The sequence below is a fragment of the Pinus tabuliformis genome, chromosome 9, assembly GCF_031772625.1.
Source record: "Pinus tabuliformis cultivar Carrire ecotype Pingquan chromosome 9, CPIR1, whole genome shotgun sequence".
Lineage (NCBI taxonomy): Eukaryota > Viridiplantae > Streptophyta > Pinopsida > Pinales > Pinaceae > Pinus > Pinus tabuliformis.
In genome coordinates this window covers 83,412,844-83,484,932 of record NC_142307.1, presented here as the reverse complement: position 1 = coordinate 83,484,932, position 72,089 = coordinate 83,412,844, and the positions used below count along the sequence as shown (strand labels likewise).

Genomic DNA, 72,089 nt, shown 5'->3' with positions numbered 1-72,089 from the left:
CTCAATCTGACAGTCACGATATATTCTAAACATGAAGCGATCCAAAAGTTCATTATCTCCTTGGTATTACCGACACTCGATCCATGGCTAAACACCCGATTGGTCTATGATCTCTATTTAAAGAGCATGGAGGGTCATTTTTTAGTTGACCGTTCATGACAAAAGCTTACATAAATTTTATTTCTTTTACATTAATAAATTGATTGAATTGGTTGCGTTGGTGTTGGGCCACTAATTTGTCATTATTAATATCACATTTTGATGTCTATTTCATCCATTTCTACCATTCTTTATCATGTCATTTATCATAATTTATCATATAATTCCATTTTATAATTATTTATGCTCTTATGGATAAATACTATTTTTCTATTTTATTTTTAATAAATTGATGATTATTATGCATGATTTTACCAATGATCGTTTATTAATGGATTTTTTGTAACATCACCCATGATTTTAGCCTCCAAGATCTTTTCCAGATTGCAAATTTGATCTCCAACTCATAATTAAATATTCCAACTCAGAAGTTCATTGGAATAAGAAGTGACGGTTTTTCATTGGATGTTTCGGACAAATGAAGGAGAATCTAGAAAATCTGAAACATGGGTTTTGTCTAGAACAGACTGAATTAGTTTTCTTGTAAGTTCGTTTCCAAAATTTGATTTTTATTAAGAGAAAGAGAAGGCTATTCGAAGACAATTTTCTCAGATTTGTTGTTGCGACCGTTTTCCAAATTCTTCCAATTGCAATACCAGATTTGACTTGTTCCAACTAAATCATGATGTGAAGATATTTCAAATCTGATCCTATTTGTTAAGATTATGTAATCAATCCAAAATTGTAATGGAAATAATTTTGTAATCAGAGTTTTTGTAACTTCCCTTTTCTCTCTGTGTATTTAAATGAAAATAGAGATCAAAGAGAAGAGGATAATAGAGGAGAATTAGAGGATAATTGGGGAATAATGGAGGAATAATTAGGAGATAGGAGATGGACAATTTTTAGATAGGATGTAGGAGAGGAGATAAGAGATGAGAGATGGAGATGAAATTTTTTTGAATTTGAGGCAAAGCTAAGAGCTTCATTATGATGTAATTATTTCTCTCATATGTTTTAATGAAGGAAGTTATCCATTGAGTTCTACATCCATTATTTGTAATCTGATCTGAGTTATTTCTCAAGGCAGAACTGAGTCTTGGGAAGTTGGGCCCACTACCTTGGATGAAGCACTGCCTTAAAAATCTATAGTATTTTAGTTGTGTGCTTGTTTCTTTGAATTTCAATCGTTGTTCTTTAAAGTAAATTTTCATTTTAATCAAGTAATTTGTTAATTTGCTTCACTTTCCAGATTTTTTATTTCCTGCAACTTCTAGATTTCATTTGATTTGTTGCTCTAGATTAGCATTTGAATTATGTTGAGTGAAATAGCTTAAATTTCTAATTCAGCAAGGTGTGATTTAATTTAGAAATGATTCAAGTTGTGTGATTAGAATAATTGTTTTTCCTGTCATTTTATTTCTTCTTTTTAATTTTATTTTTATTATTCAATTCTTATATTTTATTTCTTGTTGAATTAGATTGATAGTATAGAACACAATCATATAAAATCAGTGTTAGTTGTTGATATTTGTTATGCAGGTATTTTTCTGATTGCCTTGAAATAAAAAGACGCTCCTCGGGTTGATAATTAATGTCTAGATGATTAGTTATTTTATTTATTTATTAAGAAATTAATTTCACCCAACATTTTGGCATCGTTGCTGGGGAGACAATCAAATTTCACTATCACACTAATATCTATTTGTAGATGCATACCTGACTTCGTGAGAGCTGGATATTGAAGACAGAAGGTAAGAACCTATGTGTGCATCCTAGGGAACCAGTGATGGGTCTACCCTCAATAGCCCAAGCTTAGGTCATATAGCATGCACTAATAAAAGTAGGAATTTTAGATGTAAAATTAAAAAAAAAAATCATAATTCCACTCAAGTGGTGATGTAAGTGTTGAAAATAGCAACAAGAAATGCTAAAAATATCATTGCTACAAATAGCATTTCAGGATATACTCCAACTCTGTTCGAAATAACAAAAAATAGAAATGCTAAAAACAACATTTTGAGATGTATTCCAATTTTGATTTGTCCTTGAATCAAAATTGGGAATCAAAATTCGAATTTAGTCTCACTAGCTATTTGAAAAATAATTAGTTAATTCATCTTGAGTTAATTAGTTGGTGAAAATCAAACATGAAGTCTTTGTGAATACATGCAACAATTATCCCTTTGATTGAGGAAGTTATCCCTTAATTAAGGAGATAACTATGAGTTGTACTTGAGTTATAATTAGTTAGCTCAGTTAACTAAGTTAAGTCCAGTTAAATTAGTTCCAAACAGTTGGAGGAACTAACTGTGAGTTCAGTCAGTTAATGCATGCATGCATGCAACTAGTGTTCTCCAAATAACTGAATATTCTCTCATAAATAACTCATGCATGTTAATTCAGTTAGAGACCCAGTTGAGATCAGAGGAAGGGACAATGTACTATCAGTTGGAGGAATTTTCCTATATAGGAAACTCTTCCATGCAGAAGGAATTATCTCCTTCAGGATTGCGCAGTTATTTCAGAGGTCAGTGTTGTGTGTGAGGTGAGAATCACATGGGTTACAACTGGAAGACCAAGGAGAAACTACGCAAGGAAATATGAGGCTTGGAGGACTGAAGGAAGGCATATGTGTTCTCTATTATGTTTATGAGCAGCAGTGAGCAATTGTATTGAGACCTGGATAGCTTGTGAGCTAAAGCTTTGTGTAATCCAGAGATATTTCCACTTGTATGATAATACAAATATCGGGGTTTTTAGTTGAGGCTTTCCCCAGAGTATTATTTTGTGTTCATATGTGATTTATTTCTTATTCTCTGTTATATGTGTTCTATTTGATCTTGCTCAAAATCGATTAAGCTTCCGCAAGTTTGTTTGTAGAAGTAGATCAAGTATTTTACTTTAGTATATTGCATTATCAGGTGATCTACAGTGGGAAATTCTAAATGGTATCAGAGAAAAGGTGATCAAAGCGGAGAACAATATACAAAGAAGAGAGAACTCTGAAGTTTGAAGTTCCTGATTATAGAAATCAAATTCTTATTGTTCCACAAACTTCACCAATGGCGTTCAATGGTTGAGACTCGAGTATGCCCTGGATGGCAGCTCGAATGATATAGCCTGGAAGGATCACATGGAAGCGGTATTAGAGGGCAATTGTTTGAAGGACTTCATTGATCAAGAAGTCCCCAAGCCTGCAGCTACTAATCCCCAAGAATTGGAAGAATGGAAGAAATGTGTGGCTAAAGCGAGGAGGATTCTTCTGGAGGGAATTCAAGACAACATTGTCTCCAGTCTCCATGGGAAGGAGACACCATTTTCAATGTGGAAAACATTGAAGGATCTATATCAGAACTGCAGCGATTAGAGGAAGCTTGCGCTGAAAGATAAGCTTAGGAAAATCATGTGTGAAAGGGGTGACACAATCTCTACATATCTGACCAAGCTCACCACCTACATAGATGAGCTTAGAAGTGTAGGAATCATGACATTCGATGATGATATGGTGAGTCTTGCTCTCCTCGATCTTCCTAAGAGCTGGCATAGCTACCAAGACTTAGTTAATGAAAGAGAGAAACTGCCAGATTGAGAACGACTGTGGTCGGATCTGATGCAAGATGAGATTAGGAGGAGCACGAGAGATGGTTCTTCATCTAAGGAGTATGAAGAAAGTTTTTCCTTAGCGAGTAAGGCAAGGAAAGGGAAGGAGAAGGATTCTCATCCCAAATCGAGTTCTTCTCATGGTGGGAAGAAGATTGACAAATCTAAAGTGCGATGCTTTAATTTTCATGAGGTGGGCCATTATGCAACTAATTGTCCATTGAAGAAATCCAAGAAGGGATCCTCAGAAGGATCTGAAGGTGAGGCATTGGCCTCTGAGTTCAAATTGGATTTACCCTCATCGCATGCATGGTTTCATCGATCATGGGTTGTGGTTGGTTTCTTGATAGTGGAGCCTCATTCCACATGACCGATGATAAGAGTTTGTTAAATACCTTGGAGAAGAAATACCTATAGATGTGCATAGAGATGGGTGATGATGGAAAGTATCATGTTTCAGGTGAAGGTACGGTTTTGTTTCAGAGGGAGCATGGAGCTCGCATCACCTTGACAGATGTGAAGTATGTGCCTGGACTAAAGAAGAACTTGGTATCGATCATGATGTTGGAGGAAAAAGGCTATGATGCAGTCTTTAGTAAGGGAAAGGTTTTCCTTAGACACATCACCATGAGACAAGTGAAGCAGATCAGTTCACGAGTCAAGAACCTATATGCACTTGAGGTACAATATGCATGCAAAGCCTTGAGGAGCAAGGAAAATGTTAGTGACTTGGTGGTTGAGAGGCAGAGTAAATTACCTCTCAACATGCAGCCCCAGAAGAAGTCCCAGACAACTGTGGTGGAGCCACAATTATAGATACTGAGAGGAGACTGAGTGGAGGCATCCACTAATGTAGAGACCTCCAGTAGGGGGGAATTTTGAGCCAAGTCAGTAGAGGGATCACATGAAACCATACCTCCAGGTGTGAGGTGGGGCAATGTGAAGTGATAGTCCAAAGAAGGCTGAAATAGGGGTAGGATCTTTGAGGTACCCAACCTCTTTTATTAAACCTTGCTATGGGAGCCCCGATGAGGAGTAGTAGGACTGGCTAAGTGGGTAGAGATAGATGCGGATGCAGTAGCAGAGGGAACTTCAACATTAGAGGTTGTTTCTAGCCCAACAGGGAGATGAGTTGGGAGATCAATTACTTACTTCTCATTAACTGAGTTGCAGTGCAGCAGTGGACAGCACAATGCAACATAATGAGAGGAGGTGCAATGCGAATGCATGTTGGGAGATAGGACCAGCAACAACACGGATGCAGCAGTAGGAATTAGTTTGATTGATGCAGTCAAAGATCAAAATGACAGAGGCTAGAGCAGTCAGATACTGAAGAGAACAAACCTGTAGAGTTTTCAGTCAATATAGGCAATAACAGTCAGAGACTTTGATGACAGAGGCATCATTCTGATTCAAGTTGGATATTTTTTGTTTTTGGAGTTGTTTGGAGCAACAAAACTTCAAAGAAGCGTTACATGCAGAACATTCCAAAGGTTCAGGATCGGGTTCGAGTTGAATGCCTTTCTTGTTGAGAGGGAGTGTTGAAAATAGCAACAAGAAATGCTAAAAATAGAAATGATAAAAATAACATTTCTATAAATAGCATTTCAGGATATACTCCAACTCTATTGGAAATAGCAAAAAATAGAAATTTTAAAAATAGCATTTCTATAGATAGAATTTCAGGATGTATTCCAATTTTGATTTATCCTTGAATCAAAATTGAGAATTAAAATTCGAATTTAGTCTCACTAGCTGTTTGAAAAATAATTAATTAAGTCATCTTGAGTTCATTAGTTGGTGAAAATCAAACATGAAGTCTTTGTGAAGACATGCAACAATTATCCCTTTGATTGAGGAAGTTATCCCTTAATTAAGGAGATCAAGATGATTGTATTTGAGTTGTAATTAGTTAGCTCAATTAACTGAGTTAAGTATAGTTAAATTAGTTCCAAACAGTTGGAGGAACTAACTGTGAGTTCAGTCAGTTAATGCATGTACGGATGCAACTAGTGTTCTCCAGATAACTGAATATTCTCTCATAAATAACTCATGCATGTCAGTTCAGTGAGAGACCCATTTGAGATCAAGGGAAGGGACAGTGTACTATCAATTGGAGGAATTTTCCTATATAGGAAACTCATCCATGCAGAAGGAATTATCTCCTTCAAGATTGCGCAATTATTTCAAAGGTCAGTGTTGTGTGTGAGGTGAGAATCACACAGGTTACAGCTGGAGGACCCAGGAGAAAATGCGCAAGGAAATAGGAGGCTTGGAGGACTGAAGGAAGGAATATGTGTTGTCTATTCTGTCTATGAGCTGTAGTGAGGGATTGTAATAAGAGCTGGATATCTTGTGAGCTAAAGATTTGTGTAATCTGGAGATATTTCCACTTGTATGATAATACATATATCGGGGTTTTTAGTTGAGGCTTTCCCCAGAGTATTCTTCTATGTTCATGTGTGATTGATTTCTCATTCTCTATTATATGTGTTCTATTTGATCTTGCTCAAAATCGATTAAGCTTCTGCAAGTTTGTTTGTAGAAGTAGATCAAGTATTTTGCTTTAGTATATTGCATTATCAGGTGATCTACAGTGGAAAATTCTACAGTAAGCACCGCCCATTTCACTGAAAAATTGATAGGAACATTTAAAGGAGGAGCCTCAAAGCAACACATGAAGAACACCTTCTATTATGGTAATAATTGGCTCGCATTGCTACTTTCAAATTCCATATCAAAAAACTAGGAGGAGTCACACAAATGCACATAATTCCCCCATCTTCTCTACCAAATTTTCATGGTTTGGAAAACGAAGACCCAGATACATTCTTATCTGAGCTCAAAGTACTTTGTAGAGGATATGATTATTGTACTAGTGATCAAAGGTTGAAAGTGTTTCCTCTTGCTCTAAAAGAAGCAGCTCTCCGATTGTTGGGTCCCTATAATACTAGTGATTACCCCATTACTATTGTAGTTATACCCCTTATTTATATTGTTGTGCCCCTATTACCCCCATGTTGTTATTTCTGTGCCCCATGGAATCCCTCTATTGTTATTTTTGTGGCTTTATATTATTATTGTTAGGTCGGCTGGATTATATTGTGACTCCTTAGACTCCTATATACAGAAAGGAGGTTTTGTCATTTGAATCATCGAAGAATTGTTCATTTATGTAATGTAAAGGAGGTTGCCCCCTCGAAGAGGCTGAATTCTAAGGCGTTGATCTATCTTTTCTATCTTTTCTTGAGCTGGTTTCATAACATTTGGTATCAGAGCTTTGGATTCTAGGGTTTCGTTGCTCCAAACAGGTCATCGTGGAAGTTTCGCTATAACTTTTTTTCTGTGACATTTCAGAAGTTGCAAAAAAAACCCATTTGAGAGGAAATAACGCTGAACCTTGGGTGTGAATTTTAGAGATTTTGGCGCGATATTTACCGAGCTATGATCTGAGGAAGTTGGTCTGTTTGCAGACTCCGGAATTACATTCAAAACAGGTGACCTGGGGAAAATCATCATAACTTTCTTTCTGGGGATCGGATTGAAATTTTCTAAGAAGGTATAAAAATAGGACGGACTTTAGTTTCTTTTATGCATGTTTCAGATCCAAAGGTCGAAACAATGACTCGTGGCACGTCGTACAAGTTTGATCTACTAAACTAGTCTATAAGAAAGTCACTGTGGGAGATTTCACATAACTCTTCCTTGGAGAATCCAATTTGGGTCAGACTTGTGGCATTGGAAAGAGGATAGAGAGGGCTACTACAGCTCACAAATTCAGAAGTAGATGATTGGAAAGTACAGAGATACATCAGAGGCAATATCGAGCTCCTACAAAGTGAAAAAAGGTGTGTATATTTTCTTAAACTTTTGCTTAAGCTTGGTTTGAAAATTTATTTTGAAGGAATTCAAAGGGCATAGTAGAGAATTATTATCAGTAATTGATGCCCCGAGGAAAGAAAATGCAAACACCTAGTAAGGAACCTGAAATCTCTAGCATGACTCATGAAGAAGAGGAAGAAATGCAACATGATATATCAAAATTACAAGACCAAGTGCAACAATTGTCCCTTGCACAAAAAGGAACAGAATCTAAGATGGATGGTTTAAAGAAAGATGTAGAAGCTAAGATGGATGGTTTAAAGAAAGGTGTAGAAGCTAATATGGACTATTTAAAGAAAGGCGTAGAAGCTAAGATGATTGACGTGGAAGCTAAGATGGATGATTTGAAGATAGATTTGAAGACAGACATGGACGAATTGAAGATAAATATGAATACGTTGCTACAAGAAATGGTCCCTAAGGGTGAAAGGGTACTAAAGGAAACTCATGATGAGAACAAAAGAAATTTTAATCATGATTCCATAGATGCTAATGTTGGATTGAAGACTCACCATATTCCAAAAATGATATGAGGAAGTTTGATGGCAAGGATCCCGCCACATGGATATTACAGATGGAGCAGTTCTTCGATCTCAATAATGTGCAAAACACACAAAAGGTACGTATGACAACTGTATATTTGGAACCAAATCAGTTTGTATGGTATCAATGGCTTTGCTCTCGTAAACAATTTATCACTTGGGCAATTTTTACGGAAGAATTGATAGCACATTATGAAGATACAAAAAGAAACACTTTTTTTAGCCAATTGATAAGTCTCAAACAAAAGGGTTCAGTAATGGAGCACATTGAGGAGTTCCAAAATTTGAAGGGTAAAAGATATTCCAGAGGAGCATAGGATTGATGTGTTCATAGGGTCTTTAAAGGATAATATCCAACATGATGTTCGCCTTTGGGAACCTGATTCATTAGAGAAGGCATTCAGGTTAGCAAGAAAAATGGAAAGAAAAATTATGGCAACCAAGAAGCATACCACTCACAACTATAAAGACGGAAGTGTTGTTGCCCCTAGTCTTCCACAACCTATAAGGTTGACACCACAACAATTGGAAGAAAAAAGAGCAAAAGGGCTTTGTTACAGTTGTGATAGCAAATACACTAAAGGTCATAAGTGTGCTGAGAAGAAATTATTCTACATAGATTGTGAAGAGGAAGAAGAAAAGGAGCAAGAAAGGTCAAAAGAAGAAGATATACTCCAGGAACAAAGCCTAGATGAAGAACAAATAAATCCGACCATATCTTGTAATGCATTGGCGGGAATTACCACTCCTCAAACCATCAAGATAGAAGGACAAATCAAGAAGAAAAAGGTAATAGTGTTGATTGATTCAGGAAGCACCCACAATTTTATTCATTGTAGGGTAGCAAAAGAATTGAATTGCTTCCTATATCCAGCACCAGAGTGTCAAGTGATGATTGCAAATGGAGGAACAATAAATTTCTCTGGAAGGTGCCATAATATCAAGCTATCCATGGGAGAATATGTATTGACTAGCCCAATGCTTTCCATTCCAATGGGAGGTGCTGATGTTGTACTAGGAGTCCAATGGCTACAATCCTTGGGTACAATAGCTTTTAATTTTCAAGAACTTTTCATCAAATTTTCTACGGAAGGAAAGGAAGTTGAATTAAGGGGTATTGCAGGGAAACCAGGAAAGATAATCAGCTCTAATGGTATGACAAAGCTTCTAAAAAAGGAGCAAAGAGGTGTAATTGCACAATTATGTTCGCTAGATGTTTCCACATCGGAATCATCTATTTCTCCAGATCTCCAAAAAGTCCTGGACAATCATTCCAAGGTATTTGAGACTCCCAAAGGTCTCCCACCTATGCGTGATCATGATCATGCTATTCATCTGATTCCAGGAAGTGTTCCTCCAAACATCAGGCCGTACAGATATCCCTATGTCCAAAAAAGTGAAATTGAACGTATGGTTGCAGAAATGCTAGAGGCTGGTATAATTCAACCAAGTCAAAGTTCTTTCTCTGCTCCAGTAGTATTGGTGCACAAGAAGGATGGATCATGGCGCATGTGTCCAGATTATAGGGAGCTCAACAAGCTCACTATTAAAGATAAGTTCCCCATTCCTGTCATTGATGAATTACTGGATGAATTGCATGGATCAATTTACTTCACCAAGTTGGATCTTCGTTCGGGATATCATCAAATCAGAATGAAGATTGAAGACATTCTGAAAACGGCATTTAGAACTCATGAGGGTCATTATGAATTTTTGGTCATGCCTTTTGGCCTTACCAATGCACCTTCAACATTTCAAGGTTTGATGAATTCAATTTTCAAACCATTCCTTAGAAAATTTGTGTTAGTATTTTTTGATGATATACTAATCTACAACAAGTCTTGGAAGGATCATGTTGAACATGTTGACAAGGTGCTACAACTATTGGAGGAGAAAAAATTATATGCAAAAAGATCCAAATGTTTCTTTGGAGTCCAGGAGGTGGAATATTTGGGTCATATTGTATCTCATGAAGGAGTTAAGGTAGACCCTAGCAAAATTAAAGCCATTAAGGAATGGAAAATCCCCACATCCATAAAGCATCTGCGAGGATTTCTTGGGTTGACAGGGTATTATCGCAAGTTTGTTAAGAATTATGGGAGAATAGCAGCACCTCTAACAACATTATTGAAGAAAGATGCATTTTCATGGACTCCGGAAGCAACAAAGGCCTTTGAACATCTTAAAGAGGCAATGTGCCAAGCACCGGTCTTAGCTACACCAGACTTCACAAAAACCTTTATTGTGGAATGTGATGCTTCAGGAAATGGAATTGGTGCTGTTCTAATGCAAGATGAAAGACCCATTGCTTTTGAAAGTCGTCCAATCAAGGGAAAGTTTTTAAGCAAAGCTATTTATGAGAAGGAAATGTTGGCAATACTCCATGCACTTAAGAAATGGCGACCCTACCTAATGGGAAGACACTTCAAGGTAAAAACGGATCATGATAGCCTTAAATACTTTTTAGAACAAAGATTATCCTCTGAAGAGCAACAAAAGTGGGTCACAAAGATGTTGGGTTATGACTTTGAAATCATCTACAAAAAAGGGAAGCAAAATGTGGTGGCAGATGCACTCTCAAGAAAGGATGAGGATGTGGAAGCATTGTTGTGCGCCATTTCTATTATCCAACCAGATTGGATAAACGAAGCAAGGGAGGAATGGAAGAATGATGAAGAAGTGTGGGCACTTATTCGAAAGCTACAACAAGATTCCAGTACGTCTGATACATTTAGCTGGAAAAATGATTCGTTATGGTACAAAGATCGCTTATACCTCTGTAAGAATTCCCAGCTAAAACAAAAGATTCTTATGGAATTGCACACTTCTCCCTTAGGAGGGCACTCAGGATTTTTAAAAACTTACCACAGGGTTAAGAAGGAATTTTTTTGGGATGGCCTTAAATCAGATATTCAAAAGTTTGTGGCAGAATGTTTGGTTTTCCAACAAAATAAAGTTGAAACAATTAAGACACCGGTCTATTACAACCTTTATCCATTCCAAGCCAACGTTGGGAGGAGGTTTCAATGGATTTTATCACAGGTTTACCCAAGTCTGAGGGAAAGAGTGTCATCATGGTGGTAGTTGACAGACTTACCAAGTATGCACACTTTTGTGCATTATCACATCCATTTAAAGCCAGTACAGTTTCTACTGCATTTATGGAAACAATTCAAAAGCTACATGGAAACCCAAAGATTATTGTAAGTGACAGAGATCCCATTTTCACTGGAAATTTTTGGACAAAATTATTTTCTTGTCTTGGTACTCAGTTAGCTCATAGCTCATCTTATCATCCTCAATCTGATGGGAAAACTGAGATAGTAAACAAATGTTTGGAAGGATATCTTCGTTGCTTTGTATCTGATAAACAGACACAATGGGTCAAATGGTTGCCTCTGGCTGAATGGTGGTATAACACTTCCTTCCATACAACAACAAAAATGACCCCATTTATGGCACTTTATGGGTATCAACCACCATCCATCACATCATATTTAAGAGAAAATTCTAAGGTTCAGGCAGTGGAACATCACATCGAACATCAACATCGCAGTGAAAGAAGTTTTGATGTAGGTGATTGGGTATTCCTACGGCTACAACCATATAAGCAAATGTCCCTAAAGCAAGCTAAGAAGGATAATAAATTATCACCAAAGTATTATGGTCCATACAAGGTGTTGCAAAAGATTGGTACTATGGCATACAAATTGGAGCTTCCTGCAGCTTCTCGATTGCACCCAGTTTTCCATGTTTCATGTTTAAAGAAGGTTATAGGCGACAAGCTCCCAGTTCAAACAATATTGCCAGAACTTGACGAGGAAGGAAAAATTATATTGGAACGGAAGCAGTCACAGAAACAAGAACTCGACAGCTACGAAATCGATCAATTTCAGAGTATCTTATCAAGTGGAAGAACTTATCCGTTGAAGATTCCACATGGGAGGATGAGAATTTTATGCAGAAGTATCCAGAACTACTCAAGCGTTGAGGACAACACTTTTTTGAAGGAGAGGGGCATGTTGGGTCCCTATAATACTAGTGATTACCCCATTACTATTGTAGTTATACCCCTTATTTATATTGTTGTGCCCCTATTACCTCCATGTTGTTATTTCTGTGCCCCATGGAATCCCTCTATTGTTATTTTTGTGGCTTTATATTATTATTGTTAGGTCGGCTGGATTATATTGTGACTCCTTAGACTCCTATATATAGAAAGGAGGTTTTTTCATTTGAATCATCAAAGAATTGTTCATTTATGTAATGTAAAGGAGGTTGCCCCCTCGAAGAGGCTGAATTCTAAGGCGTTGATCTATCTTTTCTATCTTTTCTTGAGCTGGTTTCATAACACCAATGGTTCTTGGGCCTTGGTGGGAACTGCATCCAAATATGGGAGGACATGAAGAATGTATTCTTGAAGAAGTACTAAGACTATTGCAAGGCCAGTGAAGTATCTTCAGTATGATACAAGGTGAAGATGAAATATTGGAGGACTATGTAGAGTGATTTAAATACAACTTTCAAAAATCAATGCATAAGCATTTAAGAAAAGATATCTTAAAAACACTCCTACTCAATGTAATCAAAGATGAATTTTAGAACTCTTAAATCTAATGGGAAAAGGTGATTTTTTTCAGTTATCATATAATGATGTTTGTGAATTATGCATAAGGTATTCAAGAGGAATCTCCAAAGCTGGGAAGAATTCTAGAGAAGTTTCTTCTTCCTTTCCTAAATCTACTACAAGAACAGGAGATATACGAGTTGAAATCAATGATTTATTTGAACATTTTAAAATTGATTTTATTATCTCTCTAAATTCACAATTGGATGTTTTGCAGGTTGAAAAAAATCAGACAAAATTTGAAGAAGTGTTTTTCCCTCATTGCAAAAAGGAGCATCCCATACATAGTTGTTCTTATTTATCTAAGATGGAAGCATCATATCAAATAGATGGACAAGCTACGACAATTTCACAACCATGGAAATCATGGCCTACATGTATGGTTCAAAACACTTCCTCTCCATTTTCTTACTTGCATAATCCATTATGGAATACTCATGGTTAGGGAAGTCATGTCAATCTCAATATAACCCCCACCAATATTGTTTACAAGTTTGGAATGGTTCATCTTATGATTGCATGACTACTCTCCCTCATCATGTAGCACAAACACATCATCCATATTCTTCACTAGCTCTTCCACAACATCTTGATTTCCAGTCAAAACCATGCACACAACCCAATCAACTACATCATCAAAATCGTCCATGTCCTACACAATTTCCTCTTCAACTCATTTCACACCCTCGCCTTAATAAACCAGTACAACATGCTTACAAAGTTGAACTGCAAAAGTTACATACCCTTCCCATCCATTCTATCCCACATGCACCATTGCAGAAAACTTATATTGAGATTGAGAATGTTCAAATCCAAAAATTGTAGAAGTTATGGAAGAAAATAAGGTTTCTTCTAGTCTGCGTCAACAAGCCGTTTTAAAAACTCAAGAAATTCATGATATGACCACTATGGGAAATCAATAAAGTAAAGGATATATTTAATATTTGTTTCACTCCATCATTTTCTTTCAGCATCACTCCATACTTTAACTATTTTTGACACCATCTTTTCAAGGGAAGTTGGCTTCTCATACCCTACTATTTATTAACATGCATTTTTCAAATTTGGTATGTACATTCTTGAGGCCTTATTTCAAAAATGGCTCTACTGGGAGTACTCTTATATGTAAGAATATTCATTTTTCAAAGCAAAGTGGGTTGATGTAGAAATGCATAAATGCATTTTTTTATTATGTAAAAATAGTTGTTTTTGTTGCAACATGCTGTGGAAATCAACATCGGTGATAAATGTTTTAATTTATTTGTGTATGCATATCCATTATAATGAAAATAATAGTTCTGCAAACACTCATATTCATTTTTATCACCAATATGGAAAAATTGTTTGAATATCATATTTTTTGGCTCGTGGGCTTGATGAAAGTTCTAAAAACACAGTCGAGACAGTCATGTTTTGAGGGACCAAAAGGGAATATTTTTAAACTTGTTTCTATCCTAAGTATCCCTTTATTTCTGTTTCCCGACCCAATTTTAATCACTCCATTTGGATTTGAAATGAAAACGTTATAACCAAAACATTGACCAGGTGTCTAGTAGGCAGCTTAGGAACAGAGTTGGGACAGTCTGTTTTGAAGGCCTAAATGACTATATTTTCCAAACCTGTTTCTATGATATATTCCTCTATGAATCTAGCTTATAAGTCAATTTGAATCACTCAATTTTAATATCGTATGGGAAAGTTATGACCCAAATACTGCATGTCTATTGTAAACCAGCACTCTTAAAACTTTTTTTTTCCAGTTGTTCATTAGAGTATTTGACCAATCAATTCTTCTTTTCTTCACAAAATGTTTCTATTGGAGATAAATAAATAAATCTAATTTCATTTCCAATTTGAATCAGCTCAATCCGTCATAAAATGAAAAAGTTATGCTTAAAATATCCACTATTGGTCTAAGTTGGGAAATCGAAATGACTATGTTATGCAGGTTGTTCTAAGTAACATTGACATATCATATCATGTAATTTTCAAAACATGTTTCTATTGGTGATATACCTTTGAATTCATTTCCATTTTGCTTTGGAATCACTCAAATCGGATGAAAAACAAAGGAGTTATGATTAAAACACTGCAGGTTAGCATGATTGGTCACTGCTCTCCTGCACGTAATAAATTAATTTTACTTTGTTCTTTTTTTTTTTTTCCTGTGGATTTATTTTATAGAGTAACTACTTGTTTTTTTTTTGAATACTTCTTGGATTATGGAAGCCCGATTTTCACCTCTCTTTCTCCATGATTTAATGTTTTATTGCAGGTAGACACTCATTTTTTGCAGGTCCTAGGAATAAAAGAAGTCAATTTATGAATGGGCGATTCTTGAAAGAAATGTTAATGAAACAAGGGAATTTCATCCAATTCATTACCTAATGGATTCATAACAGAAGAAATGGATAATTAATTTCCATTTGAAGATTCATGTCACTGCTGCCAAAACATTTTTCCAACAGATCATTTGTTTCCATTGATAGATTGATATTCCCTTAGGAAAATAACATCATAACTATTGTAACTTAATTTATTTATTTATTTACTGTTTTTAAATAAAGTGTTGTTTCTTTTCTGATTTCTCTTATGTTTTTGTGTTTCAGTTGTTGCATCCTTCAAAGTTATAGTTTCTGCTCCGTTGGTGATCGAACAACTCTTATTTGTGTGTGTGTGTTGTTTTTCAATCAATTGAACAACACTTTTTGCATGTTTGTTGTTCAATCATTTGAACAATTGCTGTTCAATTGATTGAACAACACTTTTGTGTTTTTTGATTTTGTTGTTCAAACGATTGAACGATTGTTGTTCAATCAATTGAACAAAATTTTTGCGTTTTTTAATTTTGTTGCTCAAACAATTAAATGATTGTTGTTCAATTGATTGAACAACACTTTTGTGTTTTTGACTTTTGATGTTCAAACAATTGAATGATTGTTGTTCAATCAATTGAACAACACTTTCGCATGTTTTTCTTTTCGATTTTGTCGTTCAAATGATTGAACGATTGTTGTTCAATTGATTGAACAACACTTTTGCATTTTTTATTTTTGTTGTTCAAATGATTGAACGATTTTTGTTCAATCAATTGAACAACACTTTTGCATTTTTTACTTTCGTTGTTCAAATGATTGAATGATTGTTGTTCAATTGATTGAACATCAATTTTTTATTTTTGACTTTTGTTGTTCAAACGATTAAATGATTGTTGTTCAATCGACTGAACAACACTTTTGCGTGTCTTTATTTTGTTGTTCAAATGATTGAACAATTGTTGTTCAATCAATTGAACAACACTTCTGTGTGTTTTTCTTTTCGATTTTGTTGTTCAAACGATTGACCAATTACTGTTCAATTGATTGAACAACACTTTTGCGTTTTTTATTTTTGTTGTTCAAACGATTGAACGATTGTTGTTCAATCGATTGAACAACACTTTTGCATTTTTTTTATTTTTTTTGTTTAAATGATTGAAAGATTGTTGTTCAATCAATTGAACAACACTTTGTGTGTTTTGTTGTTCAAACAATTGAATGATTGTTATTCAATTGATTGGACAACACTTTTTTGATTTTTGATTTTTGTTGTTCAAATGATTGAATGATTGTTGTTCAATGAATTGAACAACACTTTTTGACTTTTGCTATTCAAACGATTGAATAATTGTTTTTCAATCGATTGAACAACACTTTTGTGTTTTTGACTTTTGTTGTTCAAACGATTAAACGATTGTTGTTCAATCGATTGAACAACACTTTTGTGTGTTTTTCTTTTTGATTTTGCTATTCAATCGATTGAGTGATTGTTGGTTAATCAATTTCACAACACTTGTTGAGTGTATGTTGTTCAATCGATTGAACGATTGTTGTTCAATGAATTGAACAATCCCGATTTGTTTTTTGTGTGTTTGTTGTTTAAATTGGTAGAATGAATAACTGTGATTTCTTTTTTCTATTCCATCATCGATCATTCGTTTTTCCATTTTTCTCTCTTTTATGTTTTGAATAAAAAAAAATAAAACCATCCGATTGGATTTGTGCCTCAGATAAAGAAAAACAGTAATATTAATACCATTATGCCTTATAAAACCTTTTGATGGTCATCTTTATTCCGAAGCTGACATGGTGCACATATATAATGATTGGTTGAATATCTTCTCTTTGTACACATCATAAAATGATTTATTATTCTAATACCATGCTAGTTTATCTTTTATACTTTCAAATGGATAAAACCCTTTGATATGATGATATGGGGGGGAAAGCATAACTTTCATTGGCATTTTTTTTTACTTCTTACACCATCCCTAACTCTTGAGGAGTAAATGAGCCTCCTTCTCTTTACAATAAAAGCATTAAAATATAAAAATATGAAAATGCAACAAGCATTGTCTTAAACAGGATAGGGGGTCTCATCACGAGCCAACCTACCATGATCATAAGGGTGTAACAGGTGACATTCCGTTATGACCACCACACCAAGGTAATGACTTTCTTGATAGATTATACCATCAGAAGGACAGGGGATCTCATCACGAGCCAACCTGATCACTTTGTTATATCCTAGTGAATGACACTATGATTATTTGGTTACCATGCCAGCATAGTGGTCTCTTTATAACAATAAAAATAGAAAACCATCTAAATACTAAATGGAGGACCCTGGCTCATTTTTGGGTTTAAAAAGCAACCTTATCAAGGCTATGAACACCTACTAGCAGTAGTGGCTCTGCTTGTGGTATTGAAGTATTACGTTATGCTACCAAATACTCTTTATCATATTACCCCCTATGGATTCGTTTCCAAAGGAGAATTTCCCATTTGAACAACATTTATAATAGCCAACATGCATGGTAAACTATATTTTTATATTTTTATATCATTATTGTTCAATCAATCGATACAAATATTCATTAACATTTATTATTGGTCATACGTTCTTCACTTTTCCACCTAAGGTAAATATTTATTTACATCATGGTATAAATCTCTGTTTTATTTTACAGGCATTTCAAAACTTTTGATGTGTAATGCTCTGATTTCTTTTGTCGTATTTTACACCGCTTTGATTGATTGTTTGGATACATTTATGAATCCTTAATGTCCTTTCCCTTTGTCCTATGCTTTATGGTCATGGACACCCTTTTCTGATTGGAGGGGGGAAGGTATGCATTATGGGATAGCATGCATAATACTTACTAAACTTTGCCATAACTTGTTGATTTGACAAAATATTATTATTGCATTTGTACAAAAGTTTTTCTGATTAAAATCTTTGCATACAGCTTATCTATTGTTGTTCAAAACTAAAATTGTTGCATGCATAGTAATGAATTGTTTACAGGAGAACACCAGGTATGGGGGGTAACACTATTCATAGCGAGCTCACACTATTGCAACTAATAGAAGTAGCTCGAGCAACTCGCGAACACGAACAATTATTCAAACAGGATGTGTTTGCATGGCTTCTACGTTTTGCATCTTCAGCATCATCTCAGCCTACATTAGCTTCAATAAATACCAGTCCATACATGTCATTCCACAATTTTTCAGAGGTAACACTTGATGTAAAATAGCATAAGTTTCTGATTTATTAAAAGTTTAGGAGAATTTCATGAAAATCCATTGAGCATTATTTATCATCATTCATTCCACATCTTTAACACTTCCCATTTTTCAGAGACATAAAAGCTTTCAGTTTGGGGGAGTGTTACTTTCATTCATTTATTTATTATGATCATGCGATCATCCATCGATTTCCTTATTCATTCTCAAAACCTCCCTTCTTCCATGTTGTTTTACACCAAGCATAGATTTCAACCACAATTGTAGCAACCACCTCCATTTTTTTTTTAGTATTGCATGAGGGCATGCTAATTCTCTAGTTTGGGGAGGAATTGCTACACATGACGGACATTTTCTACTTTCTTTCTTATTTAAGGCATACAATTTATACAATGTAGAAATTGAATTGCGTGTATCTTTAAAACTATGAATTGAATTCTTCTAATTTTTGGATAGCAAAGAGGTATCATTAAAATACACAAACCCATAAAATTTCAAGTTAAATTAGTTTGTAAAATTTCGGAAATCATGCCCTACCACCTATAGCCATTTTGTTTATATCTCATTATCCATGCATCAAAACGATTTGATTTTTGGATTAGAGAAGTATTTGTTAAACACATACATGGCAGTAACAGAAGATGAATGAGAAAACATGAGAGTGTGTTTATTATTGACAATGATATACATTTATAGTACATTCATGTGACTGTTAGGTTCCACATCCCGAGGTCTCTTGGAATTCCTTAGTCTATTCGGCTTCCACACCAACCCTCAGAGGATTAGGTGTCCAAAATTCTCCCCCTTAATCCGAAGGGTTATGTATGAGTCCAAGAAGAGAGCTGTAATAAAAAATGTGCAAAACTGCATGGCAACACTAGGCTGAATGTGCTCTCTGAAATGTTGGTATAAAGGGCGATGGTTTAAGGATTACCACCAACACTGGAACGCTTAGCGTAGTTTCCAAAACTCTTCCAATTTTGGCATGAATCTGAGGTCTTCTGCTAGAGGAAGTGCTCCTAATGTTTTGAAGAGGGAAACCTTCAACCATGAAAGGGCGGTCTCACCCCACATAAAATGGAGAGCCTCAACCTAAAAAGGGAAGTCTCAACCTGTGATGGTTTAAGGATGACCAACAACTCTAGAATGCTTAATGCAATTCCTAGAACTCTTCCAAGATTGGCAAGAAGCTGAAGTCCTCTGCTACAGGAAGTGTCCCCAATTCTTCGAAGAGGTATCACTAACTGAAGGTATGCCCAAGGGCATCTTTGTCTCTGGCTACAACTATGAATCTAATATGGCAGGTTGTGGCTCAGGCTCACTTGATGTGGCTTTGAAGCTTGTAGATGACCATCATTTCCCCCCTTGTTAGATAAAGGCAAGAAGATGAAGGGATCTCAACTGCAAAGAATTTTCAATATTCGAGAACAAATCCTGTTGTATGAGTGAAATATCTTCTTGGTTATGGAAGCCCATTTCCAAGAAGTGATTTATCCAAGATGAATCATTGTTCTTGCAGGATGTTTGTTTTTGAAGCATCTGTTTGAAGAATGATTGGTTTTATTACAGTGCTTACATGGATGAAGATCAAAACAATGATCTTTCATATGGCCAACTCGAACACAGTGTTGGCATTTCACAATCTGTTGTTGTTTCTGTGGAATCCATCACTCTGAAACTGGATGGGCTTTGAGTAATCTGGAATATGAAAGGACACGTCCTTGTCATATCCAAGACCAATTTTGTGCTTATTGTGGACAAGCTCTTCCCAAGGTCTGATAATGGGCTTGGGAAGTGCAAATTGAACTTCTGCATCTGCGTGTAACTTTGCTGCTTTATTGGGCACTAGATCTGAATCAATTTCAACAATATTGACTTGTTGCTTATGGGAGTCTGTTTCATTATTCTGAACAGAAATAGGTTCAGAATGATAACTCCATTGTTGTAATTCTGCTTGTTGTAGCTGAGATTCAAGCTGGAAAAAGTCAATTTTCTCTTGTGCATTTTGTAGACAGACCTGAATGTCTGTGAGAGAATCTTTGCTGACTTTTAATGCATCATGAGTAGTAGAAAATATTAGAGTTTTGAGGAACTCTAATACTTCATTGATTCTAGCCATTTTCATTGAAAAAATAAGGTGAATTTCACAAATACAGATTCTTGATCTCAAGCCATATATAAATAAGCCAAGTCATAAAGATATATAATCAGTTAAAAATCACAATTGAATATGATTGAACATATGAAATATGCAAGCCTTCAATGTATTTAAATAAGCATATAGTAGTTCCAGGTCGTGGAATTTCAACCGCCCACATTCAATTTTGAATAATACAATGCCAAAGAGATTGCCTTATTCAATGCTAAACGCTCAACATTCAAATGTTGATGCTAATGCACCAATACCCAACAGAATACAACTTTCTCCAAGTGACTTGAAAGCTCAGATTCTAGTCACTTCAAGAGATCCTCTTCATATAGTTCAAAAATAACTTTGCCAGATAAATTTTTGTTGTGTTGTAGTTCTATGTCCTAATATTTGTATGATTGACTTCTCATTTGTGCCTTGCCATTTGAAAAATTAACCACATCGATCAACATAATGAAACATATTCAACAACTTTCCTCGAGTGTTCAGAGTCTTCAGTTGATGTTAGTGTTGGCACTAGAAATTAACAAAATAGTGGTTGGTTGTCCTTGTTCAGAAAACTAGAAATTCCCTATGTAAAGATCAGTTGCGAGCTATGGTAGTTACTTCTCCAGGAAACAATAAAGTTGGCTACTAGTTTTAGCAACCAGAACTATGGTGGAAAATTTCAGATACAAAACAACCAAAATCAACTTAAATCATTCGAATTTGGACTTCACTTCAATAAAAAATGCTAGCACATATGTGCTTTTAACATTGGGAGCCTCTGGAATGCAACAGGCACTAAAACCGAGAAGAAATATGGAACAAAGGAATTTACTGCTCACATAATTTTCAAAACTCAAAACCCATCAAAACTCCTAAAGTATGTGCGCACAATTCACTTGAGGAGACTCAAACCATTGGCCTGAGGTTTCAGCGATGGGTTTCTCAGTAAGAACAAACTCGCCAAATTTTTATACCTACAGATTCTGACTTGACTATATCCAAACTAGTTGAAGGAGATTCCACACTCCCAAATTCAGCCTTGACTTTGGCATTATCGAAGCCTTTAGAAATACATAATCCCTCCAAGCTGGCTAAGTTACATCACCATTCGTCATCAATAATAGTGGGAAGCTAAGGAACTTACGCCATTGACCCACAAATAATCTTCCACAACGATGTTATGGCTTTTGAAAGTGGCAAGGCTTGCTGCAATTGAATATTACTTTGAGTCTGAGGTCAGTAATATTTGTGATGGCATTCTACATCTTCTGGATACACATCTTATCTCGTCATCCACATCTGGTGAGTCCAAGGTATTTTATCTTAATATGAAGGGTGATTACCATTGATATCTTGTAGAATTTAAACACTTAGAGGAACGCAACAATTATCTTGGAATCGTTGTTCATAGCTCTTCCCATCGAAATAGAAGCCCAGGTAGAATTGCAGAGGAGGATGTGGGCAAACGCAATCACATTGCTTCAGTTCTTGAAAATGGAATGGGGATGTCCCAAAATAGCTTTTGCAACTGTCAGATGTCAAGGATGTGCCAGGCACAGGGCCCGCAGTCTGGTGAACAACTTATTAACAACACGTTCAAACAGAATCCAATTCTCTATAACACTATTGATTCGCCGGGTGAAAGAGCAAACAGCCTACCACTATTAGCGGCCAAGAGTAGCCTTGTTCATCACAATAGCTCCCCTATAGGAGTTTTGTCTCGGATGAATTTTGATGGAAACCAAATTCCTAAAAATGGCTATCTAGGAGTCATGGCAAGTGGTAAAATGGGTATGAGCACGCTTGCTTCAGAGAAGTGACAAATGGTCATGGCAGCAATTATGATGAGAAAACAAGGTATGACAACAATTTCAATGTGTGGAGGGAAGAACTGATACGCAGGTAAAGGCCACAGCAACTCTTTTGAGATTCAGGCTAGAACTGATACGTAGGTAAAGGCCACAGTAACGCTTTTGAGATTTGTGGTTCGTACGAGCGAAACATTAAGTGTCAGCATTCTAACAAGGTAGCAATTGAGCAAAGAAAACTATCATGGGAATAACACTTAGCTGAGAGAGGTTTTAGTCTACAAAAGTTGCATAATAGAGGGACAAATCTAATAGGAGTTACAGTACAAAAAATTAATTTGAGACCTGTGCACCTGGGTATGAGGGAAAGATGTAAGTTTTTCTCTATCAAGAAAATGGGAAAAGTTGCAAGACAAGCATGCACAGAAGGGCCACAAAAACAAGTGGCTCCCTATTGAGCAGGGTAGGAGTTCGTTCGCTCTGATACCATGTTAAACACATACAAGACAACAACATAAGATGAATGATTAAACATGAGTGTGTGTTTATTATTGACAATGATATACATTTATAGTACATTCATGTGACCGTTGGTTTCCACATCCCAAGGTCTCTTGGACTTCCTTAGTCTATTCGGCTTCCACACCAACCCTTAGATGATTAGGTGTCCAACAGTATTAATATAGTAGAAATCTACTTGCAAACATTCAGAAAAATATGGTTTGAAGTTTTTGAGAAAATGGTTAATGAAGTTTGTCATTACATATATCATATTTTGCTGCAACTTCATATACATATAGTTGAAAGTCAATGTCAAAATTTTTACACCTTCATCAACATTGCTAAAATTAAATATTCATTATTTGAAGAAGAACTCATTTGTTCCATCAATTTCATGAGTTGGGATGAACATTTTTGTATCATAGCTTGGTTAATACAGAGGCTTTGGGTTGCATGAGTACATGCAACATATTGAGTTTGGGGGTATGTTGGGCCACTAATTTGTCATTATTAATATCACTTTTTAACATCTATTTCTTCCATTTCTACCATTCTTTATCACGTCAGTTATCATACTTTATCATATAATTCCATTTTATAATTATTACGCCGTAAGGTGTTTCCCTTTGAAATCAACTTTCCTCTTGCCTTATCTATCTTGCTATGATCCATCTGATTTCATGTTAGACAATTAAAATATTTATGACCATTAGATTAAAGTTCTCGTTATAACTGAAACTATCCATATCTTACCTCCTTGAAACCATATAAATAACGACTTCTGTAGGTTTTATGAAACACTGTTCTACGAATCCATGTTCGCTTTCTTGAATCTGCTCATAAATTTCAATCGTCCAGGATCTTGCTTGAATCTCCTGGCCATTGTGCAATCCAATCATCCATGATTTTGCTTGAATCTCCTGGCCATTGTGCAGGTAAATTTCAAATGGCAAGGGCATAAATTTCAAAATGGAGTGTGTAGTCTCGATTGTTTTTAGTTTTCAATGATTTGTTTTTAATGATTTTGGTTTTAACTGCGAGTATGATTTGTTTTTAATGACTTTGGGTTTTAACTACGAGGAGTTCTGTGATGGAAAACTGGAAATTGCCAGGATTTCTATGACAAAAAACTAGAAATTGCAGAGGTTTCTTAGTTTATGCACGATCTTGGATGAATCTGTTGGGCACTGTGCAGGTAAATTTCAAAATGGAGTGGGTAGTCTCGAAATGACTGTTTTTAGTTCCCACCCTCCATATACCACAATGCTTCTTTTTAAGAAACCCTAATGTCCAAAGTTGATCTTCCTCCAACCATTTGAAGGGGACTGTACTGCTAGTATGGCATGAATGCCCATGTCGCTGTGTTGAGTAATTATTTCAAGGTATGAGACCTTCCATCAAGTTTATGGCCCCCATAAGCAAGATTCCTCTCTTCTCCTTCAATGGGCCTACCTGTGGCGACAAGATCTTGTGCCTTCTTTGAAGAACCCTAGCTTTTAGAATTCAAATTCCTTTGCACTATTGACTTTTTTTGTTTTGCAAGTTTAACTTTAGGCAAATTGATTGTTTGCCATACATTGTGTTTTGTCTGGTTATTTTGCTAGAGTAGGAGTAATGGAATCGTCTTGCAGTTCAATGAATTCCAACAGGCCTTCCACGGGGAAGCGATGTCTCTGTCCTCTGCAGAAATAGGGTGCTTCAATGAATAAACACAGCGTATGAATTCTATCCTTGTTTTTACAGATAATTTATATGATGCAAACATGTCATTCCCTCAACTGGGTTTATTACAGTGAAATGTCGCTAGGGGGAAACAGGGTATCGGCCTCTCTGCTCAACCATTAATTTTTTTTTAAGTGGATACCCTTTTTTGGTATGTTCAGTTGGAAGTGTGAATCAGGATTTGGTTTTATTGTTTTTGCCATCACAGAGTGATAGATTTATCTCGGCAAGAGGATCCATCGATTTGGAGGTAGCTAGATTCATGATCACGCAGAAGCAAAAGGACAGTGACGATACCCATGTCCTCTCCCCTTCCCCCTCCCCTTCCAGAAAAGCATACAAGAAGGAGATGGTAGCCACTTTATTGAAGAATGCGCTTATTGTGGACAACAGTTACATAATTCTTTCTTTCAATGGAAAATCACCAACTGTTTCCTAGGCTTCACAAGAAAATGTGCTAGCTAATTTCCCTATTTCTAGAAGAGCACGCAGATATATTGCTCAGGTAGGCCTGGATTTCATATTTTTTTACAGTCATTTTCACTAGATATTCCATAATCAAATCTTGAATACCATTGATGTTTACTCGTTATTGAATCAAAGCCCTTGATCCTATTTTCAATTGCAGCATTATCCCATATGGAGGAATGTGTTACACAGATTTTTTTCTTTTTCATTTGTAACGCTGAAATCACTACCACACCCATTCCAATTTCTTAATTTTTTCTTTTATAACAGAATGATGTTAGAAATCATTTCAGTACAGGAAAAGTACCCCTTTGCAAACAAAGCCATGATAACAATTTTTTTTTAAACCATTGATATACTCTTCGGACACCAGAGAAACTACATAGTATTTGGGGTTTTTGTTATTAGTACACTGGATATGCCTATCTGAGGACCATTGTCCTTTGTCCCTTTTTTTTCACCTAGTAATTTAACTTATCCATGTTGATTGCAGTCTGCAGATAGAACCCTGGATGCGCCCGACCTTCTGGATGATTATTACTTGAATCTATTGGATTGGAGTTCCACCAATGTTTTGTCCATAGCCCTGAACAACACTGTATACTTGTGGCATGCTTCTGATAGCTCTATATCTGAGCTTCTGATTGCAGATGAAGAAGAGGGTCCCGTTACCAGCGTTAGTTGGGCACTCGATGGGAGGCAAATTGCCGTTGGGTTGAATAATTCTGTTGTACAGTTATGGGACTCGCAATCTAATAAAAGGGTAAATAAAACCTGTTTATCTCTTCCAAGGTTTTCTCATTCTAATATAATGGCAATCGCTAAATTTGACATGATACAATTGCAGCTAAGAGCCTTGAAAGGTCATCATGAGCGTGTTGGTGCACTTGCTTGGAATGGTCCTATTCTCACCACAGGAGGGCTGGATGGGATTATAATCAATCATGATGTTCGCATCCATGACCACATTGTTCAAACATACAAAGGACATACCCAGGAGGTTTGTGGATTGAAATGGTCTCCTTCTGGCCAACAACTTGCAAGTGGGGGAAATGACAATCTACTCTACATTTGGGACAAGAGCATGGCATCCCATAATCCTTCCTCTCAATACTTCCACCAATTAGATGAACATTGTGCGGCAGTCAAGGAAACTTTATTGAAGAATGCCCGTGCTGTGGACAACAATTACAGAATTTTTTCTTTCAATGGAAAATCATCGACTATTTCCCAGGCTTCAAAAGAAAATGTGCTAGCTAATTTCCCTATTTCTAGAAGAGCACGCAGATATATTGCTCAGGTAGGCCTGGATTTCATATTTCTTTACAGTCATTTTCACTAGAATCAAATCTTAAATACCATTGATGTTTACTCGTTATTGAATCAAAGCCCATGATCCTAATTGCAGCATTATCCCATATGGAGGAATGTGCTACATAGATTTTTTTCTTTTTCATTTGTAACGCTGAAATCACTACCACACCCATTCCAATTTCTTAATTTTTTTTTTTTTATAGCAGAATGATGTTAGAAATCATTTCAGTATAGGAAAAGTACCCCTTTGCAAACAAAGCCATGACAACATTTTTTTTTAAACCATTGATATACTCTTCAGACACCACATAAAGTACATAGTATTTGGGGTTTTTGTTATTAGTACACTAGATATGCCTATCTGAGGACCATTGTCCTTTGTCCCTTTTTTTTCACCTAGTAATTTAACTTATCCATGTTGATCGCAGTTTGCGGATAGAACCCTGAATGCGCACGACCTTCTGGATGATTATTACTTGAATCTATTGGATTGGAGTTCCACCAATGTTTTTTCCATAGCCCTGAACAACACTGTATACTTGTGGCATGCTTATGATAGCTCTATATCTGAGCTTCTGATTGCAGATGAAGAAGAGGGTCCTGTTACCAGTGTTAGTTGGGCTTTTGATGGGACACAACTTGCCGTTGGGTTAAATAATTTTGTTGTACAGTTATGGGACTCGCAATCTAATAAAAGGGTAAATAAAACCTGTTTATCTCTTCCAAGGTTTTCTCATTCTAATATAATGGCAATCGCTAAATTTGACATGATACAATTGCAGCTAAGAGCCTTGAAAGGTCATCATGACCGTGTTGGTGCACTTGCTTGGAATGGTCCTATTCTCACCACAGGAGGGCTGGATGGGATTATAATCAATCATGATGTTCGCATCCGTGACCACATTGTTCAAACATACAGAGGACATACCCAGGAGGTTTGTGGATTGAAATGGTCTCCTTCTGGCCAACAACTTGCAAGTGGGGGAAATGACAATCTACTCTACATTTGGGACAAGAGCATGGCATCCCATAATCCTTCCTCTCAATACTTCCACCAATTAGATGAACATTGTGCGGCAGTCAAGGCCTTGGCATGGTGCCCCTTCCAGAACAATCTTTTGGCATCTGGTGGAGGGAGTTCAGACGGTTCTATAAAGTTTTGGAACACTCAAACAGGTGCCTGCCTGAATACCGTCGACACCCATTCCCAAGTCTGTTCATTGCTGTGGAATAGACATGAGCGTGAGTTATTGAGTTCGCATGGGCCAAATCAGAACCAGTTAACCTTATGGAAATACCCATCCATGGTGAAAATTACTGAACTTACAGGGCATACTGCTAGAGTTCTTCATATGGCACAGGTATGAAAATTCATGCTTTTTATGAGTACTTATGCATGCATCCATGTTTTCCCTTTAAATTTGTCCTAACGACCCTTACCATTGATTTACTTCTTCAGAGTCCTGATGGGTACACAGTTGCATCAGCTGCAGCAGATGAAACACTCAGGTTTTGGCAAGTTTTTGGGGCTCCTGATGCCTCAAAGAAGACTAAGACTAAAGATGCAAAAGGGGCTTTCAACATGTTTCATACTCACATCCGCTAAGAAGTATCTGTCCAAATTCATGGAATCAGGATGGATGTTCAACTCAAGGTAGTAATTAGATGTTTTATTTTCTGCTTGCAAAGCTCTTTTGCAGGCACTCTATAGTTCTGTACTCATAGTGTTATCTCAAAATCAGATCCTGATAGGCTGCTGGTCAGGTTGATTCTAAGTAACTATTTCAAACCTAATTTAGGCTGAGGCTTAGCCTCCTCAACCTGAGAGGGCTCTCTCTAGATAAGTTAATGATTTTGATTAAGATAAGATGGCTAACTCTTGTGAAACAACTGTAACAAATATGAATGTTGGAAACATATTAAACAACTATCCATTGGGCCTATGGAGTCAACAACACCTCAACATAACAAAGATCTTGACCTTACATGGAAGTCAGGGCATTCAGCATTTGAATATTCAGAACATACACTCATATAGAACCACACAGTTTATAGATGCATACAGGAAATCAGAGCACATTCAGTGAATTCTGAGTGATTATACATCCATACCACTGTAAACAAAACTAAGGAAAGGACATCATCACAGATTCTGAATATAAGAAATCCTTCATGAATCCTGAGAAGTACAATCAAAATTATATTACTGAAATGAGTCTTTACATAAGCCAAATACAAGTTGTGTCATAAAATTTTCCAACCTTGATTACATTGTTGTTTCAGCTATATATAGATTTTTTATTCTAACTGATCGAGATTCCTCCTCCAGCATGAGGGGAATTCGAAAACTACTTCTAATGACACCTATCAACCATTTAACTAACTAATAAATACAACAAAGTGCTGACTGGAGTTTTTTTTTTTTAGAGTTCTAAATCCACTATGACTCTAACTCCATATTACATGCATGATGGCTTCTCCTCGTTCTTTGACACATGGTCCTCTTTCAGTTTGGCTGAGCTGTGATGTTTAATGCTCCATGTGACCTTGAATGCTGAATCTTTTTAACTACTCAGAAATATGAAGAGACTACCCTTGCTTCTCGGCTTCAGTTTTCCCAATTATATTCGAATGCACAGAAGCATGTCCTTTAGCCTTTAATTACCCAAAATGTGGAAGACTGCCACGTTCTTGATGCGTTGTAAGCTTTGTCCATGAACATGTGTGCAAGTAAAAGTTTCTTACAGGCAACCCGTTTGATATATCTTGAACGGTGATAAAGGGGCTTTACGCCAAACATTTAGAATTGGATTTGAATATTCAACCTTTTTAGGCATCCACCTGTCTTGACCTGATTGACTGTTGACAGCTCCAGATGATGTCTTGCATACCCTTTAGATGTTTCCTTTCAAAATTCCCGCTTATAATTCAAACTGCTTGAATTGCGTAAAAATCAACACCTACAGCAGTTTCGTAGCGCGCTACGAAACTGCTGAATTATTTAAAACAGCTTGCTTTTAACCCGAGAACTTTATTAGCCGAGTAATTGCCAAAAACTCCTTTATTCTTTCCACATGTTGAATAGGAATTTATATTTCCTCAGAAAGATAAAATCAAGCAAATTTGTCAAAACTTTAAAACAAAATCTTACTTGAAATGAAAACTTATTTAGCAGATAGCTGATTTAACTGTGCCTTCAGATCTTCAATTTGTTTCCTCATAGCCTTATTCCCAGCTCTCAATTGCATATTGATCCTTCTTATGTATTTGGCTTCTTTGATTGCTGGTACTGTCCATGTGTGAAATTGTGAATGGCCATCAACCACTGAATTCAGCTGAGATTCTACAGCAGCATTTCCTTCCCATAAAGTTTTATAATACTTTGCATGGATAGCTGCATGTTTTCTAGCGGCTTTCTTTAATTTGGCAATTTCATATTTAGCTGATTCCAATTGTCTCTGTATGGCTGCTATATTATCTTCTTGAGATGCAATGACTATTTTGCCCGTGTCTTTTTGTGTCTCTTCCCCTGTTTCCTCTGTTCTTGGCAGTGCCTCCTGTACTTGCTGGAACCTCCTTGTCATAGGTCTTCTAGGTTTGAAAACGAACTCTTCAGCTGGCACATCAAATCTAAGCCTTTTTGAGGCCTTGGATTTCTTGGTGCTTTCCTGTTCTGACTGCATCAATTCGATTTGAACTGGTAGAGACTGCTCAATTTCAATAGCCTGCAATAAATCATTTAAACTTGCCTTAGACATTGGACTTTCTTCAACTACTATAGCTTTACCTTTTTCCTTATTTATTTGACTTCTTGTTCTTACCCTTGAAACTGCTTCAGATGTGCTTGTTTCAGGTACAGTCTTTTTACCCTGAGCCTTTTCCTTAGTTGATTGCTGAGGTTGATCTTGGATGATAAGGGGCTTCACCTGTTTTCTTACTTGTGACTTTACTTGTGACTTTGGAACTCTTTTAGCCCTTGCTTCTGTTTGGAGCTCAGCTATTGTAAAATCCCTGGCATGTTGGGGGGTGAGGCCAGTCTGGCTTTTGAAGCCAGCCATAAAAATGAATGAATTCCAATCCCTGTCTATCTTTTGGAGCCCATCTAAAACCAGTAATTTGATCAAACCATGATGAAACAAAGAGGTTTCAGAATCCTCTTTTCTCAGCTGTACCTTATCACACATCTTACTCAAACTACGAAAAATATAAAACGGTAGGTCTATGGAGACCTTCCCGGTGAAATGCAAAAGTAGTTTGAAATGGTAAGAATAAACTTTGTTATACCTTCCTTCACAAGTCAAATATTTCTGTATGCAGGTGAGTAAGAGAGCATAATGTTCTTTGACATAATTCCTGGGCACTCCCCTACTTAAATCTTCATTTACATAATCATCCTTCAAAAACTCCTTGCAAGGATTCATGTCAAATTTAAAATTTTTGAACCATTCCTCTTGTCCTCTTGGGATCTCTGTCACAGCAGATATCACTTCTGGGGAAACCTGCATTTCTAACATGGCTACCTTTGAATTCAAACCAATGAAGTTAAGTGCAAATTCCTTAGTTACCTGTGCATGTCCTCCTTGTAACTTTTTGCAAAAGTTCCAGCACCCGGCCTTTTTAAAAGCTTTCTTCACCTCTTCATTTCTCAGCGTTATATCCAGGCCTTCAGGTTCAGTCCTTAGAGGTTTACCGGATCTGTGCTCTTTTTTCTCCATTGATTCTTTCAAATCTTCGCACACAAAGACTACCAGCTCCGGTTGGAATTGTGATTCAGCCTCGCTTGAATTTTCAGCCTCGTTTGAATTTTAAACTTCGCTTGAATTTTAAACTCTTTCGTTTAAAACCTTTCAAGATACAATCTTGCAGATTTTTCATTCATGCAGGACTTACGACCATCATTATGGTTTATGCACGGTAAAATTTCTTGGGAATAATAACTTGTGCATATCAACAGATCTAGTGGTGGTGATAGTGGCAATGAGCGTTAAAATGTGATAAGAAAGGTATATGAGCTGACATGAGAAGACATGGCTGATGACTCACCTAACGGACTTGATATTTCAGGAAAGATTCGCTGCGGAATGTACGAATCCATGATTTCGCAGCGCTGTTAGTTTTGAATTTTAATGATGCGCTGCGAAACTGCCTAATCATGAAGCGTTGCGAAATTGGCTAGTTATGATTGCGCTACGAAATTGGTGAATTGGAATAGCGCTGCGAAATCACGAAAAGGCACGGTGACTCGCATAAGACAAGAGGTGGCTATAGAAAAATGATGGGTAGAGGGGAACCAATGGGAGTTGAGAACAACTTGAGTTAAAAACTCTTTTAAAAACTCCAAATCCTGCGGGAAGAAAATTAAAAATGAAAATATGAAATTAAACTAGCACAGACCTTTATCATCGGGCTAGGATAGAAAATTACATGTATCAATTTTTTAGTTCTAAGAGATAACAGTAAAAAATTATTAATTTATTAATTTATTATGTCCTCCACAATCCCCTTTATGAAACTCATCAATTACTTTATCAGCTTCTTCTTCAATGAGGCAGTTTAATAATATTCCTCCTGCATCTTTCCAAAACAAATTTTGGTCATACACAAAATATCTGAGAGATTTCAATTTGGTAAACCGAGCTTTGGATTTTGAAAGATAATCAGGAGCTCTATTATGCTGTAAAACAAATGCTATATCCTTGTACCATTTTGAGATCAAGAATTTCTCATTTATTTGGACCAATTCCTCTTCATTTTCAGAAATTTCTGAGATTTCTGTGCTTAAATTAATATCCATACAGTCCAGATTTGACTGGGTCAACAATTTGGCTAGGCCTTGACCCTTTACCAACTTGGTTGGTTTGATCTCAATATCATACTCCATCAGTTTTGCTATCCACTTTCCCCTTTTTCCATCTAGATCAGCTTGTGTAAGAATATCTTTAATAACAGCATTTGGGACGTATGCAACAATGTGACAGTGCAAAACATAGATTCTGAAATCCTTAATTGCTTTCACCAATGCATAGGCTTGTTTCTCTAAGATATTATATTTCAATTCAGCATTGGCCAATGTCTTGCTAAAGAAAGAAATGGGTTGTTCAGTACCTTGACTTCCTTTTTGCAATAAAACTCCAGCAATTGTGTCTTCAGAAGGGAATGTGAAGATAAGGAACTCCTTGGTAAAATCTGGGCTGATGAGTACTGGTGCTTGAGTAAGTGCCTTCTTGATCTCTTCAAAAGCTTTCTTTGCTTCAACTGTCCATTTAAAATCTGCTCCTTTCTTTAACATCTTTGTTATGTTCTTGACAACTTCAGCAAAATTAGGAATGAATCTTCTAACAAAGTTAACTTTCCCAAGAAAAGATTGAACCTCCTTCTTACTCCTTGGTAAATCCAATTTTTGAATTGCACTAACTCTATTAGGATCAATCATAATTCCTTCTTCAGAAATAATATGACCAAGCAGTTTGCCAGAAGTTAGAGCAAAAATACTTTTGGTTGGGTTTAGAGAAATACCAAACTTCCTACACTTCAGTAGGACCCTTTCAAGGTGCTTTAAGTGGTCTTCTTCCCTTTTTGAAAAAACTGTGATATCATCAAGATAAACCACCACTGATTTGTCCTTTTCTTCAGCAAAAGCAATATCCATTGCTCTCTGGAAAGTGGCTCCTGCGTTCATGAGGCCAAAGGGCATCTTTGCATACATGAATGTTCCCCATGGTGTAGTGAATGCTGTTTTCTCTTGATCATCTGGGTGAACAAGAATCTGATTGTACCCTGAGAAACCATCAAGCATAGACATCCTTTGTGAACCAACAATGTTTTGCAGAATGAAATCCATTTTGGGGAGGGGGTAATTATCTTTCAATGAAGCCTTGTTTAAGTTCCTGAAGTCTATACAAATTCTGATCTCTCCATTCTTTTTTCTGACTGGTACCAAATTAGCAAGCCAATTTGAAAATCTGATTGGGACAATAATTTTAGCATCAAAGAGCTTTTTCACTTCTTTTTCAATCAGTGGCATTAGAAGAGGATTAATTCTTCTTAGCTTCTGCTTAAAAGGCTTTTCATTCTACTTAATAGGAATGGTATGCTGTATGATTGAAGAGTCATATTGTTTCAAGTCAGCATAGCTCCATGCAAAAACATCAATGAATCTTTTCATCATCTCAACATATTTAGTCTTCATATCAGCTGAAAGGAATTTGGAAATCTTGACTATTTTAAGCACAACCGAGTCACCTAAATTGCAGTTTTCTACTTCCTCTTCATTAGCTTGTAGTCTTGGTGCTTTGAACACATCATTTTGATCAAATAATTTTTCAAGGGGAATGAGGCCTTTAGGGATTAAGTTGTTTTGTAACTGTAAGACTTTAGAACTTTCCTTTGACTCTATTAACAAATTCTGTTGATCTATCTGATTGTGCTCAAACTCTTCTTTTAATTCAATGAAGTTCCTTACCTGCTGATCATCCTCAAAAACTTGCCAATTTGTGATATTATCCAGTATGACTGGTCTATGGCGAACCTCCACTTCATAGCTTTCCGAAGAATGCTTAGGAATAATAAAGAGACTGGCTGAAACAACAAGAGAATCTGCAATAGAGTTTTGATCTCTAGTTTTGATGCTGAAGGAATAGGATTGAAATTTTTCCAACATCTCCAACACTAAATTTCTATATGCTCTCATCCTTGCATCCTTAGTTTTATATGTACCTTCTACTTGTTTAATTACCAATTCAGAATCTCCACAAACAGCAATGTTTTTAGCTTTCAACTTTATCAAGGTTTCCAAACCTAAAACCAGAGATTCGTACTCAGCCATGTTGTTGGTACAATCAAAGTTTAATTTGTATGAGAGAAACTTACTTTCTTCAGTTGGACTAGTGATCCAAATCCCAGCTCCTGCCCCTTCTTTTCCTGCTGATCCATCAAAGTATAATGACGAGTAGCCCGTGATGTCTCTTTCATCTCCTTGCTGCCCTTCTTGACACTGATTTTCTGCAGGTTCATCTTGTGATTCTTTTCCAACTGATTCATTGAAAAGGATAGCTGATCCAAGACCAGTATCACATGAGTAAATAGGAAAATTCTGAGGCTTGTCTTTGCTGCTTACCATGTAAGCCATCCTTGTTTCGCGATACAACCTCCTTTGTTCCCCAAACACTGGGATGGTAGCATATGTAAGATCCATCTGCATTGTGCCCTTGATTTTTGCTGCCCATGACCTTGAAAGAAGCATCCCAAACTTTGGTGGAATGTCTGCAACAACAATGTCCATAACAGTTGTTTTTGCTGGAATTTGTGTGAGCCCCACAACAACATCTTTTATCAAACCAATGCAATGGACTCTTTTTGAATCAAAGGAAAATAAATCCTTATATGGCCTAGTTACCTCTAACCCCAGCCTTTCCATGATTACCTTAGGCATGAGATTATGTGATGCCCCCGAGTCTAACATAGCATTATGTAGAGTCATCTCATGAATGCTAATGCTTATGTAAAAAGGGGGAAACTCTTCATTTTGTTCATCCTCTAGTCTTGGACCGAAACAGATAATAGGATTATCTTCTTGTACATTTAGGATATCAGCCACTCCTGGTTGTGAATTAAGCATCTCCACAATTTTGCTTCTGTATTTATCTACCTTGAGAATTTCATTAAAAGGGACTGATATCTTAATTTTTGCAATCTCATTCTCAAGATTAAAAACATAAGTAGTCTTGTCAATTTCTTTAGGAGGAGGAAGAATTTGAATATCCTTTTTGACAAGAGGAGACTCATCCTTATCTTCAACCGCCTTTGATTTTTCCTTTTTATCTTCAGCTGTCTTTGACATATTCTTCTTGGGCTGTGCTTTGTTTGCTGTAAGGGACATCTCTATTCCTTAGATTATACTGCTTTTGCATCTCAAAAATAGCGTGCTGATAGCCCTTTAAAAAATCTGAAGGCTCTTCTCCTGATTTCATCATGCTGGACTCATCATGTTCCTCCTTAGTCAAGAAAATTCCTGACATTTCTTCATCAAAACAATGGATTGATTCCTCAGGGACTTCAGGTTCATCTTCTTCCTCTTCATCTACCAAATTTTGTTGGAAGGGAGGTCTCACTGGAGGATCTGCCTGCTGATTTCTGTTGTCTCTTGGCCTTTTCTGATTCTGAGGTCTTCTAAACTAAGGATTCCTGAATTGAGGTCCTTGCTATGCTGGAGGAGCAGAAGCATTCCCAAGAGCTAGTCGGTCCATCAATTTCTCCATGGTTTTCATCATTGTTTCAAACTTGTCTTCTTGAGCAGAGGTAGAAGGCTTCTCTTCTTCCTTCAGCTTAGTCTTTGCCATCTTTGATTTCTTAGCAGCAAGCATGTTCACCTCCACTTTAATTGCATCATTTTGCATGTCAGCAAGAGAGGCAGACTCCCTTTCTCTGAGTAAAAGAGAAAAATCTGAATCAAATGATTCAGCATATCTCAACTGTGCCAAAGCTCCAGGAGGTTTCAAATGAGCTGGAATAGAATTGTATATTTTATTAAACCTCTTAGAAAAGTTTTGGACAGTTTTCTCTGGAGCTCTCCTAAGATTGTTGTATTCAGTAAGGGCTTGGACAGGGTTGGTTCTATTTCCCCATTTCCTTAGAAAACTGTCTTCAAATTCTACCCAGCTATGAATACTTCTGGCTCTAAGGGCTTTAAACCATTTTCTGACTTCCCCAATGAAGGTTTGAGCAAACAATCTTAGTTTTACATCTTCATCATCCACTTATTCCCTATCAACAAAATCATTGAACCTATCCACGTGTTCCTCTGCTGTAATATCTTCATCTCCTCCCCATGTTGGAATTATGGCAGCATATTTGCTAGGAAGATCATGTAAAACAGCAGGGAGAGCTAGAGGAGCATACCTAGCAGGTATAGCCATAATGAATGGAGGAGCAGTGACAACAGGTATTGTATGACCGGTGGAACCAGAACTAGTATGAGATAGTGTCTGAGGACTATTTGGACTAGCAGAGGCAGAAGATAAAGTATTGGTACGAAAAGGACTATTTGGACTTTGCAAACCACTGACAAAGGAACTCCAATTTGGGAGAGGTAAACCAGTTTTGGACTTGAGCAAAAATTCAAAAGGATCAAGTTCTTTGAGTTGATTCAAATCTTCTTCCTCTAATAATAATTATGAAGTAACAACCTCCCAAAACTCTTCCTTATCCTTTTGTGACACTAAAGATGAAGTATCAATGCCTCTTTTTTGTAAATCTAAAATAATTCCAATAAGCTCTTCTTCGTTCTCAGACCTCAACAATACCTCGTGAATTTTATCATCTACAATTTTATCTTCAGGACTTCTAGAAAATTCAGGGAACAAAGATTTTGATACAGACGAAGTACCTGGTATATCAGAAAATCTTTGCCTGCTCCTTGAGATGATGTTTGGATTATCCACAGGAGTAGGTGGATTTGGGTCAGGATTACTCCTTGTATATCTTCCTCTCGAAGCCACCTTTTTAACTTTAAGATTGTATGGAGTCACCAAGGTAGAATGCAGCCTCGAAAACCTTCTGAGCTCCTGCTACCTTCAGAAGTTCAGCTTCATGATTTCGGGAATGAGTAATCTTCAGACTCCCGGCAGACGCACCAAAATGTTATCTCAAAATCAGATCCTGATAGGTTGCTGGTCAGGTTGATTCTAAGTAACTATTTCAAACCTACTTTAGGCTGAGGCTTAGCCTCCTCAACCTGAGAGGGCTCTCTCTAGATGGGTTAATGATTTTGATTAAGATAACATGGCTAACTCTTGTGAAACAACTGTAACAAAAATGAATGCTGGAAACATATTAAACAACTATCCATTGGGCCTATGGAGTCAACAAAACCTCAACATAACAAAGATCTTGACCTTACATGGAAGTCAGGGCATTCAGCATTTGAATATTCAGAACATACACTCATATAGAACCACACAGTTTATAGATGCATACAGGAAATCAGAGCACATTCAGTGAATTCTGAGTGATTATACATCCATACCACTGTAAACAAAACTAAGGAAAGGACAGCATCACACATTCTGAATATAAGAAATCCTTCATGAATCCTGAGAAGTAAAATCAAAATTATATTACTGAAATGAGTCTTTACATAAGCCAAATACAAGTTGTGTCATAAAATTTTCCAACCTTGATTACATTGTTGTTTCAGCTATATATAGAGTTTTTATTCTAACTGATCGAGATTCCTCCTCCAGCATGAGGGGAATTCGAAAACTACTTCTAATGACACCTATCAACCATTTAACTAACTAATAAATACAACAAAGTGCTGACTGGAGTTTTTTTTTTTAGAGTTCTAAATCCACAATGACTCTAACTCCATATTACATGCATGATGGCTTCTCCTCGTTCTTTGACACCTGGTCCTCTTTCAGTTTGGCTGAGCTGTGATGTTTAATGCTCCATGTTGACCTTGAATGCTGAATCTTTTTAACTGCTCAGAAATATTAGGAGACTACCCTTGCTTCTCGGCTTCAGTTTTCCCCATTATATTCGAATGCACAGAAGCATGTCCTTTAGCCTTTAATTACCCAAAATGTGGAAGACTGCCACGTTCTTGATGCGTTGTAAGCTTTTTCCATGAACATGTGTGCAAGCAAAAGTTTCTTACAGGCAACCCGTTTGATATATCTTGAATGGTGATAAAGGGGCTTTACGCCAAAAATTTAGAATTGGATTTGAATATTCAACCTTTTTAAGCATCCACCTGTTTTGACCTGATTGACTGTTGACAGCTCCAGATGATGTCTTGCATACCCTTTAGACGTTTCCTTTAAAAATTCCCACTTATAATTCAAACTGCTTGAATTGCGTAAAAATCAACACCTACAGCAGTTTCGTAGCGCGCTACGAAACTGCTGAATTATTTAAAACAGCTTGCTTTTAACCCGAGAACTTTATTAGCCGAGTAATTGCCAAAAACTCCTTTATTCTTTCCACATGTTGAATAGGAATTTATATTTCCTCAGAAAGACAAAATCAAGCAAATTTGTCAAAACTTTAAAACAAAATCTTACTTGAAATGAAAACTTATTTAGCAAATAGCTGATTTAACTGTGCCTTCGGATCTTCAATTTGTTTCCTCATAGCCTTATTCCCAGCTCTCAATTACATATTGATCCTTCTTATGTATTTGGCTTCTTTGATTGCTGGTACTGTCCATGTGTGAAATTGTGAATGGCCATCAACCACTGAATTCAGCTGAGATTCTACAGCAGCATTTCCTTCCCATAAAGTTTTATAATACTTTGCATGGATAGATGCATGTTTTCTAGCGGCTTTCTTTAATTTGGCAATTTCATATTTAGCTGATTCCAATTGTCTCTATATGGCTGCTATATTATCTTCTTGAGATGCAATGACTGTTTTTCCCGTGTCTTTTTGTGTCTCTTCCCCTGTTTCCTCTGTTCTTGGCAGTGCCTCCTGTACTTGCTGGAACCTCCTTGTCATAGGTCTTCTAGGTTTGAAAACGAACTCTTCAGCTGGCACATCAAATCTAAGCCTTTTTGAGGCCTTGGATTTCTTGGTGCTTTCTTGTTCTGACTGCATCAATTCGATTTGAACTGGTAGAGACTACTCAATTTCAATAGCCTGCAATAAATCATTTAAACTTGCCTTGGACATTGGACTTTCTTCAACTGCTATAGCTTTACCTTTTTCCTTATTTATTTGACTTCTTGTTCTTACCCTTGAAACTGCTTCAGATGTGCTTGTTTCAGGTACAGTCTTTTTACCCTGAACCTTTTCCTTAGTTGATTGCTCAGGTTGATCTTGGATGATAAGGGGCTTCACCTGTTTTCTTACTTGTGACTTTACTTGTGACTTTGGAACTCTTTTAGCCCTTGCTTCTGTTTGGAGTTCATCTATTGTAAAATCCCTAGCAGGTTGGGGAGTGAGGCCAGTCTGGCTTTTGAAGCCAGCCATAAAAATGAATGAATTCCAATCCCTGTCTATCTTTTGGAGCCCATCTAAAACCAGTAATTTGATCAAACCATGATGAAACAAAGAGGTTTCAGAATCCTCTTTTCTCAGCTGTACCTTATGACACATCTTACTCAAACTACGGAAAAGATAAAATGGTAGGTCTATGGAGACCTTCCCGGTGAAATGCAAAAGTAGTTTGAAATGGTAAGAATAAACCTTGTTATACCTTCCTTCACAAGTCAAATATTTCTGTATGCAGGTGAGTAAGAGAGCATAATGTTTTTTGACATAATTCCTGGGCACTCCCCTACTTAAATCTTCATTTACATAATCATCCTTCAAAAACTCCTTGCAAGGATTCATGTCAAATTTAAAATTTTTGAACCATTCCTCTTGTCCTCTTGGGATCTCTGTCACAGCAGATATCACTTCTGGGGAAACCTGCATTTCTAACATGGCTACCTTTGAATTCAAACCAGTGAAGTTAAGTGCAAATTCCTTAGTTACCTGTGCATGTCCTCCTTGTAACTTTTTGCAAAAGTTCCAGCACCCGGCCTTTTTAAACGCTTTCTTCACCTCTTCATTTCTCAGCGTTATATCCAGGCCTTCAGGTTCAGTCCTTAGAGGTTTACCGGATCTGTGCTCTTTTTTCTCCATTGATTCTTTCAAATCTTTGCACACAAAGACTACCAGCTCCGGTTGGAATTGTGATTCAGCCTCGCTTGAATTTTCAGCCTTGCTTGAATTTTAAACTTCGCTTGAATTTTAAACTCTTTCATTTAAAACCTTTCAAGATACAATCTTGCAGATTTGTCATTCATGCAGGACTTACGGCCATCATTATGGTTTATGCACGGTAAAATTTCTTGGGAATAATAACTTGTGCATATCAACAGATCTAGTGGTGGTGATAGTGGCAATGAGCGTTAAAATGTGATAAGAAAGGTATATGAGCTGACATGAGAAGACATGGCTGATGACTCACCTAACGGACTTGACATTTCGGGAAAGATTCGCTGCGGAATGTACGAATCCATGATTTCGTAGCGCTGTTAGTTTTGAATTTTAATGATGCACTGTGAAACTGCCTAATCATGAAGCGCTGCGAAATTGGCTAGTTATGATTGCGCTACGAAATTGGCGAATTGGAATAGCGCTGCGAAATCACGAAAAGGCACGGTGACTCACATAAGACAAGAGGTGGCTATAGAACAATGATGGGTAGAGGGGAACCAATGGGAGTTGAGAACAAATTGAGTTAAAAACTCTTTTAAAAACTCCAAATCCTATGGGAAGAAAATTAAAAATGAAAATATGAAATTAAACTAGCACATACCTTTATCATCGGGCTAGGATAGAAAATTACATGTATCAATTTTTTAGTTCTAAGTGATAACACATAGCATGAATTGTGTATTTTATCTGTTGTGGACCCTGATGGAACAATGTTGCAACAGCTTTGTGAGACAATGATCCATTTCTTCAGCTGCGTGATAAGCTTTAAAGTGATTTTGGCAAGTCTTTGGAGCTTCAAAGACGGTTCCAAAAATGATACGTTATGGCTGTTAGCAAGTATCTGATTCACATCTATAAAAAGGCCTCCATGCTTCTACACATGGAATGATGATGAGGGGATGCTCAATGTTGCAGGTAATGCTTGAATTATTTATCTTGTTCATTAGCTGTAAGGAACTTATATCTATATTTTTATCTCCTGTATATTTTATTTCTGTAATATGGTACACTATCCCATCATGCAATTCTTGTCACGTGTGCATTCTGATAGGATATTGATATTAATCAGAGTAACTAATCACATACATAAGTACTACTCTGACTCATGTGGCTACAATTCTAACATTAAAAAATATTGACTGCACTGAACTGACTAAATTCTTAAATAAGCAGACACTAAATTGAGAGCTTCTCATGTCCTGCCAGGACAGGCAATATGGACATCGTGTGTTGTATACCTGTTGCGAGGTCATGTCCATGGATTTTAAACCTTTGCTCTCATGGAACTGCTGGCCTCATCAATAATCCTTGTCCTGTGTCTCCAAACAAATCTTGAATTTTTGTGGAAATTGTTTCTGCTTCTTGTATCCAGTAATCATCTCTTGCCTCCAGTTACTAGTATCTGTTATTTGGCTGTTTGACTGATGAGCCATTACATTCTGTATTCCTCTGCTCTCATTGGACTGTCTTCCTGATCAATCATGATTGCCCTATGTCGCCAAACACATCTTGAATGTTTGTCGAAATTGTTCACGCTCATTGGTTCTATCTGGTCATTATATCTTGCTTATGATTACTGACATCTATTATTGGGCTGTTGGAGAGACCAGTCATTCTTATCCTGTATTCCTTTGCATTTCAAATCGGTTCAAGTTCTGGCATTTTTTCTTTGTCCGATAGCCATCCTGTGCCTGTATTTTTCTATGAAACTTTGATGGTTTTTGGAGTTGTTGCGACTCCTCCATCTGGGTTCCCGCTGGATTCTTGCCATATTTTGGCTTGCATAACACAAATTTTTTTTCATACTCTACGTTCAGCTAATTAGAATGTTTGCAGGTACCTCTGATTTAAACATACCCATCTCTACTATTTCATGGATGTTCTCATTTTTTAATTTTTTTTCCAAATGTGTTTTGCAATACCTTTCTTACCAGATAATACAGGTTACCACTACCACGTAAATCAAATTAAGTTGAAATTTCAATCATGGTTTCATTTTTTTATTTTCACTTCCCCAGTAAATTGTGGTAATGAATTCAGTTAATGATGAATGAGAAATAATCAGATGAAACTCTGTCTTTGCCTGTTCTTAAATTACGTAATTTAAAGGAAATACTGACAGGTATACTGGTAGCATTCAGTTTGTCAGATTTATTCAGAATTTGCAGATGATTTATAATTTATTATATATGGCTGATTGATACTCAACATTACCATTTACCAGATGTCTAGCAAACAAATTTTTATCCATTTAGTCAACAATTAAAATTGGATCAATGAGATGTAATCTGCAAATGAGATCTATGAAGAATCAGTGGGAATAATTAAGATAAAATTCTAGGTTTTCCTCTAGCTTCGAAGGCTAAATGACACATTGTCAAGTATTTCAATCTAATGTAGCAGAATTTATTAAATGATAGACATTTTGAGTTTGCAGGATACTGTTTAATTTGTTATGCATTGCTATACTTAGCACTACACACGTTGAATTGCTTCTCTTTACCACACATGTTATAGAAGATCGTTCAACGTGCCTTTAAGGAACATGGGATCTTGCCAACATTCTAAGACGTTCGGGGATGGGTTCAACTCTCCGAAGAAGAATCATACAGAGAAGAGCAACATGGTTCCTCAATTGCATTTTTTTAATCTCAAGATTCTAAGGTGCGCTCTTTTGTTATTGTTTCTGTACTCAGCTAGTTGCACTACAATTTTCCAGCACAACTAAATTAATAAGTGTCTAAGGATTCAGATTCCTCCAGTCAGTGCTGCATGCATTGACCATAGCATTTTTCTCCATTGTTGGTCTTCTTCTTGCAGCAGGTGCTACATCCTCCCAACGACAGCGCCCCATTTACCTTCGTGCATATGGTAAAAATGATCTCCGGGAAACCCTTTATGGGGTACTCTGCTACAGGAGTGGCATTAATGTCCATATTTAATAATTAGTTCCAGGTATGATTACAGATTAGACCTTCCTTCTTTAGTTGATGGCCCCATCAACTGGATCTTTATCTTTACTTTCCACATTCTTAATATGGGTCCTGTGGGTTTCAGATCATGTGGCTTGGCTTTGGCTCTTGCTCAAACTTCTGCTCTAGCTATATTCAGACTCTCAGGCTTTAACTCTGACTTGGTTTTGGGTCTAGCTTCACGGGCTGAATCTGAGAAAGAGCCTCCTACATAGACTTTACAGATATTACAATTTAAGCCTGGCATTGGCAACAAGGATTCAGATTCCTCCAGCCGGTGCTACATGCATTGACCACAACATTTTTCTCCATTGTTGGTCTTCTTCTTGCAGCAGGTGCTACATCCTCCCAACGACAGCGCCCCATTTACCTTCATGCATATGGTAAAAATGATCTCCGGGAAACCCTTTATGGGGTACTCTGCTATAGGAGTGGCATTAATGTCCATATTTAATAATTAGTTCCAGGTATGATTACAGATCAGACCTTCCTTCTTTAGTTGATGGCCCCATCAACTGGATCTTTATCTTTACTTTCCACATGCTTAATCTGGGTCCTGTGGGTTTCAGGTCTTGTGGCTTGGCTTTGGCTCTTGCTCAAACTTCTACTCTAGCTATATTCAGACTCTCAGGCTTTAACTCTGACTTGGTTTTGGGTCTAGCTTCACGGGCTGAATCTGAGAAAGAGCCTCCTACATAGTTCTCTACATTTCTTTTAACAAACCCTTCTAGACATATATGACTCTTATTCACAGCTGATTATTTTGTCTTTTGGATATTTATATGACTTCTTCTTAGATAAAGTGCAAATCAAGCTAAACAAATGTTTAGATAGAGTGCAAATCAAACTAAACAAATGTTCAAATAATGTTGTTCTAAATTGTCCTTTTCAGCATTCAACTGAGATGCTTCTGCCTCTGCCTCTGCCTTCTTTTGAAGATCTTTCTGCAAAACTATCAATTATTCCATATCTTGTGTTTTTTATTCTTGTTCTAGCAACCTCCACTGGGTGTTAGAATTTTACCTTTGTTACTCTAAACGTGTTCATCCTTCAGCAACACAGCAATACACTGCAATATCCCATAAACAAAGAAGCATACCCAACAGCAACCTTGCACTGTGTGCAGATGGGTTAAAGGTGTAGTGAAAATCAAAATCAACATGGTGCAAAAGTGATGGTGGAGTTTACATTTCTGAAGGTATTTCTCCTTGAGCATTATTTCATCTCAGCAGATCCGTGGAACTACATATTCAAATAAAAACTTTAGTTCATAAGTATTTTGTACAAATTCATACTCCTGTGCATATAAATTATCGATTAAATTCGTAGAATTACCATTCCATGATAATAAAAAAATTGTAATCTCGTAATCTTGTTCTTATTTACAAGTTTCTTTGTTTGCCTTTAGGATAGTAGGCAATTCTTATAATTAATAATTTGCAGTATTCACATCACACAAAAAATTGTAATCTCGTAATCTTGTTCTTATTTACAAGTTTCTTTGTTTGCCTTTAGGATAGTAGGCAATTCTTATAATTAATAATTTGCAGTGTTCACATCACACAACTGTACACTTTTCTCCTCTTGCTTTGCTTTTTCTGCCAAATGTTTGCACATATCAATGGAATACAATCCGTTCTATTTTCACAGGCCACGTAACTTGCTCTGATAACAAAATAATCTGTCTGGGTACTCCTGCCAAACAGATTTCATAACCAGGGAACATTGCTGCTAGAATATGGTTTGGAGAAGCAAGGAAACCAAGCTACTAAATGGTTTTAATATGATGCTCTGTTAAATCTAAGTGCAGATCAAAACACCAGTTTCATCATTAAATATAGGTCTATGAAGGTATGATGCTCTGTTAAATCTAAGAGCAGATCAAAACACCAGTTTCATCCATTAAATACAGGTCTATGAAGGTGCCCAAAAACAGAACTAAATTTGTGCCTAAATGCATGATTATTCTTCTCTGCTACGCTACATCAACGAGAAAAATCAAACAGTAAAAGGAGATTAAATGATACAACGTCGTTTCTCTACAGACAATAATAGTTCTTTATTAAAGGAGACTTTACATATATTACAATTTAAGCCTGGCATTGGCAACATCCTCCAGCAAGTGCTGCATCCATTGACAACAACATTTTTCTCCATCATTGGTCTGCTTCTTGCAGTAGGTGCTGCATCCTCCCAAACAGTAACGCTTCATTTACCTTCGTGCATATGGTAAAAATGATCTCTGGGAAACCCTTTATGGGCTACTCTGCGACAGGAGTGGCATTAATGTCCATATTTAATAATTAGTTCCAGGTATGATTACAGATCAGACCTTCCTTCTTTAGTTGACGGCCCCATCAACTAGATCTTTATATTTACTTTCCACATGCTTAATTGAGCCAATAGTTCTTTTTTACTAGAGACAAGTTCTCGAAGAAGTTCAACAAATTTTCTCCCATACATTGCTTTTAGAAAAATTGTTTTACAATACTGCAGATTTGATAGACTTCAAATACAGCTCCCCTCTATAGAAAATTCAACCAAACCCTTGCAATGTTTGCAAAGCTCATGGCTGTATGCAAAGTACAATTTGGGCTAGATAAAACAAAAGCAGCAATTTCCAAGCCATTACCGAGCAAACAAGCATTACTAGGAAGTTGTGAAGTTGTATCTGCAGGAAGAAAATTGAGGAATTTGGCCTAGATAAAACAAAAGCAACAATTTCCAAGCCATTACGGAGCAAACAAGCATTACTAGGAAGTTGTGAAGTTGTATCTGTAGGAAGAAAATTGAGGAGACTTGGAAAAACAGTTGCTATCTATTGAATGTAGTAAGGCTAGAGACCTTGAGTTACGACAACCTGCTTTAGATTTGGGAATTGCTTCCATAGAAAATGAATGGACAAAATTTGTGCTGGAAAACTCAAATGCCAATTTGTAGAGTGATCAGGTTCCAATTCTTTTATGTAAAAATGGGGGCATTTTCAGAGTGTCTCTTTTGTAACCGTTTCATTAATTAAGATGGAAAACAAGTTTTGTGGATTTCAAAATTTGATCAAATTTTAATTATGTGCATTTTCAGAGTGTCTCTCTTGTAACGGTTTCATGCAATTAAGATGGAAAACAAGTTTTGTGAATTTCAAAATTTGATCAAATTTTAATTATGTGAATGTTTTGTAAAAAGCTTTGATCAATAAAGGATATTTATTTGGTTAATATCCTTACCTCTTAAATTGAACCTTTCTTCATTTAAGAGATATGCCACTGGCAATGGACACTTTCAAGGATTTAATACCTCACATGAAACTATTGCTTATGATTTAAGATAGATGAATAGTATTTTTTTTACTAATTTTATCTTCAATGATTTTATCTTTGTCACGATGCTTCTCAAATTTAACTTAATAGAATATGATTGTCAAATTTCAGGTGCTAAATGAATCTTCATTTCAGAGATAGAGATATGCCACTGGCAATGGACACTTTCAAGGTTTTAATAGCTCACATGAAACTGTTGCTTATGATTTAAGACAGATAAATAGCATTTTGTTTACTAATTTTTATGTCATGATGCTTCTCGAATTATGCCTTACGGCGTTCCTTTGCAACATTTGGTGCAATTGCTAGTTTATGCTCTTATGGATAAATATTATTTTTCTCTTTTATTTTTAATAAATTGATGACTATTATACATGATTTTCCTAATGATGGTTTATTAATGTATTTGTTACAACATCACTCACTATTTTAGCCTCCAAGATCTTTTCCAGATTGCAAATTTGATCTCCAACTCATAATTAAATATTCCAACTCAGAAATTCACTGGAATGAGAAGTGATAGCTTTTAATTAGACGTTTTGGACAAATGAAGGAGAATCTACAAAATCCAAAACATGGGTTTTGTCCAAAACGGACCATCTTAGTTTTTTTATGATCAGTTTTCCAACATTCGGTCTGTATTAAGAGAAATGGAAGATTCTTTGAAGACGATTTTCTCATATTTGTTGTTGCGGTCATTTTCCAAATTCTTCCAATTGCAATACCAGATTCGACTTATTCCAACTAAATCATGATGGGAAGATATTTTAGATCTGATCTTATTTGTTAAGATTATGTAATCAATCCAAAATTTTAATGGAAATCATTTTGTAATCATCTTTGTTGTAACTTCCCTTTGCTCTCTGTGTATTTAAATTAAAACAAAGATCAAAGAGAAGAGGATAATAGAGGAGAATTAGAGGATAATTGGGGAATAAAGGAGGAATAATTAGGAGATATGAGATGGAAAATTCTTAGATAGGATGTAGTAGAAGAGATAAGAGATGAGAGATGGAGATGAAAAATTGTTGACTTTGAGGCAAAGCTAAGAGCTTCATTATGCTGTAATTATTTCTCTCATATGTTTTAATGAAGGTAGTTATCCATTGAGTTCTACATCCATTATTTGTAATCTGATCTGAGTTATTTGTCAAGGTGGAACTAAGTCTTGGGAATTTGGGCCCACTACCTTGGATGAGGTGCTGCCTTGAACATTTACAGTAGTTTAGTTGTGTGCATGTTTCTTTCAATTTCAATCGTTGTCCTTTAAAGTAAATTTTCATTTTAATCAAGTAATTTGATAAGCTGTTTCACTTTCCAGATTTGTTATTTCCTGCAGCTTCTAGATTTCATTTGATTTGTTACTCTAGATTAGCATTTGAATTATGTTGAGTGCAATATCTTTAATTTCCAATTCATCAAGGTGTGATTTAATTTAGCAATGATTCAAGTTGTGTGATTAGCATAATTGTTTTTCCTATCATTTACTTTCTTCTTTTTAATTTTAGTTTTATTATTCCATTCTTATATTTTATTTCTTGTTGAATGAGCTTGATAGTATAGAACACAATCATATAAAACCAGTGTTAGTTGTTGGTATTTGTCATGCATATATTTTGTCGATTGCCTTGAAATAAAAAGATGTTCCTCAAGTTGATAATTAAAGTCTAGGTGGTTAGTTGTTTTATTTATTTATTAAGCAATTAATTTTACCCAACATTTGGCTTGGGCCATGGACTGTTTGCCTCATTGAAGGTTTTAACCACATCAAGAATATTGGTGTACTGATCTGTGATCTGTTTGTGAGAGTTGTCCTTTAGTGTTCTATTTAAGGAACTTACCCTGTAAATTCCTACATCAAGCACACTCTTGTACCAGTGAAGGAAGAAAGTATAGTTGGGACAAGTATCTCAAAAGGACTAATGTTGGGAGGAAAGGAAATTCTTCAATAAATGAAGAAATAAGAGATCAACTATGTGGTGGTCTACAAACCAAAGATAATACTTCTACACATTGAAATTGTAGATATACCTGTTGAGATTCAAGAGATGTTGCATGAGTTTAGTGATATCATGGTAGATGATTTTCCAATGGAACAACCACCTAAGAGAAGTATCAAACATCACATAGAACTGATACTAGGAGAAATCCTTCTGAACAAAGTTTCTTACTGAATGACACCCAAGGAGAACGAGGAGATAAGGAAGCGGGTTCAAGGACTATCGGACAATGGGTTGATAAGGGAGAGATTGATTCCATGCTTTGTCCCTATAGTACTTAGTCTAAAGAAAGATGGAGAATGGAGGATGTGTACAGATTCTAGAGAAATAAATAAGATTATAATTAGGTACAAATTTCCATTGCCACGAATGGATGACATGATGGTGTTGGGTTGTGTTATATTCTTTCCATGAATAACTACCCTAGTTAATGAATGGGTTAGAGGAGGGGCGGAGCCCCCCCTTCGTTCGGCCGACTGCACAGCAGGGGGGTCATAGGGGTTTGAGGGGGGCATTGAGTCCCACTCTACGGATTTTGGGGCAGCACCCTAGGGAATATTTTTATTGGGCCTTATATTAGCTGGGTGGACCTACCTATGGTTTTGTGCATGGTTTTCGCACATGGTTTTGGGCGCGATGGTTTTCAGTCCATGGTATTGGATAATTCGGCATGTATATATATGTATTATAACATTGAAAGGAACATAATGAAAAATCAGGCTGGTTGTCCCAGTTTTGGGATCCGAGGGAAAATCATTGTGTATATGTGTTTTATGTGTTATGCTCTCACATTGTTTATTTTTGTTCTTATGATTCCTATGCAAGTAATTTTTTTACGGGGTTAAAACCCACATTTGGTATCAAAGGTGTTTTGGATTCAAGGATATGCCTTTGTTGTTGAGGGGTTTTGCTCGAACCTGTGGTAGACCCTGTTCAGTGAGAGATATGTGGGATCGATTCTGGTGGTGAAAGAAGATGGCGAGTAGTGGAAAGACAGAGATCGAGAAATTTAATGGTCAGAGTTTTGAGTTATGGAAACTTAAGATGGAGGATCTGTTGGTGGATAAATATCAGTGGATCACTATAGATCAAGATACTAAACCAACAAGAGTGTCCGATGAAGAATGGAAGAAGTTGGATTGGAAGGCAAAGAGCACAATATGATTGTGTGTCTCAGATTCAGTATTGTTGAATGTATCAGGGGACACTAAGATGAAGGATTTGTGGGACAAGTTAGGGACTTTGTACCAATCTAAGTCTCTGGTGAATAAATTATTCCTATGGAAAAATTTGTAAAGCCCAAGGATGAATGTTATGAAACCAACTCAAAAAAAGATAAAATGGATAGATCAATACCTTAGAATTCAGCCTCTTCGAGGGAGCAACCTCCTTTACATTAAATAAATGAACAATTCTTGGATGATTCAAATGACAAAACCTCCTTTCTATATATAGGAGTCTAAGGAGTCACAATATAACCCAGCTGACCTAACAATAATAATATAAAGCCACAAAGATAACAATAGAGGAATCCTATGGGGCACAGTAATAACAATATGGGGACAATAGGGGCACAACAATATTAGTAAGGGATACAACTACAATAGTAATGGGGTAATCACTAGTATTATAGGGACCTAACACGCCCCTCTCCTTCAAAAAAGTGTTGTCCTCAACGCTTGAGTATTTCTGGATGCTTCTGTATAAAATTTTCATCCTCCCATGTGGAATCTTCAGCGGATAAGTTCTCCCACTTCATAAGATACTCCGAAATTGATCGATTTCGTAGTTGTCGAGTTCTTGTTTCTGTGACTGCTTCTGGTTCCAATATAATTTTTCCGTCCTCGTCAACTTTTGGAAATATTGTTTGAACTGGGATCTTGTCACCTATAACCTTATTTAAACATGAAACATGGAAAACTGGGTGCAATTGAGAAGTTGTAGGAAGCTCCAATTTGTAAGCCATAGTACCAATCTTTTGCAACACCTTGTACGAACCATAATACTTTGGTGATAATTTATTATCCTTCTTAGCTTGCTTGAGGGACATTTTCTTATATGGTTGTATCCGTAGGAATACCCAATCACCTACATCAAAACTTCTTTCGCTGTGATGTCAATTTGCTTGTTGTTTCATTCTATTCTGTGCCAACACGAGGTTATCCTTTAGGAGTTGGAGGACTTGTTGTTGATGTTCCACTGCTTGAACCTTAAAATTTTCTCTTAAATATTATGTGATGGATGGTGGCTGATATCTATAAAGTGCTATAAATGGGGTCATTGTTGTTGCGGTATGGAACGAAGTGTTATACCACCATTCAGCCAGAGGAAACCATTTGACCCATTGTGTCTGTTTATCAGATACAAAGAAATGAAGATATCCTTAGAAACATCTGTTTACTATCTCAGTTTGCCCATTCAATTGAGGATGATAAGATGAGCTATGAGCTAATTTCGTACCAAGACAAGAAAATAATTATGTCCAAAAATTTCCAGTGAAAATGGGATCTCTGTCACTTACAATAATCTTTGGGATTCCATGTAGCTTTTGAATTGTTTCCATAAATGCAACAGAAACTGTATTGGCTTTAAATGGATGTGATAATGCACAAAAGTGTGCATACTTGGTAAGTCTGTCAACTACCACCATGATGACACTCTTTCCCTCAGACTTGGGTAAACCTGTGATAAAATCCATTGAAACCTCCTCCCAACGTTGGCTTGGAATGGATAAAGTTTGTAATAGACCTAGTGTCTTAATTGTTTCAACTTTTTTTTATTGGCAAACCAAACATTCTGCCACAAACTTTTGAATATCTGATTTAAGGCCATCCCAAAAAAATTCCTTCTTAACTTGGTGGTAAGTTTTTAAAAATCCTGAGTGCCCTCCTAAGGGAGAAGTGTGGAATTCCATAAGAATCTTTTGTTTTAGTTGGGAATTCTTACAGAGGTATAAGCAATCTTTGTACCATAACAAATCATTTTGCCAGCTAAATGTATCAGATGTACTGGAATCTTGTTGTAACTTTCGAATAAGTGCCCAAACGTCTTCATCATTCTTCCATTCCTCCCTTGCTTTGTTTATCCAATCTGGTTGGATAATAGAAATGGCACACAACAATGCTTCAACATCCTCATCCTTTCTTGAGAGTGCATCTGCCACCACATTTTGCTTCCCTTTTTGTAGATGATTTCAAAGTCATAACCCAACATCTTTGTGACCCACTTTTGTTGCTCTTTAGAGGATAATCTTTGTTCTAAAAAGTGTTTATGGCTAGATCATGATCCGTTTTTACCTTGAAGTGCCTTCCCATTAGGTGGGGTCGCCATTTCTTAAGTGCATGGAGTATTGCCAACATTTCCTTCTCGTAAATAGCTTTGTGTATAAACTTTCCCTTGATCGGAAAAGTTTCAAAAGCAATGGGTCTTTCATCTTGCATTAAAACAGCACCAATTCCATTTCCTGAAGCATTACATTCCATAATAAAGGTTTTTGTGAAGTCCAGTGTAGCTAAGACCGGTGCTTGGCACATTACCTCTTTAAGATTTTCGAAGGCCTTTGTTGCTTTTGGAGTCCATGAAAATTCATCTTTATTTAATAATGTTGTTAGAGGTGCTGCTATTCTCCCATAATTCTTAACAAACTTCTGATAATACCTCGTCAACCCGAGAAATCCTCGCAGATGCTTTATGGACGTGGGGATTTTCCATTGCTTAATGGCTTTAATTTTGCTAGGGTCTACCTTAACTCCTTCATGAGATACAATATGACCCAGATATTCCACCTCTTATACTCCAAAGAAGCATTTGGATCTTTTTGCATATAATTGTTTCTCCTCCGATAGTTGTAGCACTCTGTCAACATGTTCAACATGATCCTTCCAAGACTTGTTGTAGATTAGTATATCATCAAAAAATACTAACACAAATTTTCTAAGGAAGGGTTTGAAAATGGAATTCATCAAACCTTGAAATGTAGAAGGTGCATTGGTAAGGCCAAAAGGCATGACCAAAAATTCATAATGACCCTCATGAGTTCTAAATGTTATTTTCGGAATGTCTTCAGTCTTCATTCTGATTTGATGATATCTTGAATGAAGATCCAACTTGGTGAAGTAAATTTATCCATGCAATTCATCCAGTAATTCATCAATGACAGGAATGGGAAACTTATCTTTAATAGTGAGCTTGTTGAACTCCCTATAATCCAGACACATGCGCCATGATCCATCTTTCTTGTGCACCAATACTACTGGAGTAGAGAAAGAACTTTGACTAGGTTGAATTATACCCGCCTGTAGCATTTCTGCAACCATACGGTCAATTTCACTCTTTTGGGCATAGGGATATCTGTACAGCCTGATGTTTGGAGGAACACTTCCCGGAATCAGATGAATAGCATGATCATGATCATGAATAGGTGGGAGAACTTTGGGAGTCTCAAATACCTTGGAATGATTTTCCAAGAATTTTTGGAGATCTGAAGAAATAGATGATTCGAATGTGGAAACATCTAGCGAACATAATTGTGCAATTACACCTATTTGTTCCCTTTTTAGAAGCTTTGTCATACCATTAGAGTTGATTGCCTTTCCTGGTTTCCCTGCTGTCATGTGGAAAGAGTCGTTAGTGCGGAAACAACCGACCTCCCTAGAAGCAAAAGCTTTCTAGTGACAAACAAGACAAATAAATCCTACCTTTCTCTAAACATGCATTGCAAATACAAGTAATCAGGGGATCTTTAACATACCTTTAGTCCAACGCTTGGTAGTAGTCCATCCTCGCCGATCCGGATCAGCTCCTCCTTCTCTTCGAAACCTGCATTCACTAACAAGCCAAAAGATTAAATAGCACCTAATAAACTCATAAAACAATACATATCTATCATATAGACCAAGGAGTATATGAAACAAACCATGAATAACAATCTGTTGAGAAAAATAAGTTCATTTGCATTAAAAGGTAACAAAAGGAACCACTACAACCTGAGCCTTGGTGTTGTGCAAGTCCCTCCTAGGGTCCAGCAAGAGTTTTCCTTTACTTTGATCAGCTCACCCACTCTCAAATAAGGCTAGGAAAGGATGGGAATCTCTCCTCTCAAGCTTTACAAGGGAGTCCTAATTCCAGCAGCATCTACCCTTAGGAATGTTCAGCTTTCAACCTCTCCTCCCTCTGGCCCAATGCCTGTATTTATAGTGCTCTAGAGGAAGTTATTCAGGTCCACCATCAATGGGATAAGCCCCTCTTTGGATGGGATAGCTCCCCTCTTGATGGGATAAGTTCCTCTTTGGTAGGGATACATGAACCATCTGGAGGCGCTTCATACACGTCAAACAAGCTTCTAGAAGGCTCTAGAAATGACCACAAGTAACTTTTTTGGAGTGAAACTTGCGCCTTTTGACCTTTACAGGAGTACGCACCCATTGCTTTACATACAGAGCGTACAAGTACGCAGGTATTGCGAACTTGGAGTGCGTACACGCAGGTAAGGCTAAGAGAAACTGCGTACCCAAAGATATATAGATTTTTAGTGACTTTCTCTCTTTCTTGAACTTTGACATGGAGAGCAGAGGTATGAGGCTTGCCAAGGAGGATAGTATGACAGTTGATGGAGCCATACTAACTGTAAATAGTCATGGTGACAAATTTTAGTGTAACAGATTGCCCCCTAAAGTGCGAAGCCTGTAGTAGATAAGGGTTTCATATCATCTAGGAAGGGTGAAGTACTTTATCATTTCAAGGATTATCTTGTGGAGAGCCCAGTCGGAACCTGCAAGTATTCAACACAAAATACATATATATGATCATATCATCACTGAGGTAGGCATTCCCATACTCAGATTGAAAACTTTAACTAATTGACTATCTACTGCTCTGATACAGGAATGATTATGCAGTACATCATAATCATAGACTTTTATAGACACAGTATGGACGCAGCCATCTGTTTATGATTAGTCTACTGTACAATGAATACAAAACTCCTCGCAGCCTGGATGGTGGAAACTAGATCCAGGGTCTTCATTTCTACTTCCTGAACAGGTACGATTCTATCCATTCAAATAAATGAGTTGATGTCGAACATGGTAGAAACCACTTGATTACCAGTCAATGATGTAAACTGTTAACAAGCGTGAGAGAGACCACCAGTGATGTCAATGGTTCTCAAAGTACCCAGTACAATCCATGAGATGTGAATGAATGAGTTGATGTCGAACATTTCACGGAATCCTTCGATCGAAAGTCAATGATGTAAACTGTCGTCAAAGGCGAGAAACCTGCCATTGATGCATGTAGACTTCAAGGTACTGACGATTTCTAGGTCATCTTTCTAGATAATGTGCTGATGTCGATAGAAAGCGACCCGTTGCAGGCAAGCCCACAACACGAAATCATAGATCAAGTTGAAGAAATGTAGCTGTAAGGACTGACTCAGGGATGGTCAAAATGGATGACGAGTATTTTGCAGATGAATGTTTATTGCAGAGACCTCTTGAACACATAACGACATGACAGATGGCTTGGTGACATTTGACCCAAAGTTAATACCCGGCTAAAGACTTTCAATGTGGCTTGATCAACTGTGAGGCAAAGGATTTCCCAACCTAGGTGAATGAAAGTGTCGTGTTCAAGAGTGGTAATAAGGCTTCTTCTGAGACAAAGGATAACAAATGGGCTCATTTTTCTCTCTTTTCCCCCACCATTTTTGGCAAGTACCTCTTTATTTTTTACAAGTTTGAGGAGGATAACATATGCTTGATTATAAGCTCATCCTTCGGATGAGTCCAACTTAGTTTTGATTCGAACCCTAAGAAGGAGTGGTCCGTTCCTGTTTGTAATCGAACAGGTCCTTTACTGTGAAATTTTAACGAGTCCAGTATAGGAGAAACTCGGCGTTTTTCATTTTTAGAGAGTCTGAAAAATCAAAAGAAGACTCCAGGTTGAACTTTTTCGTAAAGTTGTGTCTCCCAAGCCCGAAAAAGTATAAAATAATACTTGAGAGAACCGCTTAGTCTTGCGACCAAGGAGTACTTTCATGATTAGTGCCTCTGACCTGAAAAGTAAAAAGCGATCAAGGACACGTCGTTTTATTTCCATATCGAGTTTGAAATGACAAAAACCCGGCAATCTTTTCCTGTTTTTACGGTCAGAAAAGAGCTATAAGGGGACCGTCTTTTAATTCCATTTTAACGAGTGTAAAAGAAACGCTCGGCGATCTTTTCATGTTTTAGGAGTCAGAAAAGGGCTTAAAAGATGACTCTGATGTTTTGGTTCGTGAAAAATGATACTTTTCCTTGAAAGTCCTATTGTCCTGCACAAAAACGACACATTACTCATACCTGTTTAAGATAAGCAAAAATGCATTGAGAAATATCCTTCCATGGTGAAAAATAAACAAATTTAGCATTCATTTATCCAAAAAACCTATAAAAAGACCTTTTACCATGTCATTTTTACCATTTTACTGTTGAGGGAGAGAAAAGGGCTTTTGGCAAGAAACTTCCCGTGGACTTTGCGGAGAATCCGACCGTCGGAATCGAGTGCCGTCTCTTTCAGGTATTTCACAACATCCTCCTCTTTGTTTTCATCCGTTTAGAATTTCATTTTAAGCCCTAGTTTGATTTTTTGAGGGCTTTGGGGTTTTAGGATCCGCCTTTCGGGGTACGCAGGTGCCCCATGGGCGACCTGCGTACCCCGACATTTTCGTTCATGGGAAAATGGTCGGAGTACGCAGCCTACCTTCAGAACAGCTGCGTCCATACGCTCTGTTTCTGAACGCGGGGTGCGTACTCCGCGCAAAGCAATTTCAAAACCCTAAAACTCAAAACCAAACCATCAAATTTTGATTTAATGAATTCTAATGAATGTTTTCTGGTGTGTAGATTGCCCACCATGCTTGATTGGTGCGAAAGAGAACACGAAGATGTCGATTTGGCCGCAATAGATCATCAACCCTCCATTGATGCTTTGAAGGCATGCGGTCTCTACAAATACTGGGCCATACCTGGCATGAGGGCCCAGGTGCGATTCTTAGAATGGCTGGTTGAAAGGTGGAACGTCCAGGATCAATGCTTCTACATCGGAGGGCACCAGCTCGAGATAGAGCCCTCAGACATATATTTTCTCACTGGTTTGCCTAATAGGGGCGAGCAACTGACTCTTTCCGGGACTAGGCCGGGTGGCCAATCCCTTGCTAGCCTCTGGCTAGAGTGGTGCAACAATCAGAACCAGGAGAAAGGGATAGAAATCAAATACATATCCCTGCCTGAACTTATGGTAATTGCCTTTACAGTTACCAGACTCTGCGGCGCAGCCGCTTTGCACATTGCCACCGGGTCCCAAATGCGGATGGCGATAGATTGCTACCGAGGCACCATTTTCAATTGGTGTGACGCTGTGTTGGCCAATATGAAGGGCCAATTGACTAGGGCAAAGAACGGGCAATTAAAGACCTTTGGGTATGGGCCTCTAGTTGTGAGCTTTGCCCTAGAGAGGGTTCCGATGCTGATCCCACAGCATCTCACTGTTCCATCTGGGCCTCCTCGGGAGCCAAAGTTGATGCGATGGGTTGCGGTGATGGCCCGGCATCCTGACGAGGGAGCGGGAGTTGTTCGATTTCCTGCAGGTTACTTTCACTAGTTGGAGGACCAGGTCTTTTCGATTCAGGACTTTCCTTATGCCGGAGTAGATTTTCGCGGTGATCCGGACATGGTTCTTCCACAGGGAGAACAATGGGACGACAGAGGTACTTCATTTTCACAAGTTTTTAAATTATTTACTTTTTTGTTTTTTTATATCGTCTCAAAACTGACAGTGACAAATTTCAAAATGCAGATGTAGGTCCACAGCGTCCGGCCAATCTCCGGCCATTCGAGAGAAGAGTACCAGTTGCCCCAGCACCGGCCCCACAGGATGCGGCCGCAGAGACCTTAGCCGAGCTGGAATAGGACCTAGAGCGTCTCACGACGGACATACCAGAGACGACTATAGATGATATTCCTATCCGACTTCAGCGCTATGTGGTCGCAGTCCCAGGACCTTTCAGGAGGTTCCTGTGTAGGGTAGCGCGGGCAGTGGTCTCGTATAGAGAGCACCACCAGTGATTGGCTAGTCACTTTTTGTAGACACATGTGACATTTTTGGTTTTTTGTACTTATCATTTTTGCCGATCATAAGGTGTTTTTCAACCTATGATCGAAGACGATGTATATTTTTGACACACTCCTATCTATATATATATATATATATCATTATTACGGCTTATCTTGTTAAACATGTATGATGAAATGTTTTTAAATTTACATTTATGATTATCGCAAATGTCTGTCTAACATTCGAGAAGCAATTGCATCTGCTAATGTATTTAATGACCTTGGAATATGCTGATATTCAATGTAATCAAATTCACGTTCCAAGAGGCGCACTCTCAAAAATAATCTTAATAACACTGGATTTCTAATGGCATATACTCTATTAAGTTGTAATACAACGAGTTCAGAATCTAACCTCACTATCAAACTCCGAATCCCAAACAAAATAGATTCAGATAATAACTCAATCACTGCACTGTATTCTGCAATGTTGTTTTTTGTTTGACCGAGGCTCACCCCATGCATAGAAACTAACTCGTCAGAGGGCGAATAGATAACCCAAGCTGTGGAAGAGATATTCCGTGTACTACGACAAGCACCATCAGCAAATCCAATGTACGTTTGGAGAGGCGTCGACATCTGCAATATCAAGAGTAAAACCAAGATAAGCCAGAATAACGACGAAAACACACTTTCTAAGCTAAGCACACTGTCTATACTAACAAACACACCAGCTAGAAAGAAAAAACTAACCTAACTAAATCTCCATACCCATCATTTAAGCATAATACCTCTTTAGGTAAAGTCCATTTCTGGGCTTACCCAAAGAGTCCCCATCAAAATCTACCAGCTCATAGGCCCCTTTTGCTAGCTTTCGCTTGACAATGTAGGGCCCATGCCACATAGGAACGAATTTTCCAGCACCTAATTTATCGTTAGCTTGATCATATAATAGCACTAGGTCTCCTTCCGAAAAATTACGAGGGGTCACGTTGCGATCATACTGAGCTTTCATCCTTTTTGCGTGAGTCTCGATTGCCAATGCAGCGTCACGTCGAGTCTCATCTAATTTAGCTAAGTATAATAGACGCTTCTCCTCTTCGGAAGTAGCTGGAAGTAATTCGATAGCCATTTGAAGTGATGGGATTTCGCATTCAATGGGCAACACTGCTTCCAAACCATAAACTAGTTGGAAAGGAGTGAACCCTGTTGATGTTTTCACTGAGGTTCGGTACGCCCAAAGCGCTGAAAATAACATGTTGTGCCAATTCGACCGATGAATACCAATGATTCGTCGGATCATGATAACTAGAACTTTGTTGATGGACTCAACCAAACCGTTTGCTTGGGGATAATAAGGAGTAGAACTATCATGACGTAAACCAAGCTGGCTTGTAAGTTCTGTCATCATAATGTTTCGAAAATCGCCCATGGTCAGTGATTATCGCTTGTGGGACACCAAACCTAGCAATAATATGATTGAATACGAAAATCGCAGCTGTCTTGCCATTAGCCTCGAATGTAGGCATCGCCTCGGCCCACTTAGTAAAATAATCAACCGCAAGGATGATATACGCATGCCCCCCAGCCGAGTGAGGGTTACATGTAATAAAGTCGATACCCCATTTAGCAAAAGGACCAACGACAATTATAGGGTGGAGAGGAGCAGGTGGTGCGCGCATCTTGCGATCAAACACTTGACAGTTGTGGCATTTTCGGACCGCAATGATACAATCTTTAAACATGGACGGCCAGAAGTAGCCAGCACGCAACACCTTCTGAGCTGTGGCATACCCAGACATATGACCGCCACACGCTCCAGAATGACAGTCATTCATAACCCTTTCTGCCTCTTCATGAGTTAAACAACGACGAAAAACCAAATCTGCCCCACGACGATAAAGAGTATCTCCAATAATTTGGTACTGTTGGGACTGGAATCGAATTTTTCGGCGTTCCGACTTTGAAGCTTCGGGCCGAAAGGATTGGGTTTGGAGATAGATGATTATATCCCCATACCACGGATCTAAAGTGCTGATGAGAAACAGAGATTCGTCCGCAATGGGTTCCTCTGCCACAGTTTCCGTGTCAGCACGCGGGAAGTCACACATCAATTCCGCAAAAACTAAAGATTTCTTAGACTTAGATTTTTCAAACTCCAAGTCGAACTCTTGCAAGATAACAATCCATTTAGAGTACTTGCCCCCTAGCAATTGTTTAGTCAAAATATAGATCATAGGGTTGCAATCCGAAATGACTGTAGTTTTACGGAGAAGAATGTAATGACGAAAACGTTGGACAGCCTGAACAGCTGCCAGGGCCAATTTCTCCACATGCAAATATTTAAGCTCAGTGGGATTTAACGTCCTACTAAGATAATATATCACATGTTCCGTTTCGAATTCATCTTCCTGTACTAAGACCATTCCAATGGTGGAATGAGCGGCGGCGAGGTACAAAAAGTAATCCTGGTTGTAGTTGGGAGGATGCAGCAACGGTGCATGGGTCAACGCGTGCTTTAGCGCATCAAAAGATTTCTGAGCTATCTCATCCCAAGAGAATTGAGCATTTTGTTTCAACAACCGGGTAAAACCCTTGGTAATCTCGGCGTAGTTAGGAATGAATCGGCGTAAAAAGTTTGCTTTCCCTTGCAAACTTTGGAGTTGGCGCAAACTCGAAGGAGGAGGCAATTTGATGATAGCTTCGACCTTCGAGGGATCGACGCGAATGCCGGCTTTTGAAACTAAAAATCCCAGCAATCGTCCCACTTCGATGCAGAAGACACATTTGTGTGGGTTCAACCGTATACGATAATGCCTACACCTCATAAAAATTGCTCGTAAATGGACAAGGTGATCAGCTCGACGTAAGGAGTGAGCGGGCAAATCATCGAGATACGGTTGCACAATGTGCTTGATGTCATGAAATGCATAAGACATCGCCCTTTGAAAGTGGCTCCGGCATTCTTAAGCCCAAAAGGTAATTTGCAATAAGAAAATGTCCCCCATGGACAAATGAAAGCCGTTTTTGGTTGATCGGCAGGTAGAATATTGATTTGGTTGTAACCGGAAAAACCGTCCATAAAGGAAAATATTTCACTGCCGGCACAATCATCAATTATTTGATCGATATAGGGCGTTGGATAGTTGTCCTTGGGACAAGCACGATTGATATCCCTATAGTCGATACATATTCTTATTGTTCCCTGCTTTTTGTTAACTGGAACAATATTCGATACCCAATCCGTTAACGGGATCGGATAAATGAAACCTGCTTTCAACAGCTTCTCAACTTCTGCTTTAATTGCAGCCGCTTTCCGAGGGTGGATCTGATGCAGACGTTGCCGAACGGGTTTAGCGTCCGGGTAAGTCTTGATCTCATGAACAACAATGGAGGGATCAATTCCTGGCATTTCCTCATAGGACCAGGCAAACACGTCGCGAAATTCTTGAAATAGGGCCTTGTATGTTTGAATTTCGTCATCTGAACACGAGGCACCTATATGAATGTGTTCAACAATTCCAGCTTCACTGAAATGTCAATGGGAATAGTGTGAGAAACGTTTCCCAAATTCAGCTCTGAATCAGGATGTTTCATTGGACTCTGAGCGTCTTTGACATATTCAGCTGTAAAAATTGATGAGAAAACGTTTTCAAAACGATCATCCTCAGGTAAAAACGAAGATCTATGATGGAGATCTTCCCATGGTAAATCATCTACACACAGGATTTCACAAAGTTGTTCGTCAGATGACACAACTTCGGGAAATGTTATTAACTCCGAGGTTGACGCGAAAAGGGATTCCTCACGGACCACATTCATTTGGTCGATTTGGGTTGAACTTGGGTCGGAAAAAGACTGCACGGCCTCATAAGCAATTTCATATGGACTCAAAGGCATTGCATCACCGAATGAGTCTATCTCAGATTCAGATGGGACAATCCAAGGATCATCGTAAATAATAGTGTCTGAAGTAATCATATGAATGAATGCTAATGAAGGGTCGGCGTTGATTGGAGGAAAAGGAAAAGTTCCCAGTAAACCGGAATCTTTAACTAATCCTACGCCAACATCCTTATAAGGGATAGTCGTTTTACCGACATGCTGGATACTCTCTAAAGAGGCTGGGTCGGATGAAAAATAAGCCAGCTGGTCTATGGTCATGATCTTGCCATTATGTGGAAACTTTATTACTCTGAAGACCGATGAAACGACCACTGTCATAGCGTAAGACCAACTTTGACCCAAAAGAAGGTTGTAGTCTAGAGGGGCATCAACCACCTCCACATCCAGACTAACGGTTTTTCCTTCAACCCCTATAGGCAAATCCTGTAAAATGCCAAATGGATGGAACCCACGGCCATCAAAGGCCTTAAGAATTGTCGGGGATTGGTTCAGCGAAGGAGAACCAAGCGATCTCCAACACTGAATCGACATAATACACGTGGAAGCTCCTTCATCAATTACAGTCCGATGAATAGGCCTGTTTTTTACTATCACTGGAATCTGGAAAGCCATCTGATGAGGGAGACGCGGTGTACTATTTTCTAGATCAAAGATTATCAGGTTCGGGTCCTGAACATCAACAGCTCCTATAGCCGACAAAAGTAATTTTCGTTGTGCTGGGCATGATTGCAGCACTTCTAAAGCCGACATTGCTGAGGGTGAAACAGCTAAATCCTCAACAATGTTGTAATTCTGAGCTGCTCTCGCATGTGGATTGAAAGCAGACCTTCGAAGTACACCCTTGGCGGGCAATTTTATTACTAAGTTAGGGTTAGGTTTCTTGATCTGTAGTGGATAGGAACTGGGAGCTGAGGTTGATGGATTTGAACGAGAAGATTTTGCTTCTTTCGATCCATCAACAGGACTTTTACTACCATAATCTTGTGATCGAGTCGCAATCCTTACATGAGACATCATTAATATGGGTTCTTCAGTGGCACTCGAGGAAGAACCTATCATCTTACTCTCCTGCTTTGGAAATGGATCTTTCAGAACAGCAGGAGTTGAGGAACCTTTGACAATTTTCACAACCTCGGCCCGATGGGGGCAATCTCTTGTAAAATGATCCTCTTCACAAATTAGACAAGGATATCGAGGTTTGCGCTTTTTGTCATTGGTTTCCGACTTTTCTGTTTTCTCCTTTGGAGTCTTGTCTGCTTTACCCTTCTTCTTACCCTTCTTCTTCCCACCATTTTTTGATTTAGCCGTAGATGACTCTACAGCGTGAATATCGGCAAAAATTTCAGGAGAAGACTCTCCTGTCGGGGAATCTGGTAAGGTTATAATGGGCGAAGAATTCTTTGAATATTTCTTCTTGCTTTTAGTATTTACCGTACCAATCATGCCATCAGCAGCATGAGATCCCGAAGGAGCAGCAGCGATTTGATTTGACTTTGGAAGATCTGGGATCTTTTCATGTAACGTACCTGACTGAGTGTAAACTAAGTCAAGGTACTGCGCTTGAGCAATTACTTTCTCTTCAGTAACTACTCCGGCCTTAGCTACATCTTCAGTAATCTTCGGTAATAATGATTTGACAAACCATTCAGCTAAGATTTGGTCCGGAATAAAAACTTTCACTAATCGCCGTCGACGTCTCCATTCATGGATATGATCGGAAATATAAGTGGACGTCGACTGTTTTAGTGAAGTTAGTAGTTCCGTGCCATTATCATATCTGACCAGCAACTGAAAATGAGTTAGAAACGAGGTAGCTAACTGACTAAAATTTTAAAAAGTGGCCCGTGGTAACTCAATGTACCACTTGGTCGCGAGACCAATGAGCGTACGCTGGAAAAGACGTAAGCGGATCGAATCATCCGAGATGGAATTTGAAGATAACCAGAGGTGGTAAGTCATCACATGATTGGACGGATCCTCTCCAGACTTACCTTCGAACTTGGGTATATCACTGAGCAACTTATTTGGCATTGGCGGCTAGAACAAAAGATATTGTATTGGATCGTTCGTTAGGCGCGACAAGTCTGGTAAATCCAAAGTTGCGATAAACGGTAATTGCCGATTAGGATCCCTAAAACTCTGGGTCACAAGACCAGTCCCAGGAGGAGGATATCCAGGATAACTTGGAATAGGAATCGCATTCGGGATATTATATCCTCCTGGAAAACCAGGATTAACCGGACCGTACTGGGGTTGCTGAGGTTGTTGATAAGTGTACCCAGGATACGGTTGATACTGGTAAACCGGCTGTTGGACAGCAGGCCCGTATTGGTACTGTCCCTGGTACGGTTGATAAGTGAATTGTGGTTGACTAGTGACAACCGTACTTAAACCAGGTTGTCCTGCAGGCATCTGAACCGTAGTTTGAATCATAGATCCAGACAATGGTAAAGATGTCTGAGGAGTAGTTGCAGAGACAGTAGAAACCAGAGCTGTCGATACTCCAGAAGCAAGTGTGGTGGAAGGAGCAGATGTTGCGGTGGTTGCAGCAGCCGTTGGTTGAGATGGATTACTAGGTGCAATTGGCGGCTGAGAAACTACCGAAGGTACAGAAGTTTGAACATTAGACTGGACTGGTTGCTGGGATGGACCAGCAACTAAGGGTTGTCCAGCTTGAGATGACAACTGTACACTTGGCTGCAATACCTGTTGAACTTGCGATGGATCCCACACTATGTTCATTCCGGGGTATTGACCCATGACAGGTTGAGGATATTGAGATCCATAACCGGATTGAGGATAGGATTGATAACTGAAAGGCACAGTTCCCGTACCTTGAACATATGATTGACCTTGAGGTGGTTGATAACCTTGACTCGAGTATTGACCTTGAGGTTGATAACCTTGGGGTAAATACTGATACTGGGGTTGACCTTGACCTTGAGGTTGATACCCTTGAGGTAAATACTGATACTGAGGTTGACCCTGGGGTACATATTGAGGCTGGGGTTGACCTTGAGGAATGTATTGTACTATGGGTACATACTGTCCTTGAGGTTTCCCCCCAGATGCAATTTGTGTACCTTGAGGTTGCCCCCCAGGCGTTAATTGAGGCTGCCCCCCAGGCGGTAATTGACCACCTTGAGGTTGAGAACCGGGAACTGAACCTGACATCATGTAAATGTCTCCTACACCCAATGGTTTATTACCATTGTTTCCAGCTAATAACCCATGTTCAATGGGTTGAGGAGATGCTCCCGCAAAAGTACCAGAAAGTGACTGATACCCGGAGGGAACAAAAGGACCGCCGTACAAGAAAGATTCAGGAGATTGAGTGAACACGGACGACTGACCAGACATATTTACAGGAGTATAAATACCTCTAGGTGGAAAAGGAGTACGAGGTGGAGAAAAACTTATCCCTGAGTTGTCTAAATAATTGGTTAACGAAAGGTACCAAGTAGTACTTCTAGGAGGACTGTAAAAGATAGATTCACGCTCTCTTAGATCAATAGTAGGTTGATCTTCAAGGATAGATACGCCTAATTCTTCCTCTGGAGCAAGTTCTTCAATAGCTATCAAACCAGCAGGAAGATTTTCGGTGATGACTCTTTCTACCCTAGGTGAATCAGGTGCACTAGAAGTTGGAGTAACAGGTTCAGATATTTCAGGTTCTTCGCCTATATCACTAGTAGATGAAAAACTACCAGCAAGCTCAGAACCTCTGCTCTCCATGTTCGGGATTATAACCTGTTTCTAGACCTTGGTAATCTGGATGGACTACCAATGACGATTCTCCTTCTTCAGGTGAACCTACTTTACTGCCACTAGGAGTTACAAGGACCTTTAAACCTTCGTAATGACTCGGGACCTCTTCAGGAGGTTCGCCCCGCAATCTACAGGACTTCCTCAACAAATCAGCCACGGTAACAATCTCAGGAGACTTGCCCCGAAGTCTACGGGACTGTCTCGGTAATTCAACCACAGTTAAAAACTTTTAACTACTGCACACGCAAACAAAGTAAAATCTCAAAGCAAACCACCTAAGAACCAAACAAATTTGAATCACACGCCTAAAGAATCTAGGGCGTCAAACCATGCACAAACAGTAGCCTTTCGGACCAAAAACACTAGTTGGAGATGAAACCCAACATCGTTGAATTCAGTACAGAAGTGGTGGGTGGAACAGTTACCCCGGCAACCTACTTAATGAATAGACCGACACAAGTTCCTCCACTTTAACCGTCTCGAGTGAAGTGAACCCCCCAGAAAATCCAAGTGAGTCTAGCCGACGTCTGCTCCAGGTACAGTGGGATCTTCCCTCCACCGTCACCTCGGTAGAATCCTAAATATAATGGTCACTAAGGTTACCAACAGCAACAAATGCACCTGGGGGAACAGTCGACACTCCGACAGCACGCAAGGGCAGAGTATCAAGCTCAATCCCCTTGCCGGCTCCTTGACAATAATCCAAGGTTTACCGACAAGTGACCCCTGGCTCCTCGACAATGGTTAATCCGAGGTTTACCGTTTGTAATACGTGCGTGTCTGGCGTCGTTCCCAATGAGGGAGGATTGATCCCCTCACTGGTTCGGACACGAGCTCGTGCTTCTCCTTTAAGAGGAGCTTTCCCAGAGTACAAATGAAACAGTTGGATTTATCCTACCACAAGATGAGCTACTTGTTTGGTTTTGCTATCTTGGAGAGTTAATTACTCTCCTACTCCAAGACACTAGCCTGATCTATATTGGTGTTTCAGAGCCCTAGTAAATAAAAGTTACTAAGTTGATTTTACTTTAAGCGTTAATTTTTATGGCTTTTCTTTAAGACAAAAGGTAATGGAGATGAAACTGATGGTGTGTAGACTCGACCAAAATCCACTAAAAAGATGCACTTAGGATGATCTATACTAATTTTTCTTTTTCAATGAATTCCCTAGCTAAGAGAGTTGGAGAATGCAAACTTGATATAAAAACAACTTTCTTGGCAATGAAAAACAAAGAAACAAACTCTTTATCTTTTCAAAACATACAACACATGACCACTAATCACTTCACGAAAATTCCTTTTTCTTTCAAAGATACAAATGCTACCAAAGCAAACTTTCCTTCAAAAGATATTTTTGTATTTTTTCCTAATTAATAAAGCATGTAAAACTTACTTTAACAAAAATCAAAGTTAAAAAAGCTATGGCAATCAAATCAACTCAATTTCACTCAAAGCAAATCTAAGAGAAAAGCACCTAAAAGTAAATCTAACGAGTCAAAAGCTTACTAAAGATGATTCCTGGATGTTTTACTCAGTCAAAATGTAACTAAGGACTAGTTAATGCAGAACCAAAAACTAGTCAAAAACAAAATCAAACTCTTTTTGTTCTTTTTCTCAAGAATAAAATTCAAAGTTCAACCGACAAACTTTTCGAGATTCGCAAAGAGAAGACACAAAGGTAGGTCTCTCACAAGGGTGAATTCTATGACAGGCCCGACTCCTAAGAGGACTGAAAAAAACCAAGGAGATCCAAAGTTTGACAACCTCTAACGCCAAAGTCACTACAGGACCAGTTAAAAATCAAACCCTAAGGCACAATCCCTATGAATTTCACTAAAACCCTCGACACTGACGAAACAAGCTTAGGTGAAGATTTATGGTAGAAAACTAGTGGATTTGGGCAGAAAAACAAATTAAAAACAAAATGTAAAAGGCAAAAAAGAAGAAAAATGAAATTTTCTTAGTTTTGACAGGGGTACGCAGGCGACCTGTTTGCACAGGTGCGGGTACGCTCTATGCACAAAGCGACAGTGCGTACAGGTACGCACTGTGCTCCACTCAGAGGCTGCGTACTTCTAGTAAAACAAAGAAAAACTAAAATCTAATTTAACCCTAAGCTAGCCCACCCAAACACACAGTCAGACAGCCAAAAACCAGAAAACAAATAACTTTTCTCAGATCAAAATTTCATACAAAGGAAAAAACATTCACATCAATGGATTCCCCAGCGGAGTCGCCATTTTTTCATGTGGAAAGAGTCGTTAGTGCGGACACAACCGACCTCCCTAGAAGCAAAAGCTTTCTAGTGACAAACAAGACAAATAAATCCTACCTTTCTCTAAACATGCATTGCAAATACAGGTAATCAGGGGATCTTTAACATACCTTTAGTCCAATGCTTTGTAGTAGTCCAGCCTCGCTGATCCAGATGAGCTCCTCCTTCTCTTCGAAACCTGCATTCACTAACAAGCCAAAAGATTAAATAACACCTGATAAACTCATAAAACAATACATATCTATCATATAGACCAAGGAGTATATGAAACAAACCATGAATAACAATCTGTTGAGAAAAATAAGTTCATTTGCATTAAAAGGTAACAAAAGGAACCATTACAACCTGAGCCTTGGTGTTGTGCAAGTCCCTCCTAGGGTCCAGCAAGAGTTTTCCTTTACTTTGATCAGCTCACCCACTCTCAAATAAGGCTAGGAAAGGATGGGAATCTCTCCTCTCAAGCTTTACAAGGGAGTCCTAATTCCAGCAGCATCTACTCTTAGGAATGTTCAGCTTTTAACCTCTCCTCCCTCTGGCCCAATGCCTGTATTTATAGTGCTCTAGAGGAAGTTATTCAGGTCCACCATCAATGGGATAAGCCCCTCTTTGGATGGGATAGCTCCCCTCTTTATGGGATAAGTTCCTCTTTGGTAGGGATACATGAAACATCTGGAGGCGCTTCATACACGTCAAACAAGCTTCTAGAAGGCTCTAGAAATGACCACAAGTAACTTTTTTAGAGTGAAACTTGCACCTTTTGACCTTTACAGGAGTACGCACCCATTGCTTTACATACAGAGCATACAAGTACGCAGGTATTGTGAACTTGGAGTGCGTACACGCAGGTAAGGCTAAGAGAAACTGCGTACCCAGAGATATATAGATTTTTAGTGACTTTCTCTCTTTCTTGAAGTTTGACATGGAGAGCAGAGGTATGAGGCTTGCCAAGGAGGATAGTATGACAGTTGATGGAGCCATACTAACTGTAAATAGTCATGGTGACAAATTTTAGTGTAACACCTGCCATACCCCTTCATTCAACTTCCTTTTCCATCCACACAAAATTTCATGAAAATTTCTTGAAAATTAAAAGCTATTGTACCCAAGGATTGTAGCCATTGGACTCCTAGTACAACATCAGCACCTCCCATTGGAATGGAAAGCATTGGGCTATTCAATACATATTCTCCCATGGATAGCTTGATATTATGGCACTTTCCAAAGAAATTTATCATTCCTCCATTTGCAACCATCACTTGACACTCTGGTGCTGGATATAGGAATCAATTCAATTCTTTTGTTATCTTACAATGAATAAAATTGTGGGTACTTCCCGAATCAATCAACACTATTACCTTTTTCTTCTTGATTTGTCCTTCCATCTTGATGGTTTGAGGAATGGTAATTCTAGCCAATACATTACAAGATATGGTTGGATTAATTTCTTCTTTATCTAGGCTTTGTTCCTGGAGTATATCCTCTTCTTTTGACCTTTCTTGCTCCTTTTCTTCTTCCTCTTCATAATCAATGTAGAATAATTTCTTCTCAACACACTTATGACCTTTAGTGTATTTGCTATCACAACTGTAACAAAGCCCTTTTTCTCTTTTTTCTTCCAATTGTTGTGGTGTCAACCTTATAGGTTGTGGAAGACGAGGGTCAACAACACTTCCATCTTTATAGTTGTGAGTGGTATGCTTCCTGGTTGCCATAATTTTTCTTTCCATTTTTCTTGCTAACCTGAATGCCTTCTCTAATGAATCAGGTTCCCAAAGGAAAACATCATGTTGGATATTATCCTTTAAAGTCCCTATGAACTCATCAATCCTGTGCTCCTCTGGAATATTTTTTACCCTTATGTTCAATTTTTTGAACTCCTCAATGAACCCTTTTGTTTGAGACTTATCAATTGGCTAAAAAAAGTGTTGATTTTTGTATCCTCATAATGTGTTGTCAATTCTTCCATTAAAATTGCCCAAGTGATAATTTTTTTATGAGAGAAAATCCATTGATACCATACAAACTGATTTGGTTCCAAATATAAAGTTGCAATACATACCGTTTGTGTGTTTTGCACATTATTGAGATCGAAAAATTGCTCCATTTGTAATATCCATATTGCGGGATCCTTGCCATCAAACTTTCTCATATCGATTGTTGGAATATGGTGGGTCTTCAGTCCAACATTAGAGTCTATGAAATCATGATTAAAATTTATTTTGTTCTCATCATGAGTTTCCTTTACTACCCTTTCACCATTAGTAAGCATTTCTTGTAGAAACTTTGTCAAATCTATCTTTAAATCTGTCTTCAAATCTTCCATGCTTGTCTTCAAATCTATCTTCAAATTGTCCATCTTAGCTTCCATGCCATTCATCTTAGCTTCCACGCCCTTTATCTTAGATTCCACTCCATTTATCTTAGCTTCTGTTAGCTTTTGTGAGAGTGACATCTGTTGCACTTGGTCTTGTAATTTTGATATATCATGTAGCATTTCTTCCTCTTCTTCATGAGTCATGCTAGCGCTTTCAGGTTTCTTACTAGGTGTTTGCATTTTCTTTCCTTGGGGCATTAGTTACCAATAATAATGCTCTACTATGCCCTTTGAATTCTTCAAAATAATTTTTCAAACCAAGCTTAAGAAAAAATTTTGAAAAATCTACACACCTTTTTTCACTTTGTAGGAGCTCGATATTGCCTCTGATGTATCTCTGTAATTTTGGATCATCCAGTTCCAAAATTGTGACATGCAGTAGTCCTCTTTCTCCTCTTTCCAATGCCACCAATCTAATCCAAATTTGATTCTCCAAGGAAGATTTATGCCAAATCTCCCATAGTGACCTAATTATAGACTAGTTCAGTAGTGCGAACTTGTACGACGTTCCACGAGTCACTGTTTCGACCTTTTTCTTTGAAAAATATATACAAGAAACTACAATCCTTCCTATTTTTGTACCTTCTGACGAAATTTCAATCCGATGCTCGGAGAGAAAGTTATGATGATTTTCCCCAGGTCACCTATTTGTAATGTAATTCAAGAGTCTGCAAAAAGACCAACTTCCTCAGATCATATCTCCGCAAATATAGTGCTAAAAGCTCTGAAATTTGGACCCGAGGTTCAATGAAATTTCTTCTCAAATGGGTTGTTTTTTAGCTTCTAAAACATCACAAAAAAAATTTATAGTGAAAATTCCACGACCACCTATTTGGAGCAGCGAAACCCTAGAATCCAAAGCTCTGATACCAAATGTTATGAAACCAGCTCAAAGAAAGATAGAATTGATAGATCAATGCCTTAGAATTCAGCCTCTTCGAGGAGGCAACCTCCTTTACATTACATAAATGAAAAATTCTTGGATGATTCAAATGACAAAACCTCCTTTCTATATATAGGAGTCTAAGGAGTCACAATATAACCCAGTCAACCTAACAATAATAATATAAAACCACAAAAATAACAATGGAGGAATTATATGGGGCATAGTAATAACAATATGGGGACAATAGGGGCACAACAATATTAATAATGGATACAACTACAATAGTAATGGGGTAATCACTAGTATTATAGGGACCTAACAATGAAATATGGAGATTTGGTGACAGATCATCTGAACGTATTTAATACTATGGTAAGTCAGTTTTTATCTCTTGATATTAAAATTTCAGATGTAGATAAGTGCATCAGTTTGTTGTGTTCTCTACCAGATTCATCAGATATTCTGGTTATTACAATAGGTAGAAATGTAACTTCCTTGCAGTTTAATGAAATAGTCTCATCCTTGCTAACGTAGGAGATGAAACGGAAAAATATAGAGAGCCAGAATGGTGATGCCTTGTCTATACGAGGACGATCCTAGAATAGAAACAAAAATAAGTCATTGAGTGGGATATCTAAATCTAGAGGGAGACCTAAATCTTCAGGAAAACCTGTAAAGGTGTCCTCAAAATGCAGAAAGAAGGGGCACTACAAAAGGAGCTATAAATCTAAAGCTCTTGACAAAGGAAAGGGATCTGATGATGCTCCTTCGGCAGAGGAGAAAACCATCTCAGGTGAAGGTGGGGATGTGTACTTGGCTTCTTCAAGTACACATGTAGATCATGAGGCATAGTTGATTGACTCAGGTGCATCCTTTCACTTCACTCCCCATAGAAAGTGGTTTTATGAGTATGAGGAATATGATGGTGGTGATGGCTTAGGGGATGATAGGAAGGCTAGAATCACTAGTCGCAAAAAAGTAAAGTTGAAGTTACAAGGTGGAAGGATTAGAAGACTTACGAGTGTTCTGCATATTCCTTAATTAGCCAGAAATATGATTTTTTTTATGTAAGCTCGATGATGCATGTGTAAAAATAGTGTTCAAGAAAGATACCTACAAGATGGTTTGGGGAGCACTGGTGTATGACTAATATCTCTCTAGATTTTTATTTCTATGAAAATTGTATATATGGGAAGAAAAATCAGGTGAGTTTCCCCTCTCATGGTAAGAGGGCGAAACATATATTAGAGCTTGTGCACAGTGATGTGTTTGGACCTGTGAAGGTTCCATCACTAGGTAAGTATGTGTACTATGTATCATTTATAGATTACTTCTCAAGGAATACATAGATATATTTCCCTAAGAAGAAATTTGAAGTCTTTGGCAGGTTTAAAGAATTTAAGGCTCTTGTGGAAAACTGGACAGAGAAGAAGATAAAGATGTTGAGGACACATAATGGTGGAGAGTTTTGCAAGAAGGAATTTAAAGAATTTTTAAAGAAGTGTGGTATAGCAGGTCATAAGAC

The 72,089-nt window shown here is 37.8% G+C and overlaps 1 protein-coding gene across 1 annotated transcript; it reads left to right on the top strand.

Annotated features, from left to right (window-relative positions):
• The first annotated feature begins 26,477 nt into the window (after positions 1 to 26,477).
• Positions 26,478 to 40,927, top strand: LOC149147212 (cell division cycle 20.2, cofactor of APC complex-like). The gene is made up of 5 exons (XM_089441751.1): positions 26,478 to 26,498; positions 26,699 to 26,968; positions 27,053 to 27,631; positions 27,764 to 27,924; positions 40,697 to 40,927. The coding sequence occupies exons 1-5, from the start codon at positions 26,478 to 26,480 to the stop codon at positions 40,710 to 40,712; spliced, it is 1,047 nt and encodes a 348-aa protein (XP_089297877.1). The 3' UTR covers positions 40,713 to 40,927.
• Positions 40,928 to 72,089: the final 31,162 nt, after the last annotated feature.

What these genes read in the sequence shown, in the direction of transcription:
- LOC149147212 (XM_089441751.1), top strand. Translation starts at nt 26,478, where the DNA reads ATGATGTTAGAAATCATTTCA. An exon ending in ACTCGCAATCTAATAAAAGG is followed by an intron (nt 26,969 to 27,052) that starts GTAAATAAAACC and finishes ATACAATTGCAG; the next exon opens with CTAAGAGCCTTGAAAGGTCA. An exon ending in GAGTTCTTCATATGGCACAG is followed by an intron (nt 27,632 to 27,763) that starts GTATGAAAATTC and finishes CATCAGCTGCAG; the next exon opens with CAGATGAAACACTCAGGTTT.